The 71,184-nt window shown below is 41.0% G+C and overlaps 4 protein-coding genes across 4 annotated transcripts in view; 1 reads left to right on the forward strand and 3 right to left on the reverse strand.

Annotated features, from left to right (window-relative positions):
- The first annotated feature begins 9,022 nt into the window (after positions 1 to 9,022).
- ZNF488 (zinc finger protein 488) lies at positions 9,023 to 16,912 on the forward strand. The gene is made up of 3 exons (XM_076338077.1): positions 9,023 to 9,241; positions 13,439 to 13,667; positions 15,616 to 16,912. Exons 1-3 carry the CDS (start codon positions 9,023 to 9,025, stop codon positions 16,782 to 16,784), a joined length of 1,617 nt encoding a protein of 538 aa, XP_076194192.1. The 3' UTR covers positions 16,785 to 16,912.
- A 7,200-nt stretch (positions 16,913 to 24,112) lies between these two features.
- Positions 24,113 to 39,671, reverse strand: RBP3 (retinol binding protein 3). Its single transcript, XM_076338078.1, has 4 exons — positions 36,624 to 39,671; positions 29,298 to 29,488; positions 26,284 to 26,426; positions 24,113 to 24,441 (listed from the first exon to the last, which is right to left on the reverse strand). Exons 1-4 carry the CDS (start codon positions 39,669 to 39,671, stop codon positions 24,113 to 24,115), a joined length of 3,711 nt encoding a protein of 1,236 aa, XP_076194193.1.
- A 10,622-nt stretch (positions 39,672 to 50,293) lies between these two features.
- Positions 50,294 to 53,574, reverse strand: GDF2 (growth differentiation factor 2). Its single transcript, XM_076338080.1, has 2 exons — positions 53,211 to 53,574; positions 50,294 to 51,483 (listed from the first exon to the last, which is right to left on the reverse strand). The coding sequence occupies exons 1-2, from the start codon at positions 53,554 to 53,556 to the stop codon at positions 50,543 to 50,545; spliced, it is 1,287 nt and encodes a 428-aa protein (XP_076194195.1). The 5' UTR covers positions 53,557 to 53,574; the 3' UTR covers positions 50,294 to 50,542.
- A 5,085-nt stretch (positions 53,575 to 58,659) lies between these two features.
- The window catches only part of GDF10 (growth differentiation factor 10), a 13,229-nt gene continuing 704 nt past the window's right edge, over positions 58,660 to 71,184 (reverse strand). Inside the window, exons 2-3 of the mRNA XM_076338081.1 lie at positions 65,114 to 66,021; positions 58,660 to 59,578 (exon numbers count right to left, since the gene is read on the reverse strand). Coding sequence (XP_076194196.1) covers positions 59,387 to 59,578; positions 65,114 to 66,021 — 1,100 coding nt within the window. The 3' untranslated portion in view covers positions 58,660 to 59,386. The remainder of the gene's footprint in view (positions 59,579 to 65,113; positions 66,022 to 71,184) is intronic.

Raw genomic sequence — 71,184 nt, forward strand, 5'->3', positions numbered from 1 at the left:
CCCTATCCTCAGAGAAAATAAGAAGAAACTTGGAAGGCTTTCTTTTAATCTGCACTTCCAAATGTCTCCTGTATTTCACAAGACTTGCTTAAGGCAAATGTGGAGCTTGAGGTATTTACTCATTTCCAAGCAGGGATTTTAGCTCTGTCTTCTTCATTATTCCCACTGAAGTTTGAGAGATTGTTCATAATAAAAAGATTTGGCAGCTTCATGATTCACTAGGCTGGGTATCCAGCCAAGATATAATGATGGTTCATCAAGAGCTGTCAGCTTACATTGCATGTACTGGGGATTTCAGGTGATGGAAGACAGTCTGAAGACCATAGAGCCTTAAAATAGTAAGAATTGGAGAACTGCTCCCTGAAGGCATCATGACGATACAACAAAATTGTGAGCACTCCATAAGTTTGGAGGTCTCTGATTCACAGTAAAACCTCCAGATTGAACTCACACTCCAGAAGGGGCCAGATTCTGGAAGCTCAAAGTAGACACCAGGCTCTTCACTCCGAGCTGCCTCGTGACCTTTTCAGGGGATGCTAGGCAGTGAGTTTCCCTGTTTCTACCCACTATTTTTAGGGGCTTGTCAGGTCAGAGTTGTGCAGCTGCTGTACCAGAAGGTATGATGAAAGAAAGCTGGGGATGCCTGGAATGCCAAGGGAAAACCATTTTCATGCATCAGGCTAGTTCAGTCCCAATTTTATTCCACTCTCTTTAGATTTAGTTCATCTCTGCAGTCAGCAAATTCCTCCTTGGTGCCTAGTTGTATTTCCTTCTGCTTCTTCCCAGATGCCTAGCTCAGGCAAGCTGTAGGGACTGAGTCATCCCAGGAGTACGAGGGATGTGTTCAGAGCAGCAGTACATCAAGGGCTATGAGGAACTGAGAAGAGAGGTACTCACAGTATGCCGCAGTCGTTGCCCTGGACAGCAAAATAATTCAGTCTCCACAGATTTTATTATCATTATCTCAGTTAGTTTATCTGCTAATTTGGCTGTTCTTAACGCATAGATAGGAAGTGGCTCACTGGCAGGAAAGGGCCCTCTTTGGATCAGCTGTCCCCTTGCTGCTATGCAGAATCATTGCTGGGATCCAAATTTGCCACCAGTGAAAACGGGAGGATGAAAGAGCATACTCAGAGCTCAGAAATTCAAGGAATATTGTCTATGGGCTGTTTCTCAAAGATGGACAGCTTGCTAAACTTGAGACTCAGAAATAAGTGACACATGGCCAGTTTTCTTTCCTAAAATCAACAGCAATTCTTTCCTTTCTAAGGTAATCCAAGACTTTTGTATACTCTGCTTGGGATATAATGGCTGTCTGAAGGGTAGCAAACCCACAGCTGGCTTTGTTCATCCCAAACAGGCTGGGAATGGCAGCACATAGCTATATCTGCTTGTCCTGTCTGTGTACACTTGTACAATTTTCTTCACGTATGCGGGATTTCCAGCAGTAAAGGTATGAAGAAACCACTTCATGCCCAAAAGGAAACAGCTCCCAGACCTGCACCCAAGCTGAAGCACAGCAGCCCTGTCTTGCAGCGGCAGTGAGCTAAAAGAAACTACTTGTTTAGACTTTTCATGCTTTAAAAGGACTTTCTCAGCTTGTAATTGAATAGATTTAGGAAACAGGTTGCAGTTTCTTTCAGGATTTATTTTGTGGGTTCTGGAATTACTTATTTTATCTTTTAAAACAAGAACTCTCCATTCCTTTCTTTGATTTCCTGCCAGTTTTCTTCAAGTTTAGTTTTGATTCTTCTCCTTTGCAGTTCACAACTTGAATAAAAAGAGAAGAAAACCTTGCACAGAAAGAAAGTAAGTGTATAAAAGCCAAGAAGTGGATTTTCTCACTGTTCCATCCCTGATTCCTTTGGAATTCCCTTCATGTGTTAAGAATCCTCAGTTCCTTATAACAACAGAGAATAATAAGTGCTGCAGACAGAAGCACTCTGTCTGCATCAGCTCAATTCCTTTAGTATCTGTAGTTTATTGTGCATGACACTGCATGTCTGATCATGGATTCCTCAGACCGACAGACCTCCTATTGAAATCAAAGGCAGTTTTGGCAGCGGCCACAGGAGTGCATTGGCACGAAGTTGCAGGTTATGCACTTCAGGGAAAACGCCATCACACTTTTGAGTAGAGAGGAATAAGTTAAAAGGTGAAGGAAATGATGGTTCCAGTATTTAATAGTTCTTTTTTTTTCCTTTCAGTTTGTTGACGTGGCAAATGAGGAGCTATACTGTTTACGTTAATCCCTGCTCTGGAGAAAGTCTGGAGTAGAAGTAAAAATGGTTGGGGAGACGGTGGGATGATGCTTTCCAGGATCAAATACTTTCATTAGTTTTTATGAGTAACTTCTGTGCTGGTTCTTTTTCCAACTAGGATAATTGCTTCGAAAGTGTATCACTATATGCAAATTAAACCACAGTTAAAATGGAATGTGAAGGTGAAATAGTAGAAGCTGTTGGAATTTTTTTATCGAAGTAATTTAAGAGAAACTCTTTTTATTATCCCCTTCCATTTATGATTGTGAAGAGCTGAACTAGCTAATTAAGTTCTGGCTGAAAGTTTCCCCTCTCGCAAAGGTGATTCATTTGTTTCCTTCACACTTGCAATGTCGATCATAACATTAAGCGAGGCTACCAGTGCTTCTATGACCACCAAGAAACATCAAGTGATGCCACAGTTCAACATTGTCACCGTGGCAAGGAGAATCGGGCCAAGTCCTATGAAAATAGGAGGCAGGGGAGTCCTTGCTCAAATTGGCCTTTCTACATTTGGGCATTTCCAGACATTTCTTAGAAGATCTTGCAGTGACATCTGAAGGCCGTATAGTAGAAAATCAGGGATCTGAAATTCAGCTCAGAGCTGTTCCTATGCCCTTCTCTCACTTCCCCTCTCTAGAGACCTATTTTTCTTACGAGGTGAGGGAGCTACGTACAAATTTTTCAGGAAGGCAGAAGTTGTAACGCTAGTTAGTTAATGGGATGATATGCAAGTGCTAGGAAATGGGGAAAGAGGAGAAGGCTATCCGCAGGGTTCCACCTTGGAAGAGCATTCAGGAAAACAAAAGATGACTAGCAATTTGTGTGCTGCTTCTGGAAGCAAGCAGGCTGGGAGCAGTTGCTGTGAGCACCATCTATTTCATGTGCTTTTTGATGGAACATCCACAATTGCATAATCCATAGGGAGTTGCCTGCCCATAGGTGCTTGTTGTTTGACAGATCTGTCACACTTCTCAGAAATCAAGATGCAAAATCCATCACTCAGGGACATGGTATATGTGTATCAGATACTCTCTGGGGGATGAAGAGTCCATTAAACAGCAAGTCCCTAAACTAATCCATATGAAGAATTCACATCTGTGACAGATAGAATATGGAGAGTACCCATGGTCTAACAGGTGATCTGACTCTAATGTGCTACTAAAGCACTATAAATATTCATTTTATTTCACCCTTTCAGAGACATGTGTAGGGGTGAGCCCAGAGGGATAGGAACTGCTTATGCAGGACATGAGTGGGAACAGCAGGATTATGTTGCATGAGTGGGATCGTGTCTCTAGGAGGCAATGGCAATCCCAGCATTGGCAGTTTGAGGCAAGCATATCATTGCCTGCATGATACAGAGCTGAAGATATGACCTTCACAAAGAGGCTTATGACAGAGTTCTGTACACTTTGTTATATAGTAGGAAAGGAGTGAATTAGTCAGATGTACGACAGCTAGCAAATCTGTAAGAAATGAGACTACAGCAGAATTATTGCTCCTTAAAGGAGGTAGCGAAAATGTGGAAATCAATAACATAAGACAAGAGTAATCGGTTGGGTGAAGTCTTGGAGAATTCTCTGTTGTGATCATTTTCTCTGTCCTTCGCTCACTATGAAGAATGTGAGCAATTCACCTACTTCAGTCTGTCGAAGAAAAATGCCAGGCATTCTAGTATACCTTCTCCATTTCTCATTATGACTCCATTTGTAGATTCTTAATGACTTTCTTTAGACTATGAAGGCCGTTGGCAAAAATGTGAGATTTGCATTGAGACCGGATTTAGAATTAAACAAGAGCTTAAGTACTGGCTTCATGGGTTGATGTAGAATTCCCATTCAGGTTCAAGTCTGAGGTTCCTGAAAACTGAGGAAAGTTTTGCAAAAAACAAGTGTTCTCAGTTGTGGCTGAAGTTTTGGCTTTAGATTATAATCAAATGATAAACATGTAGAGGTTAGTCTAGATCCAAATCAAACTTCCATCCAAATTGAGAGGTATTTCAGATTTTTATTCTGGCCTACTTACACGTGATCGTACTTTGTTCCAGCTCATTTCTGTCATCTGTTTTAAGCGCTGCAGGCAGTGCTGCTATATTTCAGCAATGCTAAGCTATCTGCTGAGCTATCAGCTGAGCTATGAGGTTGCATTGACTGTTATGCAGCAACCCTTCTGCACTGCATGCTGCCATAGTGTAGTCCCACACCTGCTGACTCTTCCGAAGAATCCAGCAGATGCTCTTCTGGCAGCGGTCGGACCTGACCTTGCACACAGTCATTCCTCGGTTATCTCTGGGTTTGCAATGAGTGGTGGCAGGACTGAAAAGAGCAGAGCTGATTAGGGCCCTGGGCCCTTACCCTGTTGAGATTTACTCCTGTAAAGTGTCAATGAGTATTTTACTGGACTTACTAGGGGAAGAGCACAGGGCAGATTTAGGCTTGGGATACTGCTAAATTTCCTGAGCTTTGCTGAAATGGCACCTCCGTGTGCATTTTCCAGACACTGCCATCCTCAAACTCATGGGACAAAGGTAAAATCTATGTCAGTAAACTTTCTTAAAAAGTGCCATAGAATCATAGAATCATTAACGTTGGAAAAGACTCTAAGATGCAGCCTGATGAGTTTCTTTAACAGCAACAACCATTAAAAAGTGATTTTAAACAGTCTGCAATGTAGAAACACATTGCCTAGGTTGTCTGTGTGTATGCAGACAACATGCAGCTTTTATGCTGCAGCTGCCGAGTTGCACAATCCAGCCATAATATTGCAGTGATGCCTGTAAAGCTTTTATAGATACTAAGCTCCTCTTCACCTCTTACTCCTGCTGTCTGTGGTCCTTTTATCTCCCTTCAGCTCCTCTGTTGTGTTTCCTTTGCTCCACCAGAGTGTTCAGAAAGTAAATCAGTTCAATTTCTCTCTCTCCTCTCAAGTCATGTTTCAAGACTTGGTCTTTACTTTTGAGGAGGTCAGTATTTCAGTTCTCCACGATAAGGGCTGCGACTACCAGAGAACCCCCTATCACCCCTCACCTGTGCAGGAGGTAGGACTTGTTCCAGTACTGTCCTGTGGATGAATCTGCTCTTTGCAATGGAGACCTCTGAGAGAGTGCTGGCCCAGGTTGGAAACCCACGGGATGCAGCACATCCCTTTGCAGAGATAGCAGCTCATTTTTGAAAGCAGTACGATCATGCTTGCTCGCTGTTACCCCTCAGCTGATGAACTTGCCTCTGTAACACAAACTGAAGGCTTGTCCATGCAGAGGGAAGAGCTTTCTCATGCTATTCGGAGACTGTAGGAAAAAAGATTCACCCTTTTTCTTCTAAAGATGTTGCAGATTATCACCACTCTCCACTCGGAGTACCAGCAGCACATCTTCAGCCTACCTTCTCTGTTTCAAAAAAAGAATGCTGTAAATTTAAATTATACTCCCTACCTGACATAACCCTGATCAGACCCTATAAAAACCAGTACCTTTGGAGGCACCTAACCTCCTGTTTGAGCAGAGGGTGGCAGAGAGAATAACCCACTCATGAGAGAAGTGATTCATGCCTATCAAGGTGCTCAGAAGCTGTGGTGATGCAACAGGCTAACAACACCAGGGACTCGGGGACGTCTTGCCATCGCTGTGTTATACTGAGATGTTACACTAGATGGTGCATTTGACAAATTATTTGAAGAGATTGGTCTTCCCATGCCGAGAGCTTTTGGCGCAAGGCTGACCGTAAGAAGCCCATTTGCTGTGTACACACAGTACATCCTTTTCATAACTTTTCACAAAGTTGACCCTTCTGTGCAAGAGTTGAATGCGACCACAGCTGCCAAGGCAGCACTTTGAGACTTTGGCATTTATGCCTGTAGGTTTGGGGGATTTTTTTGCCCATCACAGATCTTTGTCTAATTCACAAGTCACTTAGAAACAAGCAAACCGTAATGGCATATTGAGTTTGAGGGATGCTTGAGTTTGGATAGAGGAAAGATCTGTTAGAAAGTATCTGATATTCCTTATTAACCTGCATTTCCCATATCCCATCAGTCTAGGTGAATTAAATGGAACTGAAGATGTGCACATATTGATTTATTTGCTGGAGAGTAAATATTGATTTATTTGCTCCGTGGCCAGATACCTTTGCCATAGGGCAGTGCTTCTAATGAGGAGTGATGGCTTCCCTTCCCCTTCCCAGAAGGGAGGATTAGCCTGCGGGCAGGCCAGTGGGCCAGTGCGGACAGGCAGAGACCCCTGCGTCAAGGGCATTAGTTCCTGCCCTTCCCTTTGGGTGCGTGGAAGCCCTTCTGTATTCAGGATTTGGGGCAGGGGAGCAGGCAGCGCAGCAAGCAGCACACACGTTGCTGGGAACTGTTGCCACTTTCACCAAGGAGCTCAGAAGAGCTGTCCGGGTTGGAGGTGCGGGCAGCGCACCAGGTGCTCTGGGAGCTGAGGGTTGCAGATCCGTCTTGCAGGTAACAAAAAGAGCGCTAAAGCACGTCCTGCCCCTTTGTGAATCTTTCTTTGGGACGTGTATTACGGCAGAAATCACTAGGTGGTGCTGTTACACGTAATTCTTACACATTCTTGGTATCCACGTATTTTCTGTCTTTGGAGAAACGGTTCCTGTTGGGGTTGGGGTTACGGTTGCTCTTTGAAAAGCTGCTGAAATAGAGAAAAGTAGCAGGCAGCAGTAGCTAGCTGGAAGGGAGTGCAGCTTCTTCAGACCCTCGTATCTGCGCTTTGGGTGAGATTTCTGGAGGAAGAGACTGACAGCACACAGGCAGCACCCACCATCTTCCTAGGAGAAGCGGGTGTGCTCAAGCCCGGCACCCTTCCCCATTGAAAACTCAGCCTCGAGGGCCCTGGATTTCGGTTTCCTCCGGAGTGACAGCAGCACGCCAAGGCACAGCACTCTCCTAGTTTACATGGAGAAATTCAGATGAATTTCACAAAAAGGGAAATGTTAGTAAGAAGAGTTGCCTTCTAGGGTCGTAAGTGGATAAGTAAATTAATGTCAGAAGAGATTAGGAATTTCCTGAATGTGAATTCTTTAGAAAAGGAACTGGCTCAAGTTATAATTTATTTCTAAACTTTTTCTTATTTAGAGAGACTTTTAAGCACCTTAGATCTCAAATTTATTTTCTGATGGTTTGGAACTTTTATTTTTGGTATTATTTAAAATAAATATGCCTTGACTGTTTCCATTTATTAAAAAACGGTATAGTTTAAATGGAAACACACACATACATATGAGTATGTTGTATGTAATTAGGTAGATCCTACATATTGTACAAATGTACACATAGTTCCCATCACTTTGTTCTCACACCAGGAGTAACTTTAGGAGATTATTGGGAAACCAGGCAATGAAACTCATCATTAACAGAGAGCAGAGACCTGTTCTATCCTCCTCTTAGCGACTAATCTCTGGCAAACCATCTGACCTTTTTTTTTACCCCTTTACCCCCCACTCTTTGCCTTGGTTGTCTGGTTTAGGCCTTCATTCTTCAGATGTTTACTACTTACTGCATATGTAACCATGTGTTTTAATATTTTCAAGGTTGGGCCTTAGACCTTGCCTACCAGAAAGAAATTATACTGAATTAACTGTACTGATTTAGAAACTGATTTAGTTAAATCAGTGCAACTCTCCTGAGCACTTTATATCACGTCAGTTTAAGCCATGAGTCAGTGAGTAACAAATCAATTCTGTTGGCAGAGAGTGAGAAAGATTAGACTGGATCTTCAGCCCTTCCATCTCAGTATTTATTAGGCTAAGGCCTCTTCAGGGCTTGTTGCTGTTCTCTTTAATTTTCCCTGCCTAATGGACCTGATCCAGCTCTTGACGTAAATGAGGGTTTTTCCATGACCTCCAGCTGGGACCTGGAGATGGCAATATCTTTATTAAAAACCTAGAGAAGCTTAGAATGACAAATAACTCAAACCTGCCTCCTCGCTGCATACAGAGTTCTCAGACTGTGGCTCATATTGCAAAAATCGCCTCTGATCTGAAAAAAGTAATATTCTGCATTCAGGGCAGGAAAATTCATCCTCTAAAGACAGCAATTTCTACTTACATTATGCTAAGAGTATCACCAGACAAAGAGTCATAATCTAAGCAGCAGCTAAGTAAGATGTCTCATATATATTGAGATGGGATGAAAACAGTCTTTCTGCCAGTCTCCACAGATTTTGTGCATTCAGGTTGGATAGACTCGGGACTCAGGTTATTCCTGGTTTTGTACTGACTTAACCAGAAACTAGACTGATGTTGCACTTCCAAATCAAAAAGCACAGATTTTTCAAAATGCATTTCAAAAAGTGCTTCATTTTTTTTTTTTGCTGTTCTCCTTCTCTACCTTTCTTCACACTTTTACAAACTACTACTAATAAATAAGAAGGGTATCTGAGAATATGCTGAACAAGAATAAGCTGAGTTCCACTCACTGAAAATTTTGCTTACTGTTCCCAAAGCTTCTTATTCCTGGCTGTAGAGAGTAGCACTGTAGCAGGAGTTGAACTTTTGGAGTGTCTGTCTATTCCAGAAAAGAGTAACTCACTTGTTTACGAACCTAAGATTTTGGTTTAGTGCAAAGTCATTTTTCTCTTTCTGAACTAGGTGTTAATAAAGCTGTAAACTCCGTAACTGACAATGTCCTGGCATGCTCTTACAATTCACCTACAGCTCCTAGAATTCTTTATATTGTAAGTAGTGATGCCCCCTTCCATTTCCATCTCTATTCCAAAAGCGATTTCTTGTTTATTTTACAGGGTTATGATGGAACTTACATCTTTGCCTAAATTCCTTTGGACAAGTGACAGCAAACTGCTGCATCACCATTTTCCGGACATATTGGCTACTGTTCATACCACACAAGACATTCCTGAAGAAGTTGTTTTTGGACCGTGCATGCTCCAGAACACCCTGCTGGACACTGTAGCTTTTATTGCTCTCAAGTGTTCTGATAGACGGAACATCCATTATGTATTTAAGGTAGGAGAAATCAGCATTTAATGTTAGTCATATCAAAAAGGGTTACACTATCCCTGAGAAGGTAACTTTGCCAAGGGGTAGATTTTTGTTTTGTTCAGCACAACTAACAGCTCCTTCAAAGGGGAGAAGTAGCCAGTGCATTTCTGATTTATGAGCTGTAAACTGGAGGGACCTTGGTGAAAACTGTTTCCTTTGCAGGAAGAATACAAAGTCCCACTTCCATGCTGACGATAGATGACCTGCTTCAGCACTGACTGGGAATAGGAGGAAAGAGGGACAAATAGTTTAGAAACTTCACGCTCAGGTTTCGTCCTTATAAAGGACAACGGAGGCTTATCAGGAGGTGTGACAGCCCTGTGAGAGCAGAGAGGGAAGTCTGTGGCATTGCACTGATTCATGCAGGTGGTACATTCGCAGCACTTACTGATGGATCTGAGCAAGCATTAACCCAGTTTGCTCAGTTATCCATAAAGTAAAATCACAATGGCAGTGATCTCGGCACAGGCTGTATGAACTGTAGACGATATCAGTCAGGCAACTAGTCCACACAATCTTCAGGCAGCCACAACTTATTGCTATTAGTACATGGACCTCCTAAAGTTACCTTAGATATGTCTGTCTGTGTTACAGCTGCACTTTTCAGTCACTGTAGAGAAGCCACAGAGATACGTCTGTGAAACAAAAGGAATTGTCATGTAGGGAAAGTCAGAAACCCCAGGACTGTGATGGAGTTTTAACTCTCCAGCTCTAGTTCCTAAATTTTTTGTTCCCTAGCCACTGTTTATCATAACATTTTCATTTGGACGATGCATATTTCTCATGCTGGCCTCTTGCCTTGTCTTTCTGGGTCTCGGAGTGCATTTCGGTCACTGTTGGTCTAGATGAAGACAGGGAGGTAGTGTTTTCCAACGTGAGGCAAGGAAATTTCCCACATGCTATGGCATGGATGGATCTGGGAAAGATCCAGGTTCTCCTAAGATTTCTGTGCTCTGGAGGAGAGAAATCCCAGGAAGTATGTGCAATATGGAAGATGCAGCTGTTGGGAGATACCTGTTTGACACTTTTGCTTTAAACAAATTAAGAAAGAGAAGAAGAGGCTTCAGGGTTTTTCTGACTATTTGTTAGAGTCTCTGGCACAAGTTTGCTTGCTTGGACAGTGTTATCAGTACTCCAGGAAAACTGTAAGCTCTTTGGAGAAAGATCTCTCCTGAAACAAGGCTTTATTTATGGAATATTTCTGTGTTTCTCCTGGGAGTTTTGGAATGACTATAGACTCAAGAAAGAGCCTCAAAGGGTTTCTACATTGGAAGAGCCCTCCAGAGGGATGGCTTTAGTGTTTTGCTACATTTGAGCTAAGTAATTGTTATGCAGCCATGAAATTGGATGCCTGAGTTGGCTCAGATCTCTGTCTTTTTGGCAGTAAATACATTAAATTCTGTGCAAGTAGCTGTTTCAGATGCAATCGGTGGTCCCGTATCCTGTTAGCTACTCATAATTAAAAGTAAACCTTCCAGACATCAGGAACTATTGTTAAGCTCCTAACTCTGTGTGTAGACAATTAACTAATAATTCAGTCATGATACTATGTTGTTATCATGGCACTGAGGTGCAAAACAGGAAATGGGTTTTGATGTGCTGGCTATGGTACAAACAGAGTACGCACAGGGGTGATTTGGCAAGGTGGATTCTTCGCAGCTGAGGTTCATGTTCATCATAGTTCAGCAGCACTCCTCCAAAACTTCGGGGAATATTATTTCTAGCAAGGGTTTCTTCATCTTGGGCTTTTATGTTTAGTCCAAAAGGGAGCTCAATGTTTTTTCTCTCATCCTCTCGGAGACCCTAATTTGAGGTCCTTGGGCCAATTTGTACGCTTGGGCAAAGAAAATGCCTTGGCAACCATTGGCACAAGTCGTTCTTTCCAGCCAATCATTTACCCCAGCAAAGCAAACCATCCCCTTACAAAGCTGTCTGTCCCACTGAGTTCCTCTGCTCCTTATAGCTTCTTGTGGGTTCCAAGGAAGAGTCTTATTCTCTCCCTTCTCCTCCAGCCTCTATCAAAGAAGCCACATTGCCTCCATAGTCCAGCTGTGATTGAGCCATTTGGGCTGTGAAGCCTTTACCTGATATATGGGTGCAAAGGATTCATCTGAGGGAATGCCATCTCCAGAAGAGGGTGGACTTGTAGGATTTGTAGTGTCTCTAAACACACGGAAAAAATAAAGCTGGTGCATGCTTCTGGTTGACAGCACACAGATCTTATGTTCTGTCCTTTACTCCTCCCCACCTTCTTTAAGCTCTCTCAGCTCTTTCCCTGGAGGCCTGGTTCCTGGAGGAGCTGTGTTCCCTTTGACTTTGCTTGGAGCGCCGGGTGGATGCTCAGTATTTCTGAAACACAGAAACTAATAAATGACAGCCTCTGTCAAAGCTATTAGTTACAACCACTGTGTGTGGGTGGGTGTGCTTGTGTCGCTGTCAGACTTTTGTATTTCTCAATCATTGTTAATTCCCATGGCGTTTAGAGAGAACCAGTTACAGGGCATGCCAATTTATTTTCTCCCTTATACTAATTAACTCTTATCCTAATGGTCCCTTAATATTTCATTCTTGTATTCAAGCTACTAATGTGGTCATACTTTCCATAGTAGGTAATAGTCAGAGAGAGTTAAAAACAGAGAAAGAAGTAGCCAAAATTATGTTTCTGATACCAAACACCAGTGGATGGCTGCCCTGCAATTAGTGGAAAACAAAGAGCTATACATTGCTTGGGGTGAAATTTAGATCATACTTGTCATTAGACATTTTTCATTTCCAAACTTCTTCCTTTCTAAACAATGACTTAGTGCTTCAAAAATTAGTTGAGGCTTTTTATGCGTGTAAATGTTGCCCTTGATCGCCCTGTGTTTCAGCCTCTAAGCTATGAAAATCTTCCCCATCTTTCAAATACTGCAGAGACAGACACAGATCTGCTGTGGTAAACACCGAGCAAAAACCTATAAAGAAATAAATCATTCCCTATTCAGAGAAAATGCAATAAAGTAACTAAGATGGGAGCCACACTCTGAATGAGGAAGACAAAGCCAAATGTTTTATAGTTATATTACTTCCAGAGCACGGTCAACCTGTGACTAAATGACTCAGGAGTCCTGTGGAGAAAGGAGTATATGTGACTGAGGACTATGCTGTAATATACACACAGAAGGGAAATTTAATTTGAGCAGTAGACTTAATATTATTTTTTTAACTTCTGAGTGCCTGACCTTGCAACCTAAACAACATTTTTTAACTTAATCTGTTTGGTATTTCTGAATGCACACATACTGAAAGTAAATCAACCCCTCGCAACTCTCAGAAATAATTTAAGGAAAAATATTCATCTGATGAGTTTTTATCTGTTTAGATACCTTGAAATGAATTTAATTGGTTTATCAAAAGCAGGAATAAGAATATATCGTTTTATTTCTGAAAAAGGAAAGAGATCATATAAGTGCTTCTTGGTTGTATTTTATGTAATCTAGCCAAACAGTTATATATGCAGATGTTGTCTCCTTGGGGTGCTGAATCAAAACCCCAAGATTATTCTTACACCTCCTGATCCATATCCTCTTATGTCAGTGAAAACCTCCACATGCAACTGCTCAGAGTGTGTGTTCATTTCTGGGCTCACACTGCACTGATCCAGGGGTCTGCACATCTCACACCCCCCCCCCCCCCCCAGGCCACAGCACTCGCACCTCTCCTGGCTCATATCACATTTTCCCATTTTCCCATGGGATTGAGACCCCTACTTACAGAGGAGCGCTCCTTCTGAACCTCTGTGATCCACACCTGGCACAGTCCTATGGGACAACCTGCATTGGACAGAGGACATCATCCTTGCCATGATGTCTAGATGGCTAGAGATTGACCAATGTACCATTGTACCAGTCCTGGCATTGCCATGAGAGGTTACATGTGAACATCGGTGTCTCCTTCTCCCTTCCATGCAGCTGTATTCCCAGACCTCTCAGCACTCACACCGGGGAAGCCTTCTCACTGTGATGACTTTGGATTTGGTGACACTGGTGTATGAAATGGGCTCACAGCTTTGGCATACTGGGTCTGTGTGAGACAGAAAACAGGCTTTGTTCTTGAATTTGATGGAAATCTATTTTGGGTCCCAAGACCTAAAACTTCCCTTTTTTGTGTCCTGTCTCACAGGTAGACGTTACGTCTGTGCACAGTCCCACAGGACTGCCTTGGATGAGACTTGTACAAGCAGCTGCAAATAGCAAGGAGCAGAACTTGGAAGCTTACTTAGAAAACAGTCAATTATATTATCGCTCTACCAGGAAAATCAACAAAAATGAGGAGCTGCTTGTCTGGTATGATGAGGAGCTTTCCAGCCTCTTGGGTTTCAATGAGATAAAAGCTCAGAGTCCCCAGAATGGTAAGTACCAAATTGTTGAGTGCAGGGGTCACTGAGGACTGAAGTGAGTCTGCAACTTCCTTAGTATGTGGTGATCTTGTAATACAGGAAATAAAACCTCTCTAAATCCTTAGCTGGTAGGCTAAAAGAAAAGACCTTCTGCTTTGGGAATTGAGCTGGAGGCATAGAGCAAGAACAAATTTACAGTTCTCAATGCCATTTTCATTGCTACTTTCCAGCAGAGGATGGTGCACTAGGGATTAATGCTGAAATTTTTGAGCTGTGTAATGGATGTCTATGGACCTGACTACCTTGGAATCCTAAAAGCCTAAAATATCAATTGGAAATACGTCTTTTTAGCTCATTGAGGAATCAGGTATAGGCTAGTGTTCAGCTTTAATCTTGTAAATGAGCAGGGCTGTAAAAAATACGTAACAACCCAAACAGTACTGCGTACAGCACAATCTGCCTATTTAGCTTGGGACACAGTGGGAGCAAGGAAAAGGGCATGATTTTCATTCTGAGATATTGCTAGGAATTTATTGCTCTAAAAGAAATTGAGTTGGCAATTGTTGAAAAAATAAAAATCGAGATTATGGAGAGACCAAGCAAATCACTGTCAGGTCCATGCCAAGGTTGACTCCAGCTGTCATTTGCTCCAAACTTTGATCTAGTTAGACTGGAACAAAACCCTTTCTACATTCCCTTTGGTTGATTTAAACACAGCTGATATAACTTGGTTAGTAAAGGTGTAGGTTGGTAAAGGTAGGAGTTGGTAAATTTATATGATAATGTACTTGCCTGTAAATTAATATTAAATTAATATAGACACAATCATAGCAGGAACCCACTAACTTGTTTTAACTGATTTCAGCGTATTCTGTTAGCTTCTGTGTAGACACACACTGTCAGCCCTATGAATTTACCAGGCCAAAGTGTTATCTACACAAGAAACACTATATCTAGACTCAAGACTTTAAATTAGCAGGAATAATGTTCCACCCAAATCAGCAGCCTTATTTTCTTATAAAAAGTTCAGTTTCTGTAGTTTGGGAAGTGATCTAAGCTGTGCTGAACCTACAAATTAGGGATTTGTAGTTCTACCCAACCAATGTATGAACTTTCCTATGTATCCCAGGCCTCGTGCTGTCTGGCATCATTTGCATTTAAAAACTGCTGTGTGTTGTGAAATAACATAGCATGGATACTGTTTACAAAGGTTAAGATGTGCCATATGTGTCTTGGTCACTGAATTATGTACCGTCTGTTCATGGGCAATCAATCACCCCAATGAACCAGAGATGCAGTACATCCGAAGGCCAGAAGGAAACAGTGTCATGCCAATGCATGTTCCCCATTCCTCCTGCTCGTCACTGGCATTGTTTCACTTCGAACGTTATTTTCTGTGCCACAGGCACCTGTGCCTTGAGGCATACAGCAGTTTGCCAAATGAGCATGAGTAAGGGCTTCAGGCATTATCATCAGATGATTTGTGAAAAGTATTAAACTTCTAGAGTATCCTATGCAGAAAATAGAGGCTCATGCCATAGTCTTTGAGTCCAGGTCTAAAGCACATTATTACTTGGGTATATAGAATTTAACATTCAGCCTATATTAAAGCCAGTGACTTAGGAAATGTAGACCCAAATCTGGGTTCAGACTTCGAATTGCCATAAAGTCCATGTGGTTTTATCTAGACCATTGTGTACTGGCCATTTTATGTCACACAAACTTGGCTTGAGGGTCTAAATGAAAGCGTTTCTGCAAGTAGCACATGGAGGCAAATATGGGTGAACCATTTTCTGTAGAAGCAAGGGGCCTGATTCTGCACTGGCACTGGCTTTACCATGTGTAATCTTGTATGACACAAGAAATGTTTCTGGGTTTGTTGTTTGTGGCAATGACAGGGTCAGGATCTGCCCATGATTCTAACTTTGCAAAACTCATCATCTGTTTTCTGTTTCTGCAGAATTGAGATGTCAAGAATGTGACCGAGTCTTTAAATGCGAGCATTCCTATCTCTCCCATGTCCGCTTCCTATGTGTCCCAGAGAAGAGCGCCCTGCTATGGAGAAACTTCCAGAACCCTAAGACTGAAAAAAGCAACTTAGCTGAGCAGGCCACAAATTTCCACAGTTTGGCAAGGGATCTAGAGGTCAAAATGGCAGCTTGTAAAGATGATGCCCATGGTCTCACAGGAGAAAAGACAGCAAAATCTGAAGAGGCTGAGAACAACAGGAGCAGGAAAACAGTGTTGTTGGAGAAAACCAATAATCTGAGTGAGGAACAGAACTGTGGGGGCAAGGAGGAGGTTGGGGGAGAGCATGCATTGGCTGGTTCTTTCTGGAAGCTTAGTTCAGGGAGGCAGTCAGCTAGGAAGGATGCTTTAGAGCAGAAGCAGAGCGCTTTCACTGAGGTCAGGAGGATGAAGGAGAAGCTGAGGAATGAGAGACCGAAGGAGCCAGAACAAGAGGATGGCACAGTCCCACTTGGTAAAGAGCAGGTATCAAAGGAAGTGTTGCTGAACTCCTCCGGTAGTGCATTCTCCTTTGTGTGGCCCACCAGAGCCCGAGGAGAACAGAAGAGTGCTTTCAGCAAACCCAGTAAGTGTCTAACAGAAAGAGCTGCAATAAATTCTTCTCATCCCATAAGTGAGTCACCAAAGAGCCTGGGGGAGCTGTCTGGCTTCATTGCCACCAGAGACATCATGTGCTGCAGCACTCTTCTCAATTCCAAGTTCTTTGTCAGTGATTTGTGTAATGCTCAGATGCTGCAGACAAGCATCGCTCGGAGCAATGTTTTCCCATATACCTCAGAACCGTGGCCCAAACAAGCAGGAGGACAGTTACAAAACACAACCACTACGTCTTCTTCGTCCTCCTCCTCTTCCTTGACTCTTCTTCCCCCCACCTTCACGTCCTTTGGAGTGGCTGCCCAGAACTGGTGTGCTAAATGCAACCTGTCCTTTCGCATGACATCCGATTTAGTCTTCCACATGCGGTCACATCACAAAAAAGAATACTCCTCAACTGAATCCCAGTGCAAGAGGAGACGAGAGGAGAAGCTAACGTGTCCCATTTGTCATGAGTACTTCCGAGAACGCCATCATTTATCCCGGCACATGACTTCTCATAATTAGAGCTGTGCAGACAGATCTCACCAAGAGACTGGGCAGGTTGGGTAAAGAAGGGGAACATAGTTCACTTGTATCCATTTCTTTTTGAGTTTACATTAATTTCTGACAGGAAATCACTGTTTACAATAATTTATAATAGATGCTTTGCAAAAAAATATAAAATGTTTACAAGAGTCTGAGTTGGTTGTAAGTTTTGAAAACTCAACCTAGCCCTTGTCAATCTATTTTTGAGGAAATAAAATAGTGAAATGAATGCACATGCAGTATTAATTTGCAAAGAATTGGGAACAAAATTATTGTTTTGCAGAGTTTTCTTTGCTTGTATTTGATTTGCTGGTGTCTGTGCAGTACAATGTAAATACAGAAGTAACAACCACCCCAGTGAATGAGGAATCTTTAAGCACTAAAAAAATCAGAGCTTATATGCTAAAAGAAAATAAGTTACTGTTTCTAGCAGCTTTGGTGGACTCTTACTCCATTATGTTAGCTGAATCAGCTCTCTTACCAGATTTGTGAGTCTGAGTAAAAAACTTGTATCTCACTGTCTCCTTGGCTTTGAAAGGGACTTGAAGTTACGACTCTGTCTGAAATCTGTGATCGTCAACAACTGACCAATAGACTGCCAAAGAGGATGTGATTTGTAAATCAGTATGTCTGAGTTCTGTTCTAGGCTCTGCCAATTTTGAAGTATCTTTTACAAAGTCAAATCAACCTGGATCTGTATCAAAATGTGACCTGTTGTCAACGTCATTGTGTAGACAGGGAGCACAAATTCTGCCCTGATGCGTGCTTTAGTAGGCGTACAGATCTGATGGGGGTAGAGTTTGGCCTGTAGTTTTCAGGTTTTGGATATACTAAAAAAAACAACTAGGGTATTTGAGTTACTATTAGCGACTGATAGATAGAATCTGCACACTTTAATTGTGGATGATATGCTCTGTTCTGCTAACAGCTAGAAGAGGAATGTCCTTCACAAAATGACACGGGCATACATGAATTGCATTGCATTAGACCAGCTTGTTTATCCTCTGGTTTCTGCATGGGCCAATTCCAGCTTTTTTGTTAAAGAAGGTGCCAAATTCTCTCTATAGCCTGTCCATATGAGACATTTTCCTCTTGCCTACTTTGGTTTGAGCTCTGCTTAGTCTCAGAAGGAGATGAGTTTATACTGCTCTGGGTGTGTGTCAGGGAAGCAAGAATCCTGTCCGTTGTTACTACAGCTCATCTAATCAGCCTTTCATTACTCTTTTAATCCATTAAGGGCTTGCTCTTGATAGCTTATGACAACATATTCTTCAAGCGAGCATTTCTCTCTCTCTTGTATAGTATTTTTTCAGGTTGTCTGATGTTTTTGTGGCCTGTCTCTGAGCCTCATCTGCTACGATTCCCTTTCAGATAGAGAATGATCAGAAACCGCTCATTTCCCAGCTAAGAGTAAAGGACATTGCAATATGCTCCTTATTATTTTCCACCATACTGATGATATAGTCCGCTGTTTGTCTGCTGCACACTGGACAGAAGTTTTCTTTGAGTTCACATGATGCCTGGGCTGATAATGCAAGTATCAGCAAGTAAACACATCTGAGTGATAAAAGACAGCCTGAGAGTCTTAGCCTGTCAGTTGGGATCAACATATTATACTCATTGTCATCTCTTGGGAGATTTCTGTAAGTCAGGAGACTGTATTCTTCCCAATATATTGCTGTTGAATATTAATACGTGGCTGTTTCCTATTAGCATAGACATTTGACTTATTGCAGGCCAACCACTGGCTGTGGACCCCAGCTTTATTTTCCCAACATAAAGTGATTAAACTGTTACATTATGCCTTTGAGTTCAGAAGACATAAATTGAGACTGGAGGTCTGGTTGGATTGTAACACAGCTTTCCAAGGTCAGTGGTGGAAGCTCTTTCACTGGAGTCATTAAAAACTGAAATGAACAAAAGCTTTGAAACATGGAGCACAGGGAACAACCTTGCATTGAGTAGGGGATGATGTGGTTTCCTTCTAATCTTTCCATCTCTATTTTGTGTCCAATAACATTTACTGTGTAAGGAATATATTTATGGCAAGGTTTAATGGGCCAAATTTCACTCCATCTGGTTTTATCTGGGTGCCAGCCAGTTTACTGTAAAGTCAGTGTCCATAAAGTGTAATGAAGGACTCCATGGTGTAACTGCATTCATATGTGGTTAGGGTTATAGTTCCCATTAGTACTTTAGGCCAGATTGTGATCTCATTTATTCCAGTGCAAATCCAGAATAATTCCATGTTACTACTCCTGATTTACATCAATTACTTTAAGATCAGCCTGGCCCAGTATAAATAAGCTTAAAGATTTTTTGGTACCATTGCTGCAAAATGTTCTGTTCTGTACTTGCTGAAAGATGCCATGTTTTCTTAACAGTTTTGTGGTTAGAAACCTAGCTTCAGATTTCTTCTGGAAAAAGACAAGACCAGCTGTGTAATGCTCCCCAGTATTATGCTGGCACATCGCTTCAACATTACCCTGCTCCAAGGGCCTGTTTTTCCAGTGCGCTACACCTGGCCTATCATTTAGATCAGAATGAAGCAGCACCAAATCTAACCAGTTACATGTTTTCACTGATTTTGTGTTGGTGTAAGTGATCTTGAGAAAGTGTGGAAAATCAGCCACTGACAAACAGCTGCTGAATCTCAAAACCTCTTCCAATGGTGTGTTATATCTACATCCTTACGAGGTCTCAGCAGTAATCAAACTTCCTCGCTCTGCTTATGGTATGAGGCTTAAGCAAGCAGCAAGGCTACAGGGAGAGATAGCTTTCCTTTATGTCATGAAGTTGTTTTCTTTGCGGGGGGGGGGGAGGTAAGAACACTTACCCAGTTTCTTTGTGGGCTTATCTCAGCCACAGCAATTTACATACTGTGATGACAAGCAATGTATAAATGCCTTCTGTGCACAGAAAGGCAAGAGAACCAGTTACGAAAAGTGGCAGAGCTGATTCAAAATGCAAAAATGAAGAGGAGAGGTTTTTAATCAGCTTTATTTCTGGTATTGTCCTCACCTCCTCCAGCTGCAGGGGCAGCGCAGTTTGGTCCTAGCATGTAAAGATTGGGGATTTTCCTCTTGCAATGTGGAAATCACACTGCAGGCAAACGTGTACAATACTGCCCTTGCTCCTTTGTGCCACTGGCATAAAAATTGAGTGAACAAATTGCTTGTTACACTCGACTAAAGTGTTTTGTGAACTAGGACTTGTTTACACACACACAACTGACCAATATGACATCTTGTTGCCTGCTACACCTGTGCTGACATCAGAGCAAAACAGCATAGATGCCGACAGAACCAGAACTAGATTCCCCACGTGTAAAACGAGCTCTTGTGTAAAGCCCCTTGTGCAGGCAGAGGGAATGCCTTTTATGTGTCTCAAGTTTAACTGAGTGTCTCATCTAAGGTGGGTTACATAAACCAGGGGGCTTATCCAAAATTTTTGCAGATTGTATTTCTTTAAACGAAAATATTCGTATTAAAGCTGAATGAACCAAATATTGCACAGGCAGAAGGAAGCCTAACGAGACAAAGAAAAACAAACTTCCTATAATTGAGTCATGCTGGAAGCTTTTTTCCCCTTATGTCTAGAAGTCTGAACGTTTGAATTGGTGCAGATGAAAGGAAATCCTCCTGGAGGAAATGCACTCCACTAGAGCAGGGGGTTCGTGAAGAAGTGAAGGGACGTAAGGAATTCATGAAGGACTGCATTCCGTCCCAGTGCAATACTGTGGTTTTACAACAGGGATCTATGTCTTTTCTACAAGTAGAAATGCTTGGAAGAAAAAAAAAAATAGGATTTTGGTTTTTAAAACACAAGGAGACAATTTGAAATCAGCTGACTGGTTTTTTTTCCTGTCTTTGCTAGCAACTGCCTGTGTCATTTTGATCAAACCACTGTTTCTCACAACATCTGTTTCTGGATCAGTGAAAAGGGATGTAACACAATGCTGTCAAGCTTAGCTGTGCAGGCTGTGTTTCTGCAGTGGGTTGTGAGTTTACTGACAGGGAATGCCAGGTTAGGATACTTGTTCACTCAATGATCCCTCAACTTTTTCCAATGAAGATGTGTTTCTCCATCGAAACGGCACTCATATGCTTTTGAAGAATATACATTTACTTGCTTTTTTGGGGGTAATTTTTCACTAATCGATGCGGTCTGTGGGCTCCCATTGGTCTACAGAGCACAGTTTGAAAATCACTGGACTGAGGCACCTTTTGTGGTATGATCAGGGAAGACTACATTAGAATCACTCTCCGGAGAGCAAGAATGCATCATTTTGTAGCAGAAAAAATGAATAATCTGGCTGCCATTTCCTGGTCAGAGTTCTGTGAATACTAAAAGGAGAAAGATTATACTGCTAGGAGGCCTGATACACCAACTCCTTTCTTCCTGTCCTTAAAAGGAACATGATTAGGATTAAACTTTAGGAAGTTATTCTAGATGGGATGGGATGGAAATGGTGCTATAAACTGAATGAATGCCCATGTCAGCGCTGGAACCAGAAGAGGGAAGGGTAGCAGTTTCAGCATGTTTCCTGTTGTGTTGTGGAAGGCCACTTCTGAAATTGCTTGTCCCTCCCTAAGAAAACTTCTGTCTAACTTTCTCATTTAAACCACAAACCATGGACTTTCCATAACTAATTTTCATTTATAGTTTTGTGATGTTCAAACCTTTCAATGCAGTGTAATTTTCTATACAATTACTGTTTGTGATTTTGTGAGGTCTGTTGATCACACTGTGCTGTGGTCATGGTTTGGTTTGAGCTTACAGTTTTAGTGGTCACTAGAAACATTAAAAATGCCAGGTGGAGCCAAACCTGGGGGACATACATACAAAGTGGGACATACAGCTCAGGATCTATGTCTTCCTTGGCACCGTTGAAGAAGGTGGAAGATCCATGCAGAAAGCAGCTGTGGGAAAAAAAGAAAGTTCTTGACTGCATAGAAGATACAGATCTGCTTTAGTTCTGAAAGTCCAAGTTTAGGTTTCAGGGAAAGTTCTGTTACCTATCCAGATGTTACCTATTCCAGATGTTCTAGAAGTGTTTGGTACCTCTAAACAGTACAGTCTCACTAGGTTCAATGCCACTTGCCTCAGTGAGCCCTGCAGGCTCTGCCTTCCCATGTATTTCCTTTTTGACAGTTCTGAATTTACCTCCTTTCAACTTCACTGTATTAAAGTCAGATAGGATAGGATACAATTCATCTATCCTGCTTGTTATCTCTCCACTCTGAGATAAGAAAGCCGGTCTTTTCAGCGTCTTCAAACAAGATGTTTCCTGTGATCCTACCTTGAGCAAAAAATACAATCATCTAGCACAATTTACACTACACTGTGTCCAGGTTCTAAACTCATTGAGATGGGAATAAATATGACATAGCAGTTTGTGAAGACAGGAAAAAATTGGTTTTTAACACACTGGCCTTTGTTAAGCCTGATAGTTTCAATGCCAATTAGCCAGCAGATGACCTATGATATAGTAAATAAAATTTTGTCAATTAATAAAATTTGTCAAGGTTGCACATTAATTTTCCAGTGAAATCGATCATTTCAGTGAACTAACAGCACTGTTGATTTCAGATGGACTCACCAGCAAATGCATCTTCATTGTTTGTTTTCCCAACTGGATTCCAGTTTCTAGACATATTTATTATTCATAAGTACGTACCATATTACTATGGGAAGAAATAATTTGTTATTTGTGTCCATATGGTATGGCTTTTGGTCCTTGAATGGATGGCTAAAGTTTTTAAATGTTGGGTTTAACAACTACTATTGTTTGTACATGACAGCACAACTGATTGTGTTTAGGAAAACAAAGCAGTATATCCGGATGACTTAGATATTAAAGAGGCTTAAAAGACATTAGAAGAAATACATTATTGTTGTTTACTCATTCATTGTCTACTCCAGTCTTTTCCATATTAAGAATCTTTAATATTCTTCATACGTATATTACTTTACACAAAATTCTGTATGAGTTTTAATTCATTTGAATGTTTTCCACAACACTGAGAAGTTCAACAACTAGCTAGTGCATAAAAATCAGAACACGAAAATGACTCAAAAGAGTCCAAGTTAGCAATCTCACTGAGTGTAGTTGGTAAGACAAACAAGTAGTAAAAAAGATGGAAAGTCTATTTGGTTGTTAAAATGATTTTCCTGTAAATAGTGAAAGAGATTCTCTGCAGTCAGATGTTTAAACACAATTTATAAAAAAACTGGCAGTAACTTACAAATGAGCAAGCATACAGCAATGCGTAACTACTACAGACTTTGACTAAATTTTGGGGGACCATTTTCCTAACTTAATTACCTTACAGCTGGCATTTTGTAGAGATGAGAAATGTTGAGATCTAGATTAGAGTTACATGTCTTTCTAAATAATTACAAAGACAGATGGTTAGATAAGAATTGTAAGAAAGACAACGAATGCTGTGCATTGATTAAGCTCATGTCAATAACTCCGTTAGTTGCCCTGGAATACACCATTACTTAATAAGTAGCTTGTTAGCGGGGTGCAAAGGATATTTCTCTGCTTCTTGTCTTTGGGGCAGGACACACAGCAATCTGTTTTTAGCCTTAAGTAAAAACATATGATTCTTTTCCCTGAGTCTGCTGATTTGAGCACTGGGTGAGTCAACGTACTGCCTTTCTCCTGCTCATTCCCATCCCTCTGCCAGACACTAGGGGAGAAGCAGGCATGTACCTAAGAAATACCAAGAGTCTGGGCAACCCTGATAGACTGGGAATGGTTATTTTTGGTACATCTAAATGATGAAATGGAGAAGAGCCTTAACTTAGCTCTTGCAGTTTGGAAAACAGACTCTCCCCACTGCTGTTAATTCTTCTTTAAGATGTATAAATAGGAACGTACACGATTTCCAAAGGAGCAGAGGTGCCTTTTCTATCTTTGCTTAAATGCTTTGAAGCAGTTCACATGCCTTCAATACTGACAGCTAGGATTTTCTAAGGGACCGAAGGAAATCTGTGATTTGGAGCTAAATCTTAAAAAACAGACACTGCAACAACTAACATTTACATTTGACCACAGGAGAGGAATCCAGAAACCCCAGTGAATTATCCAAGCATCTCAACCATGCCCAGAAAGAGTTGGGTTCCACAGAACAGGGTAAAAAAGTCAGCATGTTGAAAAGGGAGTCACTTTGAGCTATGTACAGGGAACCAATCACTGACTATAGAGATTGAAATGAAGTTCCCACTCCTTTCTAGGGTTTATATTTGGGGAGGTAGATTTCTTTCCCTAAGAACTAGGGGCACTTTCCCTCACTGGGCTATCTAGAGCTGTGCGGGTGAGCACTGAGCATCTCCTTTGCTTTGATGAGCGCTGTTTCAGCTGGTGTTTCCATGTGAGGAGGCACCCCTTTCCCTTCCCAAGAAGTGCTCTCTGCAGAGGTGACTGATCTGGAGGTGGGGATGATGATGTAGAAGTTGGTATCATTTACTTGATATGTCTGTGGGGAATGGCAGCTACCACCGGTCTGTTCCCCAATGATGAGAGCTCTGCCCAGTCTCTTCATTATGTATACAAACTCTTCAGCAGCCCCAGCCGTCACAGCACTGGTGAGGATTATTAGCGCCTTCTGAGAGCCATACCTCTCCCCTGCCGGATAGGACAAAACGCATCAGAAATGCATCCATTTTCAGAGATTTATTTGCATAATGGAGCAAGAGGAGCCAAGATACAACACACTTCATTCCCTATCTATTAACAACCAAAGAAGTTTGGAAATTTACTTTGCAGCTATGATGGTATTAAAGCACTTTTTACACTAGCCCAGCCTCTATACTGTAAAAAAGACTGTCACCCTACATGGTGCTCTTGTGCCATCAGTTTCTTGTTACAAGCTCCAGCAGCTGGGAGGCCAGCTCATAGTTACTGCTGCTGGCTCTTCTGTGGCTTTGACTTTTACAGGAGCTCTAGATCCCATCAGAGGAGTGGGATAGGCAGGTGAGGAAAGCGTCATTTTCCACTGCTCCAGCAGGAATACTCAAAGCTCAGCCAGCAGCATCTTCAGTTTCACTCTCATCCCTGCTCTAGGAACATGGCTGTGAAACTATGCAGGCGGCATTTTATGAAATTATAATTATAGTGGTTTCCCACAGGCTTTTTATAGTCTATAAATGGAAGCTGTTGCATGGCCTTTGTCCCAAACCCTCCAACAAATACCCCTTTATTATTAGGACGTGAGCCAAGTTATCTCATTTTCTTACATAAACCAGCTGACAGGAGTAGAAGGTTTTTTGCACCTTATTTTCAATATATCTGAACACGCTAGATACTTTTTGAGAGCTTAGTTCCTTTGAAAAAGTGGCCAGTGTGTCATAACTGGGACCTGATAAATTGAAAACTACTCTAAACTGCTCTAAAAATGTCATTCTTTAAGTAAGTTACAGTATGACATATAATTCTCATACTGAACTGTAAGAGAGGGGCCAATAGCATGGTAATTAATTTTCACACCATCTTTGCTCTTCTCATTTCACTATAGACGTAATATCCATTAGAAGACTCTTTTCACAGTAGATATATATAATACAGGACCAGATCCAGCTCCTTTGAAGTTAATATGAGTCTGCCTGTTCTCTTTGAGGGGAACTGGAATGTGTCCATAGTAATCATATCCCTTAGCACAGCCCACCTCTGACTGCCTGGGAAAATAGATGGACCCTGCAGCCTGTGACAAAGTTTAACCATTTCAGCATGCTCCAAGCCAATAATTGCAGACACCATTGTGACACCTTTTTTGGTATTGCCTTAGTTTTAACGGGGAAAAGAATGAAAGCCGATATTTAAGGCTTCTTAGCACTCTAACTGCACTTTATGAGCACTGAAGAGCTCTGTTCCTGCATGTTGCAGCATCCTTTCAACTTCCACGAACAGCGGGGCAGGGTGTGCATGTGGGGGGTGTGTGTGATACATTGCCAAATGCTCCAAACTCACTCTGATGTGCAAAATTTAGTGCTTTTCTTTCTCTCTTGCATTCTCTGGACAAACTGGGCTATTGTGGGTGTTTATATCTACTGAAATAGTGGATTACACATGTAGGAAGTGAGGAGCTACATATAAAACTATGTGTGAGTATTGGAAGAGATATTACTAGAGGTCTAGGCAGCACAGGATTTATTTTTAATTTTGGCAACTTTTAAAAGCAATAAGTCACAACTGCTGTACACAGTATTCAGCTAAACTTCTGGGGACCGGTTTACAAACCTCCGTGCCTAACACACCCCACTCCTAGGAGCAATAAGCTGTTATTTATAGATGGCATTGAGGGACATGGCTGAAATGCACATTTTTGTTTCTACATTCTCTGCACAGCTTGAGCTAATCGTGGCAAGTGCTTTCACCAAATGAGTTATGGTGTCTAATGGCTCACTTTAAAATACACAAGGAGAGACATCTGAAATGAAAAGCTACTCTAAAAAGAAATTGTCATTTTACCTTTGAGCTGTGGCTGGGTCCATATTTCCTTTACTGAGTCACTGGGTCTGTTGTAAACTTTGTCCAAGAGAATTTGGTGTCCTTCATCAAAGAAGTATGAGCATAGGATTGCTATGGAAGTGGTGGAGCCTCCAATATTGTATCTTTTCAAAAATTAAAAATATTAAGGAAACAATTGAAAATTTGTGGCAGACAGTAAATCTCCCTTCCAAGTATTGTTCCTTAACATCAGTACTGAAAGGGCTTATGGCTACATTTTGATACATTTACATTAATTCTCCTCTATCAGCATTTGCACATTTATCAGAGAAACAAAATCCTGTCCAAGAGCCTTGGACTGTTATTGCCCACAACTGACTTCAAAAGCAAACATAAAACTGAATGGTCTATTTTTTTCTTGATTCAACCTGGAAAAAATTCAGAAAGTAAGCAAAGACTCTTAATCTGCAGAGAAACATCAGATTCTTGCTATTCTTCTATTCTGAATAACTCATGCTGTTACTGACATAGGCAGCATGAGTAAATACCTAAACCCTAATATATAAATGTAGATCCCAATTTAAGCAACATATGTTTGTAGAACTGTTGTGTTCTTATTTCCTGCTGCACACAAGGAGAATACTTGGTGTTTGGCACCTTATAAGATCAGGCCATTTCTTTTTGTGCCTAAAGATTGCATTAGCTGCTTCATTTAGGACAGTTGTGTTTGAAAACTTTGGTTGTAGTTTAATTTCATGCCAACCTCTGAAGACTAAATTCACTGAAGAGCTTAAGTGTCATCGGAGAACCCCTGCTATGAATACACACAATGGAATACCAAATTATTTTTTACCTGTCACTTTTCACTAATACTAGAGCACATACAGCACTGGAAATGTTTGTACTTTGCTCGGTAGTAGGAGATAGATACAGTGCTTTCCTGTAGGTGATGTTAGGAGTGCCTGGCACAGACATTCCAGCAAAAACCTGCCAGAAAATGAGTTTTGTTCGGTCCAGTGCATAACTTACTTACATTTTTTTCACCTCCAGAAAAGGATTAGACAATCCAGGAGGCCTCTGTCCCAAAGAGTGAAGCTACCTCTTTATTCTGCAGCATTTGGGAGCTGTATGCTGGATTCATGCTGTGACTGGCTAGAACTGAAATAAGCCTCTTCAGTGCGTCCCAGACAGTGCTGTGCTGCCAGGAGGTCCTGCTGCTGCTGCACAGCCCAGGAGGCAGCTAGACCCAGCAGAGCCCAGTTTCCCGCAGCTGCCGTCGTGGCTGAAGTGAGTGGCAAGCAGGCAGCAAGAGCAATGCCGGAGAGCTCTTCCCAGGACTCTCTTGCAGACAGTGAGACTGCAGAAACTTTAATCAGTAATAATGACTGAGCAGTTGCTAGAGTTTTAGCTTAACTTTTGGAAGCAAGTACTTCCTTCATTACAGACTTCTTGTGTGACATTAGGGAAGCTGTTTCGTTTATCACTGTGTCTTCTCAATGCTGTGAAGGTTAAAAATATGAAGTTCACAGCTGTTCCACGAAAGGGAACTATTAAGGTGAGAGACATTATGCATTTTGGTTAATCCCATGCAAAATTGAAATTATCAAAATATGAAGTTCATACGTAGTCCAGCTGTTCCAGGGAGGGAAACTTGTAAGATGAGAAACATTATTCATTATGGTTAATCCCATGCAAAATTGAAATTATCAGCCTTGCCTTAAAATCATAAGATTGGGTTAGGGAGAATTTCAAAAGGTGAAATGTTTGGGATTCTCTTTTATATGCCTTCAGAGACTGGGTCTTTTGTGTGCACTCAAAGGGCTGGAAATACATTAAATATAAAAAAACCAAAGCAACCCAGGAAGAGAACTATGATAAGACCATTTGGTACCTGGGACATGATTTCATCTTTGCTGTTTTATTGCCCCTGGCCCTGATAGGAGTTTTAGCTTGGGAGAAAACTGGGGCGAGAAGGAGGAAAATCCCAGTCCTATCTCAAGTCTATTGGAAGATGGTGGTGCCTTTGCTGAATTTGAATTCAGTCTTGGGTGTGTTTTGTTGGTTGCTGCCCTGCCTCCTCTGTGCTCACATAGTGAGGTCTCTCTCTCTGCTCATTGCCATGCTCATCTTTTCCTGCACATGCTGCAAGTCCCAGAAGAATATTAAGAAGATGATTACCAAATACCGAGAGCCCCATAATGGCAACGGACGTAAATGTTTCTAGCATTAAAAACGGGTTCTTACAAAGGCCTTCTTTTCTTTAGTTGATATTTGTAATGTTCTGGGCTCACAAACATTAACTCTGGACAAAAACAAGGGAATGACTTACCTAAATATTGTATGGGAAATGTATATTTGTGATATTCATCTGTTTTGATAGCTGACAACAAATAGATGCCATCTTCTGCCTCATAAGATTTGGAGCATTGTTGACACACTGGAGTGTCCAACAGAATCCTAAGTTGAGAGCAGGCATATGATGCTGTAGCTTGCTGCAGCAGGGTCTGGGAGTGCTACAGTACCTTTAAGCCACCTTTGTGCTCTGTGCACAAGGGTCATGCTGTACAGGGCTGATTGCCCTGGATAATTTAGTACTGCAGATATGGCAAACTAGATGTTGTAACACAGCCTTATGCATGGTCTGGTTTTTTGACTGTTCAATCACTTGACCACTGCCTGCAGTAAAAGATTTAATTAAACCATACATACATATATAAAAAATTAATACAAGGCACATGCAGCGTTAGATTAGAAAGAAATCGGAGAAAGAGAACAGATGTGACATCCAGTATTGCGTTCTGCAACATATTCCCTAAATTTGCCTATTTAGTTCTAAACATCTCAAGTGATGGTACAATTTATCTTGAGATATACTTCCAGACTGTTATTGTTTTCCTTGGCTGTTTTCCTTTTCTCATTTAATCCCAGCGATGTTAGCCTGTAAACAGGACAGTAACCCATGTAAAGCTAATTCACTGTTACAAATAAAATGCTGTTTTGAAAGAGCTTTGGTTATTTGCCATTCAAAGGTTTACCTCATGTCTATGATTAATGCATCTGTGTGAACAATTTTCTTCCAAACATGCTCTACCAGTACGTCGGACACCTGGGTTAGAAGTTCAGAGTCTCCAAACATATCGAATCTCAGATAGCCAATGTTGTTTTCAAATACATTTGTGTGGAATGAAAATTTAACCAGATCTTCAAATACTTCTGGGGAAGGGATCTGAAAGAGTTTGGAAAAACAAAACAAATCATTTGCTGGCAGTGATAGCTTGGCACAAGATTTAAAAAGAATTATATGGGTCAAGTTTAGTCCAGGTGGGACATATGTGAGGAATGTGACCAAGTTTGAAGAACATAATGAGTAAGATTTTTGCATATTAAACATAGGTTAGCATTGGCTGCTGCGTAGTTTGCCCAGTATAGGGTGCATCAATAGCATGCCCAGAATCTGGATCAGGCACCTATTTGTCAGGGCTCAGTTTATTTTTCAAAAATACAGGAATTTCCTTGGACCAAAGAGGCTGAGAAGGCTACAAGAACCAACCCCCAGGCTACAGCATAGTCCACTATCCCGGGCCTGCCACCCAAGCCCACTTATTTCGTTTACCAGTTCTTTCTAAATAAGGCACTTTGGACTTTTATAATCTCTTGATTGGTCTCAGCTGACAAACAGCTCCTGACTACAGGTGAGATTGGCCTCAGCCCCTCTTAATGAGCCAGTCCCTGTGATAGTGAGGAACCTGATGTGTTGGGCATGTGCTAGGATACTCATGAGGTAGACGTGTTAAATCTCTTATATGGTGGCCATGTGCCTGAAGTCTCACGTGTTAGGCTGTGATTAATTTCATTTTGTTTAGCTTACGTTATTAAACAGCAGATATTTTTTAAACAGCAATGTGTAGCCAACTAATAAAGTTATCCTAGTAACCCCTACGTGCATGGAGACATAGCCTGCTCCTATTGCCAAACTCCTGTTTTGCATGCATGTGTCTGAAAATGGAAGACTTTCCTTCAGCTTAAGGAGATAAGGCTTTGGGATATATATGACTTACGTGACCTTCATCAATTTGGCCTTTCCTCCTCAGGGGTGCTGTGAAAATGATTTTATACTTGCTTTTTAATCAGTTGCCCTCTGCCATAGCTCAGTCCCAGACAATCCATACTTTTACACCCAAAAGAACAAGGAGTCAGCAGTGAGCCATGTGCTAAAAGGTGCTCCCCCAACCTGCAATATGCCGCAGAATTTGGGAGGCATTTGGGCTTTCTGCAACTGTAGAGGAGTCAGGCAATCTCCTGCACTACATGTAGTGCTCCGGCCTGGGGTTGCGTTCCTACCAAAAGCAGGTCTGCCACAGCAGAAAGAGGGTTTCCAAGGTGTGTGAATGCAGCTGTATTTGACGCAGCTCAAGCACTTTACCTTTTCCTGGGGGAAAATTACCCACCATATCACGCTTCCGGCTGCCCCGGGCTTCTTCATCATTCAGTGCCTTCTGTATGCCAAAATTGGCAGAATTTCAAACATTAATTTAAAAGCCCTGTTGGCCAATAGTTGTGGATCTGATGGTGAGAGCAAACTCTACTGAGTCCTTTTCTGTACCCTTCTTTCTCACTGTACCTTGTGAAAATAACCACTGTATCTGGACTGTAAACATATCAGTCCAGCACTACTGAGTTTGTCATTTCCAATCCACTTCCCAGTGACAGCAATGCTACTTGATCTGCCCACTGTACTTTGATTAACAAATCACAGTTTTGAAGAATATATCCAGCATGCATTGCATTGTTCTGACAGAGCTTATATCTAGTTCAGAGGTACTGGTCCCCCCAGGAGAAAAAAATCATCATTCACTGGTAACATCTATAAATAAAATTGATGTTACTCTCAGCCACTTACTAATGATATTTTAACTGAACACACAAATTTCTTAGCTCTGTCTCCAAGAATAATTGCTAGATGCATACCCGTAAGCTTGTTCATTAAGAATAACCTCTCTGTCTACGTCTGGTAAATTTTTTTTCTACTTGTTCTTTTACTGTGCTGCATCACATCTTTATTCACTGGGAACTAGCAGTGGTGCTAACTCGGAAATTCATTACAGATTTCAAGGTGGGCAGGTTGCTGTTAAAGCCTCAGGTCTCATGGGGTAAAATGAATATGCAAGGATCTTAAAGAAACTCTTCTTCATCCTCATGGCTGCAGGAAAAGGTATGAAAATGTATCTATTCTAAAGGCTCTAAGACCAGAAGTCAGATGAAAAGCACTCAGAATGTAATTTTGGGGGTGGGGTGGGGAAAGCCTCCTAATTTTTAAGCAAAAGAGGGGAGGAGGCTGGGACTGACAGTAGCGAGTTACTGTCCTGGAAAACTGCAAGTTCATGACACTCACACATGGGCCATGTGCTGCTGGTAATTGAGGAGGTAAGTCCAGCTTCAGAGAGCAACAGCGCACTCTCCTTTGGAAGGTAGGACTCTGTTTGGAGGCCAAGGACAAGCTGGGACAGGATGCAGCTGAAAGTAAGATCCTGCTGCTCAGACAGGCAATGTTTACATACAAATGACTTGATGTTAAATATAAACCCTCAGGTGCCTTAGTAAGAACTCTATAAGCAATGTGGCTAGACTAAAGGACCTCCAAGCTAATACCACTTAAGCCAAGGAAGAATTGTTTTTTGTTAACTCTATAGGGTCTCCAGCCCCATTCTGCAGTTTCCTTCCACAAGGGAGTGGCCTAACTGGAGCAAGGCTTGCGCCTTTCTTTCTTAGAATAACATTTGGGTTCCTTTTGTACCCTCACAGGATGGAATGGAGCCGTCCATCCTAGTAGGTCCCCCAGCTCAAGGACTGAGCAGGATCAGCTATATCCCTGACAGCCGATTCTCACTTGCTCTTAAAAACACCCATATTACTGGGTGATTTCCAGGCAATCCAGTCTAGTATGTCATTAGCCTTACTATTACAAAGATGTTTTTAACATCTAGTGTAAACAGTCTAAGTTCACTACTTTCTACAGTTTAAGTGCATTACTTTTTGGCCTATTTACCATGAACAAGGGAACAGATTATTCTCTTCATATTTGAAACAGCCTCTTACGTATCCGAAGACTGTTTTCATGTCTCCTCTGAGTTTTCTTCTCTCTGGAATAAACAACTCAAATCTTTTAAACTTTTTCAAGATGACTCTTTTTCAGTCTTCTCTTTACTCCTGTTCCTCTTTTCTGCTGTGTCCCCACTTGAGCCACATCTTTCCAGAAAAGCATAGCCCAAGACTGCGCACAGTATACTCTAGCTGAATTTTCTTTAGAGCAGAACGTAGCAGAAGACTTCACGTCTTACTGATTATATTCCTCCTTATCCATTCCAGTTTGATGATTATTATTTTTTACTGCAACAACTTCACTCTATTGACTTGTGTTCAGCTTATGAACTCTGAAGAACCCATATACTTTTTTACAGGACTCCCCCTAAACAAGCTCTTTTCCTCCCAGACTTGTGCAGTCAATTACCATTGCCCCAGAAACTGTGTAAGAACCCTGCATGTGTTCTTATTTAACCTCATCCTGCTTTTCACAGATAATTTCTCCAGTTTTTCCAGAACTGTAGCTTTGAATTCTAATCCTGCCCTCCATTGCACCAAGACAGCCAGGATGGGGGGGTTACCACAAGCAAAAGCTGAAACCTTCTGGGATGGTGCTCTGGAAAAGATTAAAAGAGATTATTTAAGGCGCTCAGTCCCCATTGAGGGAGTGCAGGGCAGAGTGAGAAGCTGCACTTTCGCCCCACAAAGGGCGGCACTGCACAGCGATGTGTAAGCCTGTTCTGACAATACACAGCTTGTAACATACTCATTGCAAGCCAGTGAGCAGTTATTTTCTAGTCAATGCCCTGGAAAATTACATTTGAAAACAAAATTTGAAAACACAATTCATGGCTGAATTTTGATTTTCATCCAAAACCCATTGAAAATCCTTAAAACTAATGGCCAAATCTACTGTAACATTAATGACAATGGAAAAAAATGAGCACAAATGGATCTCTTTGGTGGGATTGTAACTGCAAACGTAGCTGCATTGAGCTTGAGTATCAGGATCAGAAGATGAAAGGTACTAGAAAAAGAACAAAAGTGATTAACAAAGTGTCATATTCTTTTCTGCACCAAATACAAGAAGCAAGCATGAATTGCGAAAGGTGAAGAGACAATGAGAGTTAAACACGAGACATTTTTTTGGCTTGCATAAACTTGTATAGTTCCACTGACTTTACTGTGGTGATGTTGATATAAATCAGCATCATATGGGCCCATGACAATTTTTTTCTACCTGTTAGCAATAGATGTAGCAATTTGATTATCTATCTTGACACTTTGAGGCTGAGCATTTTGATTTCACTCATTAATTGAAGGGACATAAGCAAACTACACTCCTTTCTGGTGAAACATCTGTAACTATTGCCTCCTTCAGCAAGTACAATACTCTGCTATAGATACATATTATTTATTTGGGAAAAGGAGGATTTCAAATGCAGGAACAATTTCTCTTTATAAAAGATTTGGTTTTGTCTTTTATTCTGATCATGATTTTCAGCTGCTTATCTAAAACATTAATAGAAAAATTCTCACATTTGCCAAAATGAGGCAGCAGTTCTTCCATGGGTAGTCTACAATACTTAGACAGTCATGAACACAAAGGTTTCAGTATGGAAAGGAAGGTATGACTGGAGGGAGATAGAGGCAAACAGAAGAATAAGACTTAGGGATTATTGAACTGTGCATCAGCAAGTTTACAGAGCTCTGCCTTATAAGCAAAATGCTATTTTCTGAATCACAGACAATATATACAACATTTGCCTCTGGGAAGTCTGACTTTGGAAAGTGGCATTTATGCAGCAGACAACTCTGGCTAGCATTGACCTTGCTGCTGTCATAGAGGAGACATATTCACTACCCTGTATTATGCTTCAGCAGCTATTCTAGTGTAGCAGATGCAAAGGTCTACATGCATTTCACTTGTCTGTCTCCTATGTCCCATCCCATCTTTCCTGCAGTTATTTATCATTACTTTCATTTAATTGCATTGGATCTGCTTCACTGTCAAGGTCATTATCAAGAAAATCCCACTGTCAAGGGAAAGGGTGGCTTGGAAGGTAGGTAGCACAAGAGAAAAACTAGCTCTTAGGTTTTGGAGGAATGAATGTAATACAGATTAACAGAGCCACTATGGCCATGTATAGGACGGTAAAAAAAAAAAAAAATTCAAATGCAATTAGTGCCATCATGTAAGCGTCACTGTAATCTTAAGGCATTTGCTTTCTGGGGTATTGGTATGGGGTATTCCTGAAATGTTCCACAGAAAGCATCCCTCTTGGCCCTGCAAAAGCAAGGCAGGAAATGAAGGTACTCTTGCTGCCCAGTGCTCTGTGGAATAGGTGAATTTTCTTTTACCTCTATCGCAAAGAAAAGCCTTTACTTCAGTGACTTCAGTGTCTTTGTTCACTCACCCTGTTTCGCCTTAAAATGTCTTAACACCGCTCTCTTGTCTCTCTGCCTCCCAATTTCCTCAAGCACTATGAGGGAATGCATATGCCTTTGAAAACTATTTTAGCCTCATAAGAGACCCGTGCTTCTCCTCTGCTATTTATACATTGTTTCCCCTTGAAGAAATCTCACATTTGTCCTGATTTTCATTCACACTTGTGTGATTTCCTTCTTATGGATGTATCCCTGACCTCTTCCAATCATTTTGCTTGACAAATAACTGGGGTAAACAGAGGCATTAATTAGTATAATGGCATTTCCTCACTAGCTCTATCAGGATCGGAATTCTCCATCATGTCACAAATAAGATATTTGTCCTGTACATCCTGTTCTCAACATTCAAGGTCTGAATAAAATAAGTAAGGTTTGAACAATAAAAAATAGCCAACAATATCCATTAACAGCCTTCAGTGAAAACAGTGACTAATTTGCAAGATGGGCCCACTTTGTAGAATGGGGAGAAATTATGATGTATCACTACTGATATGTTGCTAATAATTTAGCAGGGAGCTCTGTCAAAAACACCTTTAGAGCGGAGTTTACACCCAACAAATGTAGGAGGGAAAGACAGTGATGGAATAGAAAAATCCTTTAATTAATTATTTCCTTTTAAGCTTAGAGGCAAGAATGGGCCTGGCATCTCTTGGTTAACAAACTTGAAAAAAATGCCCTCCCCTGGCAATGCTTAGACTTTGTCCTTGACCTTAGTGTTGGAGATAATACCACAAAGGTCATACCCACTTTAAATCATGCATGCCAAAAACTTCAGAGGGTGGAAGCCCACACATTTCCTCCCCCAGGAAACATTTAATAGTTACATGACACCTGGTATACTCTGGTTCATTGCAAAGGCAAATGCATTCTCTTCAAAAAGTAATTTTATGAGTCCCTGGAGAAAAGACGTCTCTGATAGCCATGCTAGAGCAGTAGCCAGAAAGGAGCTAATTCCATCCAAGAAAGGGATCAGGTTATCCTAACCCTCCCTTTAATTTGAAGATGGAATTTTAACAAGTGCTCCTGGGAGCTCCCTCCAGCACAACAATGAACAAGAAAGATTGCCAAGGCAGACCAGTGTATAAATACCCAGACTCAGAACAAAGCACAGACTGTTATGCAAACCACACAGCAAGGGCAAAAGTAGATTATTAAAAATCAGTTTCTCTCTGGGGTCACCTAACTTCCGCCCAGATACTTCTTCCAAAGTGTTTCTAGGTCACTGGGAAACTGTCTGATGCTGAGCATGAGATACAATCAGAGCAACTTTCCACTGTCACTACCAAAGGAGTTGCTTGTTATTCTGGTGTAATAGAAGTCAGGTACAGCAATTTTATATAGAAAAATCCATTAAAGAGTAGGTGGCTGCATGTTTTGTAGGTGTATGCATTTACTCTGGTCCAACCAAATTTTTCTTAAATTACAAACTCAGTTTGTAACCAGTGGGTTTCTGCATTAATTTATTACAGCTTGAAAAGCCATAGCAGTGAAAGAGAGGGGATCACAGAGACAATGAGATATCTTCCCTCTAACCGTGAAGCCCTGCATATTTGCTTGTGGCAGATGGCACCTGAAAGAGATTCACAGCCTGAAGGTTGTTCCCAAAATGCATGCGTCCAGAGCTACCATCTACTACCATAAGCTACTACCCTGACTTGCCTTAGTGTCAGAGAGAGCTCAGCCTCCAAAACCCACTCAGGCACTGGCTTTTCTCCTCGGTACAGATAAATCCTGGTGGGTTTATGATATGGGCTAGAAACAAGATAAGATATCTGACTCAGTGCTCCCATTCTATACTGGCATCAGTATAGCTGGGTACAAGAGAACTGTACCTGTTTTGGCATGATCCCTGGGACGTTGTCCTTGGTGTTTTCAGGGAGGTAGAGTAATTTCAGGTGCTCATCATCAGAAAGAGCTTGCAAGTTTGCAGTCACCTTCCTGGCCAGCTCCTCTTCTGTATTAATCCTTTTATAACTGTCTTTGTTGATGTTCTTGGTGAGGTTGGATGCTATAACAGTCCCAATGTCCACAAAGGCATAATTATCTGCCACAAGCTTGCCTACAGTTTGCAGTGTCTGTGGCACCTGGGCACGCAGATTGGCAATGTGCTGAGCTACAGCCATGGCTTCACTGGCCTGGATGGTGATGTGTGGCTCCACCCCAGACACACTCCATACTTTGCCAGTGATTGGGCTGAGCACCACTTGGCTGGGGATGGAGGCATATAGGGAACTGTTACCAACACGATAAATGCCCACTGAGAGGGAACCACCTACTGTGGGCTCACCAATAACTGTGGCCCGGTGTAGATCCTTCATAGAGCGAGTGAAAGCTTCAGCTGCTGAGCCACTCATATGGCTTGTTAGGATGTAGATGTCCTTGAGGGAGCCGTATCTCTTGCCAGTGACTCGGGGGAGAGTCCACACCTCTGTGCTGCGGGAGGTACTACGATCGAAGACAGTATAGAGGTGTTGCCGAGGCTCAGGCTCGAAGAAGTAGGAACAAAGTATTGGGATGGCAGTGGAGTAGCCACCTGTATTGTACCTCATGTCAATAATCATGGCATCCGTGTCCACCAGCTTGTTCCATACCATCTGCACCAGCTGGGGCCCAATGGCCTTCACTGTTTCTGCCTCAGCCATCATATCAAAGCGAAGGTAGCCCAGGTTGCCTGGCAATACCTCAATTTTGAAGAGTGCCTCAATGATGTAGCTCAGCTCCTCAGGGCTGGGAATCATGTTGGGAAGCTGTTCTTCTGGTGTTGGTTCCACATGGCTGTGGAAGACATGAAGCCGATGGTCCCCCGAGGCCTCCTGCAAGTCACTGGTAAGCTGGGAAGCCAATGTCTCAAAGTCTACAGCTGATCGATAACCTCCTTGGGCCCGTTTGGTGCTGAGCATAGCACTGGCCTTACCAGCCACTTCTGGGATGGCATAGTGAGCCTCTAGGAGTTGCCCGGTACCCTCCAAAAGTACTCCCATGTTCTTGTGGAAAGCTAGCACCTCTTCAGCCTTCTCCAGTGCATCCTCAGCCAACACTATGGCATCAGGCACAACTCCTCCGCCCATCCAGGTTTCCCCATGGTTGTCAATGAAGGTGATAACAGGAACTGTGATAGTTAGGCCATGGGTTATTCCCTGCTCAGGCTGCAGCAGAGGGAAGGTACGGGTGTGTGAGAGGCTTCCTGCTGTGATCTCACCAATCAGTGTGGCACGGCCCAGGGACTGCATGAGGTAAGCAAACTCCTCAGCAGCTGTAGCAGTGTGGTGGCTAGTGAGCAGATAGATGCCACGCTGAGCCCCATAGGGCTGGCCCAGAAGTTCTGCCTGGCTGTTGTGCTCCTGTGTGTGGTTGGTGCACCTGTCATAGGTTGTGAAGAGATGGACAGGGCCAGCAGCAGGATCTTGGAAATAGGAGAGTAGCACAGGCACACCAGAGGAGGAAGAGCCCCCAGGGTTGTAACGTAGGTCCATGATCAAGTTCTCTGTATTTTGGAGGGGCTCCCACACTTTGTGGACAATGTAAGGTCCCAGTTTAGCAAGCACAGAGGCATCTGCAAACTCATCAAAGCGCATATAGCCAACATTGCCTGGCAACACTGACACCTTGAAGACAGTATCCACCAAGGCATGCAGCAGTTGCTCATTGTCAGGTAAGTTGGCTGCCACTGCAATTGGCTTCTCAGCAGGAGGGGCAGCAGCTTCACCTGGCATCATGACTCGGACCAACAGGCGGGGGTCTTCAGATAAGGTCTGCATCTCAGTGTTGAGCTTGGTGGCCAAGTCCTCTGCTGACTGCACAGAAGAGAAGTCAGAGGTGACAAGATGCTGCAGCAGTGCTGGCACCCGCTCCACTAAGCCATAATAGTCCTTTAAAATGTTTGTGAGGTGGCTTAGGGTGCCAGGCACTGCTCTGCGCACTGCCAGGATGTCCAGGGATTTCTGTAAGGCTTGCTCTGCCTCAGCAGCCACACATGGCATCACCCCACTCACCTCCCAGCTCTGTCCACCCCCACTCAAGGGGCTCACAGATCGTGACACGGGAACCATCATATAGAAATTGGAAGGGCCAATACGCAGCTTCTGGATGTCCAGTGAGCCCCCAGCTGTCTTCTCCCCGACAGTGATAGCCCTGTTCATGTGCTTGAGAATGTAAGCCACATCTTCAGCCACTCCTGTGGTGTGGCGGCTGATCAAAACAATGACATCCTTGTCTTTGCTGTACCTCACTCCCAACACCTTTGGCAGTGTCCATATCTCTGTGGTGGTGTTGGAGGGCCGATTGTATACAGTCTCAACATGCAGCATCTTGTCTGCTTCATGCAAGTAGGAGATGATGAAGGGGAGGCCAGAAATCTGTCCCCCAGTGCTGTGACGAAGATCTATCACTAGGGCAGATGTCTCTATCAGCGTCTTCCACACCTTGTCCACCAGAAAAGCTCCAACTTTCTGCACAACTTCCTGTCCTATGATATAATCAATCCTCAGGTAGCCAACATTGCCCTCCAACTTGTCATATGTGACCACATGCTCAATAAGACTCAGGAGCTGTTCATGAGTGGGAGAAGCCTCAGCTTCTTGTTTGGGAGCTGCATCCGGTGATGGCTCATAGGAAATCACCAGTCTTGGGTCATTCAGAGCACCCTGCACTCCAGCTGTCAAGACACTGGCCAGCATTTTTGGATCTGAGATGTCCAGGATCTCGCCGCTCTTGATTGCTTGTTCAATGGCTTCTTGCATTCCCACTAGGTTTTCAGGATAGCAATAGTTATCCAGAAGGACTTTAGCCATGTCCAGCACTAGAGTTGGCTGAACTATTTCCTCAGCAGGTATGCTGCACATGATCAGTGCTGAAAACAGGAAGAAATGTGTCCTGATCATTTTGTCTTATACGGAATAGAAAAGAAAGAAAGAAGTCAGAAGCTCTTATCGATCAAGACGAATGTAGCTCTCCAGTGACTCTCTGTGAATCACACTGAAATCCCTGTGTTGAATCCAGGTGCACTGAACAGATAAAAATCTTTTATCTGCATTAAACCCTTAATCTCATTAAAATGGAGTGCATCATCCCAAGTGCACCAATAGATGAAGTTCAGCTCCTTACTATTTCACAGCCCTCTTATGAAACAGTAATAAACTTCAATCATCAAGGAAGATCTTTCTGGCAGTTAATTATTTCCAAAAGGTAACGCATTGCCTGTTATAAACTGGTCCTGGCTTATCCTGACAGTGGATTGCTTAAATGCAAAACTTTGATTTTAACCACAATTAGAACAACAGTCATCCAGTCTTTTACCATTATTTATGAAAAGCTTATACCAGGAGATTCTTCAGTGACTTAGTTGTATCAATATTTAATATTTTTTCAAAAGTTGTTGACAATACATTGTCTTTGGTGTTTTTCAGTCTGAGCTGCAAAGGACTGTTCTTACACTGTATGACTAAGGGCTCCAAACAAGGAACTCCAGACATTTAGAACAGCTCATAAAATCCAAGGTAATGACAGCCTGTTAATTTCTGTGCTAAGAATTGCCAGCATTTTAGACAGGACTTTGAAATACATTTGCCTCAACATAATACAGCTAAATCTGAGGTGACTTTAATCTTCATAATTTGCACTCAATTAGGATTTACTTGTAATACCATTGAGTAACATATGGTCATGTCTGATGACAGCTCCCAGCCAATAGACTTTAGGCTCAACATACCAAAATAGAACATGGGGGGTTGTTTTCTTCTGCTCACAATGTATTTGAGACCCTATTATATTAAGAGTTTGAAAGAGGATCAGAATATGCAGGATGCAGCTGCAGGCTGTACCCGTGTGAGTCGTCAACGTTCACAGCTCCAGTATGACATGCCAAAGGCATACAACAACAGATTCTTGGCTTTAAGTCTGAAATGAGTTGCTACCCCAGCCATTCTGCTTGCTGGAGGTAGCTGCAAGAATAGACTAGGGAATCTGGGAAGAGCATGTCTTTGTATTGCTTTAAAAATGTCACTTATTCCTACATATGAATACATATGGAGGCAAGTGTCTAAAGATGGTCTACCCTGGCTGGATGCACTCTGTTGGTGTCATGTGTGAGTGTCATGAGTGAAGCCTGCCACTCACATGAGCAAAGTTTAGTGCAGTCCTCTTTCTGGGTCATTCAGTTGTAGTAATAAAGGAGTTTTGTGAAGTTCCTTCCTTTAACATGTCCGTATAGCAATAGCCTCGTCTATATATGCAGGTACTATTTCATCCCATGGTTGATTTGTATGTGTCTGTATGTAAATCCATCAAAGGGAACAATTAAATTGTTCTAAGAGTCCATTAGAGAAAGGACTGCTCTATGGCAAAAGCTGTAAAATGATGTTATAATCACAGGTATCTCTGGCAACCAAGCTGTGCTATCATCTGTAAAAAACCCTACTTTAAAAAATGTTGCCACTTCCCTTGTCAAAGGAGAGGCCTAGGATATAGTTGAAATTGTTGTCGGTAATGTATAAATAAGTAATTAAGCTCCAAGTGTGCCACAGCAACATTCCGTGTGCGTCGTTAGTAGAGAAGCAGTGAGATTCAGATCTGTTGTATCTTCTTAATTTCGGGGGGCTGTTCTATATTGTGGCAATGTGTGACATCCATCACAGATCTAACTCCAGGGCATTATCACCAGTTTGAATTGCTCTTCTTGCTTTCTTCCTGCAAAGAATAATCCAGCACTCTAGTGCAGAGGTAACTGGAACAAACTCTCCAGCATAACCACACTTTGTCCAGAAATTGTCTTTTGAGCTACAGGATTTATTGCCAGAGCTGCATTAATTCCTCGTGTGGCCAATACAGCGAACAGGACCCTGAGCAAATAAATTTCTATTGCTTTTCTAACCCATGGCTCTTCTGTCTGTCTAGCTTGGAAAGTTTTTGGGGCAAGGGGATCTCTTTTGCTACATTAATGTCTACCACATACCCTACCTTTACTTCCAACCTCCGATAGTGTCTCTGAATGCCGTTACCACAGGAATAATTGCACACACTGTAGTGTACGTTAAGACAATCAATTCAATAGACAAGATATTGTACTTCATAAATCCCCAACTTAATTCTTAAGCACCATGTGCTCTGTGCACTAAGGCAGGGGATGTCTGAAATAAAAACATTATGAGCTGTGATTGTGTAATTAATGCATACGACCAAGAGGGGGATGATGCATAGACAATCTTAATTCTGACGTTTGCCACTTTGGAGTGCTTAACATTTTAATGTTACTTGCAATTTTTGTGTGTTCCAACATCTTTCAATTAACTTGAAAGGGAAGATATAGACTAACTAATTTTGTTATGACGGAAACAAAGCATAACAATAAAGAAAACATAGGTATGATCTAAAACAATGAAGTAAAAATGTGTAAACATGGAAGGGTTAGATATTTTGCCTGCTGGGCTAGGGGGTTGGGTTGTTCGATGGGTCCCCTTTTCTGTTTCTTATTTCTTTCTTCCTTTTACTCCCGCTGGGTGCTGGAAGAGCACATGCCCAGGAGCCAAGGAGCAGGGTAACAAAATGGATCCATTGTGACAGGAATTGGGAAAAAAAGTACAATAATCCATGTCCCTAAGAATATGTCAGGATGGATCTCTATTTCTGTCTGTCTGTACAGTAGCTTTAAGCATGCAGCTTTCTATCCCAGAAAAAAGAATGACATTGCATGTTTATGGAGTATACATAGTACTTTCTTTTTTAATCCTTCAGTACATAGTACATAATGGACACTTATATTTATATGAAACTATTTACCAGGTACGGGATAATGGTGGAAATAAGGTTAAATTATTTACCATAAAAATTAGAGAAATTAATATTTTCTGGATTTCTTGAAAGTAATCTCATTCTCCTGTTTAAACCACAGAAAATCTTAAAAAAACCTTATTTTTTTAGGAGGGCCTTCTTTTTCACTGTATTCTTCTCTGCCACTTTCTGCTTTGAGAATAGAAATTAACATAACTTGAAATCACAAAGCATTACTCAAATTACCTCAGTTTCAACTTGTTGTGCAAAGGGTGTTACAGGGTGTTACAGATGTTATATATGAGGTGTTAACAGTCACCTCATCTTACTCTGAATGTAACACACATAGATGAATTGCCATGAAGATCACACTCAGAAAGGAGACAGTAACAGACAGTAACAGCATTTTTAATCAGGGTATGAGACAGATAATTACCTTCCATATCTAAATGAGTTTTATATATCCACTGCTAAACTCATTATATGATAATTTTTCTCCTAGCATTTAAGGAAGTATTTCCACAGATTCACAATATTCTTCTCCAGTGAGGCCTTATCTAGAGGTTAAAAATCACAAAATGGCCCTTTCCTGCCTATGATTGTTGTAAACTCATAAGATTAGAAAAAGAATTTTTCTCTGTTTTTCTAACATTTATTGTGCATTGTATCATGTTCTAAAGATTTTCATATCAGAAGGGCTGGAAACTGTAGCTGAGGTTCTTATGAAGCTAGGGTTTTGAGAAATATATACAGGATTGTGATTAGTTTTACCCAGTAAAAGCCAAGATATGGCAACGCTCCACAGTTCAATTTATTCCTCAAGTTCAGATACATATTCTTCCTCATGCACTTTATCACTAGCACACAGAAACAAAACTAGCTTCACAATGTAAAGGTAAAATAAATGCTTTTCCCAACATGCATGACTGAAAAAGCTAGGACAGTGGAAAAAATTATTTTCCCACACTGGATCTGTTCAGTGATCTATTTCTCTTGCCCTGAATGCAATATGACATGTATCACTCACTGCTACCTTGATAATTCTTTGTAGATGGTGTTAGAAGGTAAGAATCCTTCCTTGTGTGCTGTGGCTTCTTCAAGCTTTGGAGAATGACTATTTACTTACTCATTTCTTGACACACATAGCTTAAATTTTTATCAAACATGTTGTTTAACGCAAGTCTGTTCATTGAACTCTGAGTACCTAGATCCAAAATGTAATTCTACCATCAATTCTAATTTCTAATATAACCCAAGCCAAATTCCTATTTTGATTTCAGTTTTGAGCTGAACTCAATAGCTCTAGCTATAGCTAGCTCTAGCTTTTATAACTCATAAAACTTTATGATCCTTTAAAATCTGTCCACAAGTATTTCATTTTCTGACTTCCTGTGGGTATGAACTTCCCACATACTCTGAGAAAAGGTATTTTCTTTTATCTGTCCCAGACTAGTCTGCATGCACCGTCTGCATCACTCAGATCACATGCTAAAAAGCTTCCACAAGAGCGAGATTAAATTTTTTGCTGTATATTTTTTGCTCTATATATCTTGCTCCAATACTCCCTGGTTCTCACCTGCAGCTGATCTCACCATTCCCTCATCAGGCCCATCTAGACCGTTTGGTCACTGATAAACCGCAGTAGCAGGAGGCTCATCTGAAGGTGGCAGCAAGAGCAGTTTTTTCAGTGGCAGAAATGCCAACAGGATAAAGGTGAAATTTGGAAATACTACTTTTGGTTTTAGTAGACCCTTCTAATACAGCCATATTTTAAATTATATGTATGAATTAGAATTAATGTAAAGGTGATACTGGGCTCCGAAATACTAAGAGGCAGGGTTTATTAGCTCAGGCATAGGACTACGCTAATGAAATATTTAATGCTTCCAGGACTTTGGTAAGTATTTCTAGACAAACCTTGACTGCCTTTTATAGATGTACAAGTCTGGGTCAGTGCTACTTCATGGCTGTCTGCGACAGGCATGACTGGATTGCATAGGTATGGTCTAAGACTGTCTTTTCCGTTCTGTTCTTGTACTGTTTGGTACAAAGGAAACCTTGTCCCTGAGTAGGCTTTCTAGGCCCCTTAGTAATACAAATAATGAATAATATCACCCTTAGATTCCTTTATAATTCCCATGCCAAAAGAAGTAATGTTAGGTTTTTGTCCCTAAGTTTTTCAGTTCTTATGCTGTACAAACCTGTATAGATTAAAATTAAAGCTGTTGGAAGTTTTCTTTCACATTTTTTTTTAATATTGAAAGGTTTCCATTTTATAAAAATGGAAATAGCACTTCAAGTGAGTTCTTTAACGACTACATTTGTAATATGAAAAACTTAAATCCAAAATGTGTTGGATTCTGATTTTTTTCTGTTAATGTTCCTTTTCCCTTCCCTTCCCTTCCCTTCCCTTCCCTTCCCTTCCCTTCCCTTCCCTTCCCTTCCCTTCCCTTCCCTTCCCTTCCCTTCCCTTCCCTTCCCTTCCCTTCCCTTCCCTTCCCTTCCCTTCCCTTCTCTCTTTTTACCGTGACCAAGAAAGAGAAAAGGAAAAAAAAGAATGAGAAGACAATTTATATTTTTATTGAAAGATTGGGAGAGCGTAGAAAATGCATATTCCCATTTTGAAACCTCTCTAATTTCAGTCAGGAGCAGGTGGAGAGTCATCATAGCTCACAGAGCACAGCTGTGATAAACTCACATTGACCAACTCCACTGAACAGACGAACTGCTGTATTCTAGGTAAGGAGAAGATTCAGGAGAGCTTCAGGAAAATGCACTGCAGCTATCCAACCTGAACTAATTCAGGAACATAGTTTTGAATTTTGGCAAGTAATTTTTCAACAAAAAGGGGAAATTGATGTGCAATCCTTGGAAAATTGGTATATTAAATGTTTGCATTATATTGTCTGTATCCTCTAGATCCCACATTTCTGATAGATTTAGACGTTTGTTCAGCATGGTGCACCAAACAGTTAGCTGATAATAAATAGTGAATATTAAATACCGCATCAAGAGCCCTCCTTTCCTGAGGTTATTTGAAACAGTGAGAACTCCAGTCATCTACCGTAGCCTTTTTTTAGTGGCCAGGCACTGCGAACAGCTGCCACCAAACCGATCCAGTTCCTACAGACTGTGCTGCTGAGGGCCTGACACCTCTGATGACTGTTCAAACACATCCTGGCGTTGTTGTCCGCCATGCTGATGTAGGATGGAAGTGCCCAGCACGTCCTGGCAGACCAGCTGTTGGCATCTTAAGCTATCTAAGTTTGTTGTAGAGAACCAGGTTTCTCCCTCATTGCTGGATCAGAAGTTTTGGTTGCTGGCCCAGTACCCAGGCCCAGGCTGCTGGGACATTGCTTGATCAGGTCTTCTGGTGTGCTAGGCCGGTGTCAAGGCTTTCGTGCGGGCTAATGGCGGGTCTGCTGGGCTCCAGCCAAACCATACGCCTCGGTGAGGGGACTGACTCAGGGCATCCCATTTTCCAGGGCTACACTGAAGCCATTCTCCTGTGAGGCTTTTAGCTGAATTATGACTGATGGTCCAGCAGAAGCTTTAAGGGAGAGGACAAAAAAGAAACAGGAGCAGCTCTGAGGCAGCTCAGAGGGATGACATGTTCCTTGAGGCAGCCCGGAGGCAGCAGCCAGCACAGACATGGCAGTGGGGCAGCTCGGAGACACGGAGAGGGCAAAAAAGGCTGTGGGCAGCCCAGAGGGAGATGGCAGGAGGCACCTTAAAGCTGAGAGATTTTAACGTAGCATATGAGGGAGAGTAAGAAAATGTGTGAAGACGGCTGGGGGGGTAACGAACAGAGCTGGCGCAGAAACACCACGCAGCCTGAAGATGGCGCCGAGGCAGCACGGAGGTCCCTCACAGCCCAGAGATGGTGTGGCGGGGGCAGCCTGGAGGCCCTTCGCAGCGCGGCGATGGCACCGAGGCAGCAGGGAGGCAGGCTTTAGAGAAAGCACAGGAGGCTGAAGAGAGGCCAGAGATGGCTCTAAGGCGGTTTGTAGGCCTCGGTCAGCCCCAGAGCGGCACTAAGATTTGCACCTCAGGCACCTGCAGTTAGAGCCTCCTGCCCTGCAGCTGGACGGGCAGAGCTCTTTGAGCCCCTCGCTCTCTAGAGACTTCGGAGGGACCTGCCCTGTTTTTGTGTCTGCTAAACACACAACAAATAGTACGTTGGGGAGTTAACATGGGGAGAAGGGAGGTGGTTAGCAGTCAGATGCAGTGTCCTGTTAGCTGTTCAGAGCAGCCAGAGGGAATGTGGAGCTGTTGTTAAGCTGTTTGAGGATGGGGTCTTGCTTCACAGACATTGTTCATTTACTACTTGTTGGCTTTGCCAGCTTGTTCTGTGTTTCCATCTGTACACTTCAGCTCTTCTTTGCAGTAACAAACTCGATTTAGTGCTGCCTATGAGGAGCTACAGCAAGGTACTGATACCTCCTGGAGCTCACAGTGTATGCCTATGTGGACCTACATGGCCACACACCTACATGCATGGTATGTGGTAATGGCCAGGCTCTGAGGAGGCTGGAGAGAAGAATCAGCCGTGGTCTGGGAGCAGCATTAATTCTGTTAGAGCACAATTGTGTCTGAAATGATAAGCCTACTTGAGAGGCAGTCTAAAACCTATTATTCTGAATATCAGTAATTGGCAATTCTAGCTTCACATTTCTATATTGTCAGGATCTTTCCAGTATAAAGGTGCCTGAGCAGATACCAGCTGAACACCTTCCATGAGGCCATTGCCTCTTCACCAGTGGAAAAGAATAGTGAAAATGGAGATCTTTTTGACTTTTAGTGATTGCTGGTGGTGTGTTGTTAAGTGATAAGTTGCATCTGCTGTTCTTCTGTGTTGGGACATGGCACAGAGGGGTGGATGAGATCAGAGGACATTGTGCCTGCTGTGTACACAGACAAGGTGGGAAGCTATGTAAAAATAGCAACAGCTATATCTCCTGACCAGCTTCCACCAGCTTACCATGTTTATCTATTAAGAATGAAGTGCTATAGGGTAGCCTTAAAATTGGCTGGTGATTCTGATGTTACAGGGCTGTTACACAGATAGCTAATGGGCCTGAGTATGAGGGCATGCTCCAGCCACATATTTGTGTTAAACAAATAAATTTTAATTTTAACTGTACATCTGCTGGACAGTGCACAAGCCCCAACCTGCTCCTTAGTAGCAGCAAGCTGCTGGTCGACATTCAGAATCCAATGATGAGAGGGGGTTTTCTCAGTGTCCGATGGGGCCCAGCTTGAAGCAGGGGGCAAGATGCTTTGCCTGCTCTTTGCAACCTGCATACACTCTAGCACATCTTGGCCACCTGGCTGATTCATTGCATACCAAAGCAGTTGAAATGTGAGGGAATTCTAGCAATTGTTTAAAATCAGATGTTCAAAACTACATAAATCAAGCTGCTAAATTTACAATGTAAATCAAACATCAATTTGACACACACTTCAGCCATGCTGTAGGTAGCATCTGTAGTCACTACTGGGTTCTCATTTCTTCTTGACCCTGATCATCACCCTATGGAAAGATTCATGTTTCGTTTTACTTCTGTACCAACCAAAATGTTAAGCCTGTGGGAATGTGATCGTTAAAACTAGCTGGAAGAGCAATTGATTTTTTTGGTTGAAATACAAAAGCGACTTGTAGTACAGTTTTGCGATGGGATCTGTAGGGCTTCTCTGGAATTCTGATAGCATAGCTAGCATTGGAGTTTTTGAGCCAAAAATGGCTGTGGGTCTTTTTTTTTTTTTCCTCCAAGTAAGCTTGGGAAACAAAGAAATATCAACGTTTTACTTCAGAATGTGAAAAAAAAAAAAAGAAAAATTGATTCTTGAGAATTTCTCTCTGTGAGCATGTGGGGACTGGTCCTTCCCCTTCCCCACTTTTTCATTTAATTATGGACAAAGTCCTGTATTCAGTGAAGTCAAAATATAACTAGGACCTTGTGTTTAGATGACTTAAGGACACACAGCTACAATTACCTTGACACATGGGTGAATAACCTTTCTAATTTGATCACACCAAGTGCTTCGTTGGTGGTTTCTTTCACTTGATTAAGAGAAGTTGTGCAAAATGTCATGAGCTTAGGAGACATGAACAAAACAGGGAGACAATACAGGGAGTTCTGAAAGGAGGAAGACATAACGATGACTGTAACATGACAGAAGCCTGTGGGGAGTGGTAAAATGAGAGGACTGCCACGGGAAGCCTAAGAGGTTAATGACATGCAGCTATGGATGGATGGAGTTTGCATGGACCCAGATTTCGGATCTGATCCAATTGCAACCCAGTTCTAAAGGAAAAGGCTATAAATCAGTCTAAGGATTCTGATGAACTGTGCTTTGTGCTCGTGGTTTGTGATGTAACCAGCAGTTCCTGATGGAATTACCACCGCCCTGCTCACACTCACCTGCTATTTGCTCTGTATTAAGTTAACAATAGTAAATAAACTGTGTATTAGATTTCTAGCTGACCTGTTCATGCCAAATGAATTCGTCTTGCCCACAGGCTGCCCTAATTTAACACATATGTATCCATTTAAATCTTGTTGCTTCCATACATTAGGCTACTGTTTAGATTTTTGCCTCATCAATATTCTTCACCATTTGGAACAGAGGTGTAGTTTGCTGTGGGTTTGGATCTTTTTTTGTGTGTGTGTGTGTGAAAGGTGGTGGAGGAGTAGAAGTGAGGTGGACTATGGTGGCATTGTACAGCACTTACACCTATCACCTGAAACCACAGAAGACACTTTGTTTCTTCTTGTACAGACAAAACCTTCATTAGAATCAGAGGAAGTTTACTTTAATTGCAGGAAAGATGGGGTCCTTGTTTAGTGAAAATATAAATGAAGTCAGGAGAGCTATTGTATGACAGTATATTTCCCATACAGCAATATGTCTCATAGAACACAGATAGAAGGTTTCAGTTTTTCCCAGACTTCTAAGGGGTGAAAGAATTTTGTATGTAAAATAGAGTTTCTCCTGAGAAGAAATTTAAAAAAAATCAAAGCCTAATGTTAGACTCCAAAGAACATACTTAGGCCTCTAAATAAGTAGCCTGGGCTTTTCACAAGTGCTGAGCTCTGCCAACCCCCACTGCTCTTAGGATACAGCTTCTAAGGCTGAACGTCGTTTGACTGCATGTTCTTGCAAAGAAACACTAAGAATATGCAGTAGGTCGAAGTGGCTCCTTATCTTTGTGCGGAGATAAGGACTGCTGTTCCTCCTAGGAAACAGTGTCTTAGAAGCGGAAGGCTGCACTTCTTATCATTCAAGTATGTGCCATAAAGGGGTAAAAATAGGGACGCTGAGGATAAGAAAGCTGAAACCAAGGCACCTGCTACCCAGAGAAGGAAACTTGGGAATGAAGTAAGACTGAGAGTCTCTTCTGTTTTGAATACTGCAAATCTTCACTTACAGGAGTTTTACATTTTTACATTTGCCTGTAAAAGCCTCTGAGATTACTGATATGAGAAAAAGCTTGCAGGATTTAGACTCCTGACTGTACCATGCAGGCCAAATTCCGTTTACTGAGTTTTACAGAAGTTGAAAATGTCAGAGTTGGCTGAGAGAATTAGATTTCAATACCTATTAAAGTTTTATAGGACATCCTAAATCCCTGTTGAAAATCCTTTCGTTTGTGACCTAAACAGAATTGATTAAGCAGAAAAGTTGAAATAAGGTATTCAAATTGTATCACTGTTGCCAAATAATGTGTAGTTCATTCAACCTCACAATATTTTAATCCAGTATTCACTTTGCTGTGATATATAATGCAGGCTATTTACAATGATTGACATTCTTTAAATGCCAGTTTTCCTTTAAAACAAGCAGCAAAAACAACAACAACCACCAGCGCCATACCCTGTTCCAAACCTTGTTTGCAAGGATTTTCATTTGCATCACTAATGTACAGATTTACACAGAGCAGAAAAAGGGGGTATTCTTATTCTTAGAGATTCTGCCTTGTATACTACCTGCAGCCACATTCTGCCACTTTCATCCCTTCGTAGTTATATATCAAAGTGGGCACACCAGCATCATCCTTATAAAGAATGGAGATTGAATCCAATTTGGTTGGAACGCAACAGGCCTTGGAAGCTTTCTTTGGGTTTTGGAGATGCACCAGAGTTTGGACAATAGCATGTTTTGTTGGGGTAACATTATCTGTCAGAGGGAAGAAGCAACCTCCTTTACACTCAAAAGCCTCATAATCTTTCGGTGCAATGATCCAGGAATCCCAGCCAATCTCTTCAAAGTTCACATGGAGGGAAGTTCTCCGGCAGTGGTTGGCTCCAATGCTTCTCTTGCTTCTGGAAGAATGCTGGTGGGGCCCAGTGATGGCCTTTTCCTCTCCCCGTTCTTCCTCTTCGGATGAAGTGTTGTTCTTTCCTAATTTCTTTAGTACACTTTCTTGTTCATGAACAATCATCTCCCGGAGCTCCACTTTGGTCTCTTTTGTCCCATTGCTGCGGTCATTGGAGAACACTATTAACAGGGGCAGATTTTTAGTGTCAGGGGTAACACTGATATCCAGCTTCCCACAAGTGAAACCACCCAGAGCCTTACTCTCTATAACAACCTCTAGCTTGTTTTTAGTCTTCAGTTTGTCTGCCCTGACCCATCTTTTCACAGCGCTGGACACTTCGAACATCTCCCAGCCACACTCGTGGATATTGTGGGAGACAAGGAAAGATTTGGTACTTTCTGGGTTTTCCCAGTGGTCACCGTCTAGAACATCATAAATGACCATGTTGCCTTCCAGCGTAGGGAGAGACCCAACTTCCCTGTGACAGGAGATATACATTCTCAGTTCAGCTCTGGTGATTTCCTCATATCGTGGAATAGAGATGTTGAAGAGCAAGATGTGTTTCTGAAATGGATTTTCTTCTGGTGAAGCTAAAGAAACAACATCTGCAATAGGAAATTAAAACACGTCGTTACAGTGCTTCTGACTGTCCAAGTAACTTGCTTTTAAAAGACTCAGCATGTATTTTGGGGGTAAAATAAGAGCATGGCTACCCAGCATTAAAAAAAAAAAAAAAAAAATACTGTCTTCTGGCCAAGTTTCAAGGGCAGGGAGTGAAAAGTGGAAATGGAGGTCCCTGGTGTTGGTAGTATTTTCACCAAGATTGTGTGGACAGGTGAGTATGTGGAGGGGAGCATAAAGAGTCTGCCTAGAACAAGCTGTGGATGATGCTGGTCAGTATTAAGTACATAAATAAGGCATCTGGGGAGTGTTCAGATTTAGCAATTTCTAAAGAGATTTTTACACAAAGAATTCCTAAAAAACCTATGAATTTCCTACTCTTATCATCATGCAATGGGATGAACTGCTCTCCTAATACAGAGAAATATACTACATATGTAAGTGTCTCTAAGAACTAGCTGTGCTGAGGCTCTTGTTGTTGTCTTCAGATAACTTTGAAAGCAGCTTGGATTACTGGGAGTTTGGGGAAATAGAAAAGTTTTTGAAAATCCTGAAATGAAGCTTCAGGGTCTGTCTAACTAGGGACTTGGTGATAAGCAGCCTTTCATGCTCAGGTCCCAGTCCGTTCCAGGCTGGACTCACTGAGCTTGTGTGGGTTTTGTTTGGGGTTTTTTTTGGTTGTTTTTTTTCTCCCTGCAAAGGTATGTGCAGTACCAGCAACTCTGCCTTGGGAGGGGCAGAGTTTGGCTGGAAGATCAGATTGGTAGTGTTTAAAAGTCATCACTGACTGATATCTATTTGATGCTCAATGTAAGATAATTACTCCATCATGATTGGGTTTTAGGGCAATTTTAATTGGCTAATGTTTACATTTCACAGTGTTTACCCACTAAAGCGGTCGTAGAGGAGAGTGAGATATGGAAACTATAATCTAGCTCATACTGTTAAGGTTTCTTTCCATTTCAGGACTAGGGGCACTAATTTGGGAATTTGGAGTTCGCCATAGTGCTGTTACCTGTGTATGTATATTTTTCATAGAGACAGAGGCTTTGATTCTCCCTGTCTCATTTTTATCACAAGGATTGCATTTACTTCTAACTTTTTTACTGCTGCTTTTGGTGGAGCTTTTAAAAGTCTATGTAATGTTACACAGACAGGGATCTTGAATTTTTTTAGTTGAGACAAGCTTGACTACCCATTTCCATATAAATCTTTCCATCTAAACCAGAATTTTGGGGGAGCACTGCTGTTCGTTGCTTGGATCCAGAGACACATTTCTCAGTTGGCTGCTGTGGTTTTTAAATATGAGAAGAGCCCACCTGAAAGAAGAGCTCTCTAGCCTGTATGTCTCAGTTATAGATGATCAAAAGCTTGCATTCTAACATTGAAACTCAGTTCCAAATCTCTAGCTTTGAGAAACATGGTTCATGTAAACCCTGTTATTCAGTGCATCATCTCAGTTGATGCATTTGAGAAGAGAATATTGTACAGTGAAAATATCAAAGAAGAAAACTAAAGGTAATTGTACTTTTTTAAAGATTGAAAGAAACTACAGAGCAAGTCTCCAATCCAAAATTTTAATCTTTTTTGTTTCTAAAGAATCTGTGGAAGTTAGGCGCTCAGTTCCTTCTTAATTTCAAAAGAATCTGAGTACCTACTGTCCATGTACTTCCTTAAAAATTGTAGTCCACATATTTAGGACTTCTCCTACCTTCAGTACTGAAGCTCCTTACAATATTGGATGCAGGGATGGAGGACTTGTCTGCAGCGTATCTGTTGTATAAATCAATCATGAACTGCGGTGGTTCTTCTTTGGTCTTCACTTGTGAGGGGACTCTTGACAAGTTCAAACTCCTTAGTAAATCTGTCTTCATATTCTCCAGGAAAGATTTAAAGTCAAAATGAGTCTCATCTTCCACTTCCCCAGGATCATGAAAGTGTGCATCAGACTTTCCCATAGCTGATAACTTGTCCCAGTCTTCCAAAGGTTTGCCTCTTGTCAAACAGGCGATGATGTTGAAAACAGACAGTGCAGCTAATATTCCAAAATAATGCATTTCTTCTATATGTACTTTCTGATGGAGAGACAGGAGGACGAGGGTATTTTAGCTGATTAAAAATCTTGTTTCATTACAGACAGAGGAAAGGAGATGGAAGGCAAACAACTGGAATGCCCTTTGCAAATCACTTTCTTGTGTTCTTTTTGCAGTCTGCTTCAAACCCCAGCCTCTTGTCAGTTGTCAAGCAGATTGGTTGTACACTTGCCCTTATCAGAGTCATTGATGCCATGCTTCAGCTTCTGTTATCTAGCAAAGCTCTTAGTTAATGAAGATTCTATAAACATCTGACAAACACATGTGGCTGGTGGGAAGGACATTGTATATTGTAAAGAATCCACATTTCACTTTAAGGTCATCATTGCTTAATTACACTCTTTTATCATTTCCTTGCCAACACAGAGAGAAGCTTTCTTAGGGACGTAGAAGATTACACTATTTTCATCAAGACTAGAAAAAATAGAGATCTAGAACAAAATTACTCTATTAGCTATTAGTAAATAACATCTCACAAATCTTTATTACAGTCCCTTCACATACCATCAGAAAATCCCCAATCATTTGATGGAGACCTGTGATTCTGCAAGACATGATCTCATGATAATACAAACAACCTTAAAACTTCTCTCCGTTTATCAGCCAAGAGCAATTGTTTGTACACAGTGACATATCTGTTTTCTGTCAAGTTTGCTTCCTGTTGTTTGCAGGCTTGTCCATTTTCAGTTTGATTCCTTTGGTGTATGGGAATTTAGTCTTGTTTTTATAGTATCTTATGTAATATATTTCTTAGATTCTTGATGCTCAGTCCAGTCCAAAAACAACCAGTCATTATTTCAGTGACCTCAAAATGAAGACAGAACTAGACCTTCTAAGGCCACATGGAAAGTAAAAGGTCTCCGTGAAGATACAGAAGATTATCTGTGAAGATACTGTTATCCATGAGGAGAATGGGCCAAGGCAAAAATACAAGACTGATGATAGATTTTCTCATGATACAGAAGAAAAAAAACTAGTTTATTTACAGACAAAAATATCACTTGCTATTTATCTTAATGAATGTGTTATGATTTAATCTAATGATACATAGGTGTTTTATCTGTACTATTAATGGATCATTTTTTCTAAGCACAACTCAATCCGTACTGTACATGTGCCATAAAGTTGGAATAGTATTATGAGCCTTTGCATTAAAAAAAAATCTCACTGCAAAGATGCAGACAAAATTTTGTTCTTTCTGGCCATTCTTCTCCAGTTTTCTAGCAGTGCATACACAGTGTTTAAAGTGAGCCCAGACTTCTCAAATACTCACTTATGTGTCTGTTCAAGTGACAGCTGGGATCCAAGATTCTGGTTAATTATGTTCCTATGGTGTAAAGTCAGAAAGGATTATTTGGCACCGATCCTGGTCTCCTGCATAGCAAGACTATGTTTTACTCAAGGCCTTTGTGTTTCCTACCTGTGTGCAGAGCCCAATTACTTGTGTTTGGCTAAAACATATTTTTTTAAGGGTCTCCAGAACTTATCTGAAGATGTCAAAGAATCAAAGATTTCTTCAGTTTTTGTAGCACTTAGTCTAAAAGATTGTCACTTACACTTAAATAACCGTGGTGCTTCATTTATTATTTCATTGTGCCTGGCTTCACCTTCTAGACAGGCGTTCTTGTAACTTTCTGGCTGGCTTAAGGAGCCCTAGAGCGCTGGCATTTTCTCTCTTGTCAAAGTACTTGTACAGTGTAATCAAGTTAGTTACTTCTCAGTTTGCTTTCTGATAAAATAAACAGATTGTGCTTTTTAGCACGTTATAAGACATTTTCTCTAACTTTTTGTTTCATTTTCATGTCTCAATCAGAATTTGAATGTCTTTTTGAAAAGGTGAACACTGGGGCTATACATAGTCTTCTAGTGGCACATGCAGAAATAAAATCTCCTTTCCTTATGTGGTTCATTACTCCAGGGTGTATCTTTTCAAAGCTTTCATTAGCTCTCTTTACATAGCATCACCCTGGATGCTCATACTGTGCCATAAATCCATGATATCCACAAAAATTGTTTTAAGAGTTATGGCTTTCAAGGGTGCCGAAGTTTTACTCAGAAGGAGCAGCCTCCATTCCTTGTGCCTAGGTACCAAGTTCTGCATCTCTCTACCATAAAATGAATTTTGATTACATAAAGTGCAGCTAGATCAAGTGATCTATATAAATACCTCTCTCCTAAACACTGTCTTCTGCAAATGCTGTGGGGCTTGTTATATACAGACTTCCAGTTCACATATAAAGATGTCAAATAGTGTCAGGCCAAGTGTCAGCTTTGCAGAAACTTTACAATGAACAGTTTCATTCAGTGGCAGTTCCTTTTGAAAGCTGCTCTTGGAGGTTTGGCAGTGAGACAGTTGTTAATTCATTGATACACAAATATATTAATAATGTCCAGTGGTTTCTTTTAATTATGTAGCCTTGTGCAAGTGAATTGAAATACTGCACAAAAACCTAGGTACATTCTAGCTGTTGCTGTTACCTCTGGCAATTAAACTGTGGCCTCAAAGAATTAAATTGGATTTGTTTTAGAAAAAAATGTCCTTAACACTTCGCTGGCTAATGTCAGCTGTTTTCCTGTTTTATCTGTCTTTAATCATCCCATATTAATATAGCCTCAATTCTTTTAGGATTAGTTAGTGCAATAATCTTGACCTTCTATTTTAAGTGTTTGCCAATAGTAACTTTCTCTAGAAACTTAAACATTAAGTGGAATGGTTTATAGGATGTTCGTAGAAATCAAAAGATCTGTTGGAACCAAGAGAGTAAGGGTATCGGTGTCTTCCAACAGCAGCTGACTGCATTTGTGCCATTTCAAATACAAAGTTTCCTTTTCTAGAGGAAGATTAGACATCCAAATACCAAAGACCCAGAGAGTAATAGCTCGAACCACTAAACAAATAGTGGTTTAAGATCTTGTTCGCATTAGAGAATTGACTGGTACAGCTAAACTCCAAATGAAATAAACTTTACTAATAAGAGAATTGTATTGCTTGTGTAGTAACGATATGCCTTGAGAGCTATGCCACTGGCAAGTATAATTTTGTTTTGCCCAACCTAAATAACATAGTTTTGCCAACAAACCTTTAAATGCAGACTAAACCTTTCAGGGTTTTACAGGTATCCTAATGAGTATAGGAGTAGCATTTTCCCATATGTCCTATAGACCTTATAACAGATCATAGGATGGTATCTCTTTCCTAATTGCTTGCATCAGCACATCTTGGAAAGAAAGTTTGTACCCAAGGACTAATTCAAGATATAGAAAATATTCCTTAAGGAAAACAAAATGCGATAGATGAGAACATAAGCACACTAGGCTAATATGTCATGCTGTTCAGAGCTGGTGCTAAATGGGAGCAATACTAGACCTACAGAAAAGGGTAGGTTTTCACAGAGAAGAGAAATGACAATGACTTAAGATACTTTGAAAAATTTTATGCTTATGGCTGTTCCATAGGAATAACTGATGAATTTCTGAGAACTTTTTAGTTTTTCTTTATGCATTAGCATTACTTTGTCAACTGTAGTTGAGTTTCTCACACTTTATAAAAACACAAGACCCTACATTTTTAAGGGACATCTTTAACAGCAACAGTATACAAAGGTTTGTCCCAGTAGTTCCAGTGTAAATCACTGTAGTACTTCAGGAGAAGAAGAAATGCCTAGCTGGATCCATGACCTTTTGGCAGTCATACCTGGCAGTCACTACAAGGTGCCTTAGAAATATCTACTCCTTATTGAGAGCTGTTTAGGAGGAACTAGCGAGAACTGCTGTGAGACTAACATTGCAGAGACTCCCATACACACTGAATCTTGCTTTTACGTAGGTTAGCAGGAAGTACCACGTTTCCACACGTCTGTTGTCTGGGAATCTGCACCACATGAGTATGGAATATTGGTGGCAGAAGTTACCTAGCACCTTAGCAGGATAGGAGCCTTCCAGTTAGTCATTCGTCAGAAGCTAGTGTGTGTAGCATCCTTCCCCTAAACAATACAACTCTTAATAGGATAAGATAGTGCAGAAGGTTAGACTATCTCTTGAGAAGGAAACACTCCATATCTTGCACTCTGTGCTACCTCACAGACTTCAGAAGTTTGTTCCGCTCCTGGTCTGCCTATGCTATTGTACAGCAGGTGGGTGAAAGTGGAGTATGTGGCAAGTGTGCCCTGGCATGCAGGGACACTGAGAAAGAGGATTGACAGGCACAATGATGGAACATCAGCCCTTGAAGGAGTGCTGCAGTTACAAGGGCTACCATAAATGTATCAACAGAGGATTGTACAGGAGTTAGAGGGAAACAGAGACTTTATAAAGACTTCTAACGGAACCACTGCCAGAAACTGTGTCCTATTTTGATATTCATTGTTGGAAAAGAAAGTTAATGAAAGTTCTGGAAAGAGTTCAGAAAAGAGCTGTGAGAAATTGTTTTGAGGCTTAGAATAAGAAATCAAAGTACCTATTTAAATCTTAGCCAAAATGTAATTTGACCCTGCTCTATATACTAAAAATACACAGTGGAAGTATTTTGGATAATAGATAAAAGGGATCTAATAAAATAGGTTACAGTAAGATCCAGTGAATTGAAACTAAAGCTCAGCAAATTCAGACTAGGATTAAGCCACTGCATATGAACAAAGAGCACTAACTTTTGGAACAACTACTTGTAGTCCAGTAGAGATATTCTGTCACATGAAATCTTTAAAGCCAAAATTATGCATGTTTTTCAAAGACATTCCCAAGCTCAAAACAGAAGTTCCATAATGCATGGTGCAGAAACTACTGAGCAAGGTTCTTTGATCTGTGCTATGCAGGAGGTCGGTCTAGATGATCATAGTATTCCCTTCTGTCTTTAATCTATTGAGGTGCATTATGACAAGCTTAACATGTATTTACATGTTTCCATCTAATTAACAGAATGTAAGAGAGTGCATTTATAGAAAGACAATTCAACTATTTTTAGATACTACTGTACCTTTAATTTATTAGCTTTTGTTAAAAGCATGTAACAATCTAGAGGATATAAAGTATAATTTACAAAAATATAAATCTTGGTTATTTTATTTTTAGTATTTCAACATATTACTATATAGTATGTGTTACTCAGAGAATATGTTTAACAACCTGAAATTATCCAGCAAACCAAAAGTGCGGGATATTACATGTGTCTTTTGTAGAACAAATTATATATTAGGGAAGGGTAACCAAAAATGGCTATATTAACATACTGTTTATATGAAAGCTTATGAAGTGCACTATACTTGCATCCTGAAGAAAATATACATTTTAAGCCCTTTATTACAGCATTTTTCAGTATAAATATGCAGATTAAGAGTATGAGTGTTTTAGGCAAAAAGTTTTGATTTGTGTACAAAAGTGATACTCTAAAATAAGCCTGCCTTTGCAAGTTCACTTCCCATCCTCTTGGTTAACTGAAGAGATAAAATAGTCAGAAAAATAGCATATAAAAACATATTTTAGTCCTTTGATTATGGAAAACTTTACACTTACTTAAATTTCTCTCTAAACATCAGGTGTCTTGGCTAGGTGGGTTAGGAAGATATTTGTAAAAGTATTGAATTCCTGGAAGATGAATATGAAAGACAAATGGTGACAGTAAGACATATCCTTCCAGGTGAGCATGTGTATCGTTTTAGTGTCTCCACATGCTTTCTGTAGAGGAATTGTAGGCTTGCAATTCATTCATCAACACAAGTGGGTTCATTTTCCATTTACAGCTTTCCCAGTGTAGTCGGGCAGGATGCGCAGGTCTAATTAAAGATGTGTTTGTATGAACTTATCGGCAGGCGCAAGTTTCAACCGACATATTGGGATATACCTTTAAAACAACGTTTTTGTTCTCATCTAAGAACAGGACACTGAGTGAGCTCATTTTGTCAGGAATACAGCAGGGTTCTGGGATGCCGGGAATGATTCCTACTGCTTTTACGATGCTCTGGATTGTAGCATGATTTGATGGCCGGACAATCTGGAACAGAGAAGGAAACAATTATCGCTTCATTTATGAGCAGTCACTTTTCTAGATGGACTTGGAAAATGACAACACTTATGGTTTTTTGTCTCTCAAAAAAGTGAATATGTGATTGAATCACAGGACCATGCAGCATGGTCAGTCCCTCACACTTCCAGCTTTCCCGCGCAAGGTGTATCCAGCAGATATTTTGTGTTCCTTATGCTGCCTTCATAAATACCAGAGGAGGGCACTGGTGGCACAGCCAGCAGTCAGTAGCCTGAAGAAAGAATGTCCCTGACTGCATCTACTAGATGCTGGAGGCAGGCATGCAGGAGAAAAGGACTAAGGTGGGGCACACTTCTCAGTTGTAAGATGTTATCTTTTGTTTTCTTAACCTCTTGTCTGGCTTGGAAAATTGGCTACTGTAGGTATTTCCAAAATAACTGTCCCTATGTTCCAGTAGTATTTCTCCTCTTTTACGCTAACTTGGAATTAGTTACTTTTTCCTGGAGTAATTACTCTCTTTTAAAAGAGCAGAGTGCTCCAGAAATAGTGTCCGCAGGGGGGAGTTACTCTAGAATAGTCAAACAACCTGACAGAGCCTTTCTGATCATAACCCCATGACAAACAAGTACTTCATAGCCTTTGTCTGATTCCCTCTGCCTTCCTCACCAGGCTTTTTTCCCCCCCCTGAGCTAGCCTCAAAGTGGGAGAAGAAAACAAAAGGCTGGGAGGGCAGGAAAAGTATGAAGAGAGGTTTCACAGCAGCTTTACATCTATATACTGTTCAGGGTACTGAGCCACAATTTTATTTCTACCATTGATTTTTGGATGCAGTAAACACCACAAGGAAAAATATTTGAGAAGAGGAGGCAGCCATTAGGCATAACAGCACTGAGAATAAGAAAAGGAGAAAGTTAAGATATGTAAATAGTATACTGTTTAGTAGGTAAATGTAACTTTTTTTTTTATTAGCCTTTATTCACAAGCTATACTTGGCCTTTGTAGTCTGAGCAACTGAACAGTACTAAACAGTTTTAACCACTTCTGTTGCCTGAGGTACATACAGTCAAGCACAGGTTTACCAGTGACGGAGTGACAGCTTTTCTTTGTCATTACCTCAACATAGCATGGAATGCGTGTGCTCCAGTTACACGAGGCAATAGTATGGCATGCAACACACCACTGAGGCTAAAGCTTCAGTGACTCCTGTTCAGTTGTCATGCTTGAATACTGTGCCAGCAAATGAGTACAGTAACAGTAGTAAAATTGTTAGTCATATCAGGCTTTTTGCTACAGTTTCACGAGTTTTCTGCACACATCTGGTATATGTGACACATGAAATCTTTCATCACTGTTGGTACATAGCTGTATATTGGGTGGAAAATGACATCTGTGGAACAACAAATAGGGACTTTGCACATCTCCACATGGAAGCAGATACTTCAAGTGAGAAGAATTAATGTCTCCTATATCTTCTCTATGTTTCAAATAATAATTGAGTATATGCAAAACATCATTTTTCATTTCAACATGAAAAGTTATGTAGTCCATGGGTATAACAAAGGAGCTATTTTTTAGGATAATTCCGTTTTGATACACTTGCTTTAAGTGTAACATATCAGCAAATCAGATCCAAACCTTAATTGCTATTAAGGCTTTCAGATGTTCCTTAACTAAAGCAACCTCATTTGAGCCATTACAAGGAGAAACTCTGAAATCCGTCCTTGATCCTTTGGGGCTTCAAGACAGCATCCCTATAGCCGAGTCCCAACAAGTGACCAATCCTGGAAAGCACCTTTCTGTAATTAGCATACATTGGCATAATTAGCAACAGCTTGCTCTCTCATGCCACCCTTCATCTTTAGATTTCAAAGCTATCCACAAACAAGCAGCAGTGAATTAGTCTCACAGCTGCTATGTGAGGTAGAAATAAGCTTCTACCCGCATTGGCCATGTTAGCAAATCTGGACAGCGAGAGACAGACAGAAATAGCTTTCATGTGCTTAAGCAACTGCAGAGTTTAGAAATTCAAAGAACTAGAGCTTCTAGAATCAAGTTCTTACTTTCACCTTTATGAAAAACCTCCTGAAGTGTTCCTAGCACCTTTATCATTTCATATTGTTATTTGAAACAGTCACAGGTCTTAATGTACTACTGAAACAGAATTTGTTGACCCCATGCAGTGGATAGCCACCATTGCCCTCAGTGCCAGTTACCGACTTACAGGATTATGACTTACTGGGTATGAACCTGCAGAAGACCCAACTAGGATCTTCTCCAGCTGTGCAGTCTCTAATATCTGCAAGGAACAAACAGATGTGAGCAAAGTCTAGCGTGAGCAGCTGTCTACCAAGACAACAGCACTAATTAGGTTTCTAATGCCTGCAAGTGTATACACTATGCACAAAAATGCTTATAGAGAAAAACGCTTATTATGGACTATTACTTTGTACAGAATCTGGCTGCCTCAGCCACAGCAGAACCAGGCAGCACACCCATCCCACATCCAGCCAGGCTCTGAATTTTCCAGCCCTTCTGGAAACCTGGCGTGAGTGTTCAGTGATCTTGGGCTAGGCTTCACATTAGCCTTTGTACTGATGTGCTAAAGTGGAAAGCTTGAAATAATTAGTTGAATGCCCAGTAGTGATGGCACTGAGGAAGTGCTAATGTTTTAAATGCTGGCTACTAGGTTATAAACAGCAGGCCAGGTTCTGCTCTTACTTAACCTCTAGGGCAATCCTAGTTTAGGACATTTGGGGCCTCAGAAAATAGAAGGATGGTGATGTAGCTGAAAAGCAATTGAACAGCAGGCTTGAAATACTTTAGACCCTCCCCTTCTGCCTGGCTTACACCCCTTTTAAAGTCTGTTTTATCATTAATTTGCCCCTCAAAACACCTCCCCCCCCATCTTAATAAGCAATACTTCTTAGCTTCAGGAAAGTTTTGTTTTCAGGTTTGAATTCAACTCTCAAAATGAAACTAATGAACCGATAACACTTACAAGGATGAAATCAAGAGAATTCTAATTACTGTAGACCAGGGGAAGGATATCTTCCCACCTACTTCTACCGCACATAGGACTAGCATTTATTTGGCAAACGCAGCAGTGCAGCCAGCCATTATTAACCGTACAGGATCATAGAATCATTTAGGTTGGAAAAGACCTTTAAGATCATCAAGTCCAAGCTAGTCTTCCGAGCTAGTCTTCCCTCTCACAGTTCAGGGAATAAGAACTTCAGCAGTAAGGTAGGTGAACTTGCTATGACAAGATTTGTACCAGAGCTGTTTTGTATCTAGATCAAGAATTGCAGTTATTAAAGTAGATGTGCAGAGTGATGTACTGATACTTAAAAAAAAAAATCATAGTGTGATGATTCTCAACGTGCCAGGTATATAAGTATAATTCTATCTCCACAGTTCCAAAAGAGTACCTTGGAAATAAGTTATATCTCTTGTCCATCACAGGTTGACTGTGTAGACCAAGTCTTCATGAATAGCTTTAATCTGGCCTTTGACTTACGAGTGCCAAGATTGTATGCATGCTTTCCTGACTTAGAGTATATATGCAAGAACAGAAGCTCTTTCTCCCTCCATAATATTTAGCAATTCTTACGCTCTAACCTGAAGCTTCATTCATGCTGATGTCCTAGTTATCTCTGTTTGTTTGGAAACAGTCATTTAAAAAAGTTATAGCCATGAATCTGCCTCTATTTTTTTCCCCTCTTAAAAATACAAAGCTAACAAAAAGTAGACCTCTTCCAAATCAAACCCAATCAAAGAGTGTGTCAAACCAAAAATCCCCAAATCTATGTATCTGTGATTTAGTTTTAAATTTCTCTGGTTTTTTTTGTTTGTTTGGTTTGGTTTTTTTGGCACCAAGATGCCAGTGCAGCCACATTAATTTATCTAGAAAACAAGTATCAAAATGAGAACTAAAGTAAGGTTTTTGGTTTACAAGGAAATCTTTATTATATAGCAAGTAATATTTCTAGATAAGACATTAAATAAGTCAGCAATATAAGCTTATTTAACTATTCCAGCTAGAAATGGATCCACTCTCTTTTGGTTCTGTCAGCTTTTGTGTCATGTTGTTTTGCTCACAAGGAGCCAGATATGTTAAATGTATCATCTTTTTTTTTTTTGGCTTTGGTATTTATAAATGGTGCATTAGACTGTGGGTCTATGGCAGAGGACCCATATTCGCAGGCTGTGTTTTGCTTTGGCTAAGTAAAGTGGTGATTGTGTTGCATGATCTCTTTATACTACAACAAAAAAAAAGTGAAGTTATATGTGAGCCTGTGCAAGCTTTAATTTTTACCAGACCATGTATCAATTTATGTATACATGGTTCAGCATTGGCCAGCTACACAGGAACGTGTGGTCAGATTTGTACACCCCACCCTGATGTCTAGATTTCCACTGTTCCTGGACTTAAACTAGCCTGCATATCGACACTCCCTGAAATCATACTACTTATTTCAACACAAACATAAATCAATCTCCCTGTATGCAAAGTAGGGCAGATTCCTGTCTTGGAGCTTTGAAGTTCTTTGCTGTAAAACACTATCCATTATTTAAGTGCCGAGTGACCACGTGCAAAAATGGCAGTAGAATAAATAATCAGGCCATTTGTAGGTAGAATTGCAAAATAATGACAGTTTCTAAACATGCAGGTTATGCAGTGCTTCAAATCCTCCCCTTCCCCATTACTTGAAAGCCCTATGAAATGTCAATAATTCTTGCGCTACATAGGATTGCCAAAATTTCTACTACTTGCCATAGAGCAAGTGAGTGGGAGTGGGCCAAATCAAAATTCCATTGGAGCAGGAGTTCATGTTTGCCTCTCTATTAGCAAATTTCACACTGCTTCTATAGGAGAAATTCAGTACGCTAGCTTTAGAGTGTTACAGCCAGCCATTTGGCGTTTCCAGCCACATAAGGTAAATCAACTTTTTTGTTCCAGCAGGATTTATCTTAATTTTAAGAATTTAGTAAATTAAAAAAGCACCAGAGAATTTTGAGACACAACTATTAGCTTAACCAGCATTCTTATTTTCAAAGTGACAAGCAGTTTCTTAAACTTAAAAATACCTCAGTGTCACTACTCTGCATTTTTCTCCTAAGGTATTTATTACCAGTGGAATTCAGAAATACTCTGGTACAGTACCTTGTTTTATTATTAGCATATAAGACTTTATACTTCTGCTACCACAACAGAGTAGTTTGATGCTTTAGTGTCTGTAACCGTATTTTAATAAGCTGCATAAGTCTTTATGTTACTGTTTCAAGATGTAAGATGAGAAATTGTAAGATAAACCTGAGATTTTTCTTAGTCTTCAGATTACATTTGAAGATAACTTGGAATCTTTTTGCACTCTGATGAATAAGTTGATGGAAATGATATTGCTTAAATGATTTAGGCTGAACAAGGAAGCAGAACACAGTGAAAAAGGTAAAAATCTAAAGGAAAATCTAACTAACAAAGTAGTCGGATAGGCAGAACACTAGATCTACTGTTTGCAAGCTAACAACGAAAAGGCATACTACCTTGGGCATTGGAAATTCACATGCCCCTGCACAGTAGTAGGCATCAAATGATTTGGGAGATATGATCCATTCATTCCAGCCAATATCAGCAAAGTCAACTTTCATGTATCTTCTTGAACAAATCCTTGGCTCATTCCATTGTTTTCGCCTTGCTTTCTTCATTGTTTTCTCATCGAAATTTAGCACCTGAGACTTTGTGAGTGTTTCTGTATTTTCTTGCCCTTTTCTCCTTCGGTCTTTGCGTGAGGCTTTTGGTTTCAAGGACTTGTAGGCATTCTCCCATATGTCATGTTTGTTGTACTTATTGTTGTTATAATCTACTTCTGGCAACTCATTGTTCTGAATAGAGCTAGAGAGGTACGTATCCCTCCTCACTCGGGTATCAGTAGAAGCATTAGGGGATAGATTTGGGTCCCCATCATTGGAAGGGAATGGGTCATAACGCTGTAGGGTGACTGCCACACTGTTAGGTTCAGAGATCGCAAGGTCATTGGCATAAACTAGTATATAAGGTAAATGACTGGTGACCTGTTCAGGGAAGCCCTGGTGTTTCTCCCCAGAATCAAGCTCAGCGCAGAGAATGAGCTCTCCAGCCCGTTTTGATTCTTTTATGATGTGTGAAATGTCCTTTGCATGCCAAGCCCCGCGCCTTTGAAGAAACACGGTGATGTTCCCTTTCACTAGTCCATAGGCAGAATTCTGGTGAATGCTTTGGAAAATGAGGTTGAGCCGCAGGATCGGGGGCAGGTGAAGGAGGCGGCAGGATGAGTTCTTGGACCGCTTACAAAACACATCCCGGTGCCGAGGGCGTTTGTCAACATAGAAGTGAAAAGTGGCAGTAAGGATCATCTCTGAATCCTGCATGGATGTCAGATTGAAGCAGTACAAGGGCTTCTGGGCCAAGAATTCTGCAACAGAGCAAGGAAAACATGGATAAGTATCTGGGACGAAAAATGGTAGTCAAACCCTTATTCCTATATAAGTGGATTAACAAATTTTGCTTTTCACTTACCTACTTCAAATCAGTTGGTATAGTGAGCTTGTCACTTCATCTTAAAACTATGGTGAATAAGAGGGGGAAAAAACCCTAGCAATATTTAATAGCAATATTACAATAACATCGTGAGTGTCCAACACACTGGGCACCATTTGTATACATGAGGGATAAATCTCTTCCCAGAGATTTTCAGTTTCAGACTGCCTTTCATTCCAGGCAGGCAAGAAAAGCAATCCTTGCTTCTATTTCCTTTACAACAAAGTCAAGCTCAGAGAAGCTATCCAATTTGCCCGTAGCAGAGCTCAGAACGGTGCCTTACTCAGTATACTAGCTGAAAACCAGGTTTACAGTTTATATTCAAGATGGTCTAATCTAAAGCTGACTGCAAAAATTCCTGAAAGATCTCTGGGTGCTTAGTCTGTGGGCAACAGCATATGAAGTTCATCATCCATAAATAGTGCACAAGAGGCATTTCACAAGGGGGCTGGAAGTAAGCAGTGTGACACATTTTCTGGGGCTGTTACTCTTACGAGCAATCTTCCTTTCTGGTATACATCATGTAGGAGCTTTGTTTGGAGCACTGTGAAACCTACTTGGTTTCTAGGACTTGTGTTTTGATCTGCTTGAAGTTAGTGACAACTACTGTTGAATATGAACTGACTCTTAAAATTCAAACTCTATTTAACATAGCTTCTTTTGTTCTATTGACACAGCTAGTTGAACAATTTGTGCTCAGGTCACATCTCTATCCTCCTCTCAAAGAAGAGGAGCAATTTCACACTAAGAACTGTTTACACCATGTTTATTTAAGCAGTAGAAACCCCTCTTAGTATGTTAAATGTAATCCCAGAATCAAAAGACCATGCCTTCACAGTCTATCATTGTGAAAAGTTGCCTTTTTTTTTTTTTTTGCTAGCTCAAGAGCATACAGGAAAGTGGTGGCAGAACCAAGAAGTGATTCCTGTTCTCCCAAGCTCAGACTGGTACTTAGAATGCATCAAAAGACTACAGTGGGTAAGTTTGCATCTTTAGTTAACTCAAGTGGACAAACCCTCTGGCAGCCCTTCTTGACATACCTGGAAATTCTCTGGCAGCAGGGAGAAAAAAAAAACCAAAAAAGAAACAAAAAAATGACTAACCCAACAGCCAGTTTTCCAGAAACACTTAGGTTTCTTTTTCAGTGCACTGTGGATGATGAGCCACAGAAACTTTGTCACCAACAGAAAGGCAGTACTGTTAACTGTCACCTGTCAGAATGTTCTTCCTTTTAAGCACAGTTTCATTTGAAAGATGGAAATTAATAGTGCTACATCTCACTCAATTGGTGCTTGCTGTCTTCCAGTTCATGCTGGATAGAACCATCATTTGGACTAAACCACAGCAGGTTAGGATGTTCATTAATCCCAGGCCCACATGAACATTTGTACTTTCAGACTGTCTAAGTATAGTATGCAGTTTCCATCTACACCATCTGTATTTTTTTCCTGATGCAGTGAAGTGGAACAGCCTGTACTGATGCCCACACGACGGTTTCATAGGTGGCAGAGAGGCTAACAGAAACAGTATTCTGTGATGAGAACCTATTTGTTTCTGTCAGTTCAGGACAGGATTCCTATCAGTAAACTGTTAATCAACACTAGTCTTATGCACAGGTGCTCATACTATGAAAAAACTTAAGAGTTTAGATTCTATTCAAGACTTTGAAGCATAGAAATTTCACAAGGCTGCCAGTCTATTTTTCAGACCAAGGAAGAGAATAATCGTAGTACTTCCTTTAGAACACCAGGCTGTTATTAATGTTTGTTCATTTCAGAAGGCATATTTTTAAAAAAAGAAGTCTATCCACTGCCTCTCCCCACCTGAGCTGTGTATAGTTGAAATTTCTAATTTTTTTTTTTTTTTTTTTAGTAGTAGAACACTCTTAGCACCCTCAGTTCTATAGATATGACTGTGAAACATACATCACTGGGATAAAGGCGTTTCAAACACCAGAGTCCCAGGGTTTCACATGGGAAGGTGACTTGCAATGACAGCTCAGAGAAAGGGAATTTTAATTAATCTAAATTAATTCTGCATTCTAGAGTGAAACAAACCCTTCAAAAGTCAAAACTCTTTGTAGAACAGACTAAGAATCTGTGAATCTGCAGCTACTGAAAAGCCAGAAGCCTGGAAGTACAGGCTGTTTAGGAATTAAGGAGTCTTGAGTTTTGGATAGAGCATAGTCATATTTATCACATTGCATCAGATCACTCCGGCTTTTACCAACCTGTCAAGCAATCATTGTTATATTTTTCCAGGTCTACTCTGAGTTGAACTGTACTAGCTGTATACATTAAAGCTGTCAATATTTTACTGATTGTATCTACCTCTGATCACTGCAGACAGCTTCAAGTTAGGAATACAGGCAAGATGCCTGGAGGATACACGCAAGAGATTGGTAGAGAAAAAAAAGGCAAGCAGCCAAGGAAAGAAAATATTAGCCTCTAGTAGGTAATCCACATAGGAGAATGTTGCATTGCAGTAAGTGAAGATTAACAGAACAGATTTACATGGTATTTCTGATAACACATTTGTGAGAAAGAAATACGCAAAGAACCTCATTTAAAATATTGTAAGCTATGAAATTATGTTAAAGCAAGGCTCTAGAGGCCAGAATTACAGTTCCCTGGCTAATCTTGATGTGGTTTTCTTGCACATATGCATTATGATATAGTCTTAATTAAATGGCTGCTATTTGCTACTGTTCACCAAGGCCTTTGTTTCATTTAGCACAGAGGATGGATGGTGTTCAGGGAATGAGCCTGAGCTGCAAGAGTCAATTTATGGGGAAGTTTCATGGCTTAGGCAGCAGATTTCTGCCATGTAAACTAATTCCCCCCAATCTCAGCAACCTAGGTGAAGTTGGACAATAACTTAATATTTCACATTTGGTCACAAATCACTTATGACTTGACTGTCTGACTTCAGCCAATTGGTGCTGTTTTCTAAAGCTACAAAGTTCCCTGAAAACTGGAAAGCACCTAAAGAAAAAAAGAACTTGAGAAATTATTTAATAGACTTTCTCTCAGCTCCTTATCAGAGAAATAATGAACTTCTGTGAACACACGTAGAGGTGAGCTGAGAGGAGGTGATCAGATGTTTGTGAAGCACTCTTCCTGAAGTGATAAGTACTGCTAGAGGAACATGAAGTTGTATTTGGAACATGTGCAAATACCACATGCCTATATATAGCAAGTGCCTCACATTGAATATGGAGAAATATTACATATTCAGTAAGCCAGTCAACACCATCAATACCCTGTAAGGGACATGTAGGATTGCAATACAATTGTGTAGTTGAGGAGACCTCAATAATGCATATGACAAAGGAGCAAACTAAGTCTGGACAGACATTTTGCACCTCTGGAGCCCTCATCTTGACAACCATAACTAACACTGATGCTCAAGCGTCCCCTAATAAACAGCCTTAAGCTGCAGCATAGGAACAGAAAGTTATAGATTTTCTGAAAGGTACATGTTTAAAAAAAAAAAAAGAGTAGGTCCATTGCTTCGTATAATGACAAGGAAATTATTGTAGGTGTAGCCTGTTTTGCTTATCTCAGTAGGATCAGAATTATTATCCATATTTTATGAAGAATAGACATTCCACATGTCTTGTTAGAAGAACATGCCAATTTCTTATTTCAGAAGAAAACACTAGAATTTCTTGGAGGAGATAAAGAAAAACATACTGCCAGATAAGGTTCTTCTCCACTCCCTCATCTTGTGTCATTCTATGGTTCATTTCAGACTGTTCATCACTAGGTTGACAAATTACAAAGAAATACAATTTATGGTCGTAACAAAGGAACATTGCAGAGGAGCTTCTGCTTTCGTGCCATGTTACTGGGGAGAGACAGGATCCAGTAGGGAAGATACACAGATGGGACACAGGAGACAGGAGTTTTGGACGTAGGTGTGCTTTATTTCCATTGCATGGAAAGACAAGTTACTTCCAAGCACCTCTGCCTTGGTTTCATGATCTGATAGATGAGCAAAATACTATTGAGTTGCAATTGTTCAGTACAGTCTACCTGTGTAGTAGAAGTAGGAAGTGCTGCTATTTTAGTGTTTTAAACCAGAATTTAAACCACCGAGATGCAAGTAACTTGTTTGGCAGATGAATTGAAAAAAGAAAAATATAGCGCAATCCTTGCATTCTTCCCAAATCACTCTTGTGGTCCAGGGCCTTGGGTAGCAGCCAGTATCAGCTGCGCAGTTCACAGAAAAATAAGAGTGATAGCAGGAGGTCATGGAATAGCCATCCGCAGCAGAAGTTCCTTCCTAACCCCTATTAGTTAGCAGCTGCTAGCTAATGATCTAGAGCATGGCGATTTCTCTCCCAAATGTCTGCAATTGCTTTACATCCTAACTCTTAGATTTCTAGACATTTTCATTAGCCACTTACCCTTCCATGGGATCTCCTCCTTCTTGAATACGATTACTTTTTAATATTACATTTGACATAGGATAGAAATTAAGTTGGGTGCACTAGAGAATATGAGTTATTGTGTGATGTAATAGTAACCATTCCCTAAAACACTCTATGCTGCATTGTATTCTCTACGTGAGACTTAAATGTAGGAGAAATAGATTGAAACTCAAAAGCAAGTTTTGAATTCATCTATCAGATATGCCTATAAAAAAATATTTCCAGCAATGTAACAAAAACTATATTCTAGAAACTGATATAATTCTTATCTTAAGAGCTAAGATATTAGTTATAGTCTGTAAGAGTTAACCAAAGAAGGAAAACATTTTCCAGAAAAGGTATTTTGGGTTTCCCTGTTAAAGGATGACAAATTTAAAGAGTATTAACTACGCAAACCTCCTCTTTATTGGTTTGAAGTAAGACTGGGATAATGAAAGTGACGTATACATGCTCTTCCACCCTCATGATCAAGCCAAGTAAAGCTGGGGAGAGGGAGGTCAGACATCTGTCTTCTCAGGTTTAGGCAGTGCAGTGAATTTAAGATCCCGAGCAGTTTTAGGCGGTCCCGTAGGCGGCACTCTTCCTAACAGAAACTTGTGAGCC

This window comes from Aptenodytes patagonicus, chromosome 5 (assembly GCF_965638725.1).
Source record: "Aptenodytes patagonicus chromosome 5, bAptPat1.pri.cur, whole genome shotgun sequence".
NCBI lineage: Eukaryota > Metazoa > Chordata > Aves > Sphenisciformes > Spheniscidae > Aptenodytes > Aptenodytes patagonicus.

What these genes read in the sequence shown, in the direction of transcription:
- RBP3 (XM_076338078.1), bottom strand. Translation starts at nt 39,671, where the DNA reads ATGATCAGGACACATTTCTTCCTGTTTTCAGCACTGATCATGTGCAGC. An exon ending in CAGGGATCATGCCAAAACAG is followed by an intron (nt 29,489 to 36,623) that starts GTACAGTTCTCT and finishes AAACTCTTTCAG; the next exon opens with ATCCCTTCCCCAGAAGTATT. An exon ending in GACCCAGCCACAGCTCAAAG is followed by an intron (nt 24,442 to 26,283) that starts GTAAAATGACAA and finishes CCTATCCGGCAG; the next exon opens with GGGAGAGGTATGGCTCTCAG.
- GDF2 (XM_076338080.1), bottom strand. Translation starts at nt 53,556, where the DNA reads ATGCATTATTTTGGAATATTAGCTGCACTGTCTGTTTTCAACATCATC. An exon ending in AAGGAGCTTCAGTACTGAAG is followed by an intron (nt 51,484 to 53,210) that starts GTAGGAGAAGTC and finishes TTCCTATTGCAG; the next exon opens with ATGTTGTTTCTTTAGCTTCA.
- ZNF488 (XM_076338077.1), top strand. Translation starts at nt 9,023, where the DNA reads ATGATGGAACTTACATCTTTGCCTAAATTCCTTTGGACAAGTGACAGC. An exon ending in ACATCCATTATGTATTTAAG is followed by an intron (nt 9,242 to 13,438) that starts GTAGGAGAAATC and finishes CCTGTCTCACAG; the next exon opens with GTAGACGTTACGTCTGTGCA. An exon ending in AGCTCAGAGTCCCCAGAATG is followed by an intron (nt 13,668 to 15,615) that starts GTAAGTACCAAA and finishes CTGTTTCTGCAG; the next exon opens with AATTGAGATGTCAAGAATGT.